This window comes from Silene latifolia, chromosome 6 (assembly GCF_048544455.1).
Source record: "Silene latifolia isolate original U9 population chromosome 6, ASM4854445v1, whole genome shotgun sequence".
Lineage (NCBI taxonomy): Eukaryota > Viridiplantae > Streptophyta > Magnoliopsida > Caryophyllales > Caryophyllaceae > Silene > Silene latifolia.
Window position 1 is genome coordinate 46,736,152 of NC_133531.1, and position 72,089 is coordinate 46,808,240.

Sequence of the window (72,089 nt, forward strand, 5' to 3'; positions counted from 1 at the left end):
GTCTAGGTCCCAAGGTTACTTTGCTCGCTAGCTCGTCCATGTACCCCATATATGCATCACCTACCTGTCAATCGCATTTTATACAAATACGAAAGCCACAGTCAGTGGGGAGTAACTCCGAGTTCTCCCAGCCACGAAATGTCATAATTAATATAACATGTAAACATAAGAATATGAATATGAATAACACATAGCCTTAGCATATAAATGCTAGACAATCGTGCTTATCATGTGAACAACAATATAACAACACATAGTCCTAGCATGTGAATACTAGACCGACTCATACTACACTATCATGTGAATCACATAACATCTAGGAATCAAAACTCTATCAACCATAGCCGGCTTGAATCTCACCTTCTATGATTCATAGAATCATCAAACAAGAAAGGGCAATATATCTAGAGACAGGCATAATTTACTAGTACAGTCAATAGTCACTTTGTAACTCGAGTCTATACCACGGGGTAGGAAAGCTAGTATTTTGGCTCAGAGGTTAATATGAATAAAACATGGCCAAAACACCTAGTATCTTGGCTCAGAGGTTACATTTAAAACATGGCCAAGATACGACTCAACCCTAATCCTAGACTCACAAGAGACCTAGAGAAATGCGGATAAAACCACCGCACCCAAGACTCATGATAAAACCACATGAGTACCCTAAGGAGTCCACCAAAGGGTTGGCTAGTACTTAAGCTGACCATCTCCTCACAAAATAGGCAGAAAGGTCATGCCCCAGCTTGGATATAAACCCACCAAGCCAGGAACACAAAGGCTATTAAGCTGCAAACATATACTCGTCAAAGACTATAATGACCTATCTATGATGAAGGCCGAAATACTCACCTAGGACCTAGTCCCAGCTAGTCCCAGCTTGAATATTTTAGCCCACACCACACAAGACAAGATACCCAATTAACCATAAAAGAGGCAAAGAGTCCAAACTTGCACACTCAAATGATCATACACACCCTAGCATATGAAAGGTTACGCAAGAGCATATTTAGCTGACAATCCAACAATATCTCCAATATCAATCATAATCCAAATTCCAGCTAACCGTTAATCTCATAATTCATGAGAACAAGCTAAAATGGCAACAAGACAAGAAGACTGAAGTATAAGGCAACCAATTCATCCAACAACCAACATGTGAAATGATAGTCACAAATATTAAGGCATCAACGTAAAACCTCCAATAACCAATCTCACCTAAAAGACAAACCCTCGATCCGAGTCCCGCGACGGGTCATCGGTCAAATCGAGGCTGACTGGTTTAAAACTAGTTTGACCAAACTCGTTCGGTCAATCTGGCTCAGCTCAGAGTCTTGGCCTACTTTGGCCCAAATCACAAAATTTATCACAATATCATTCTCATGCTATTTCCAATTTCTATCATGTGAAAAACGAAAGTAACACATTATCAATCACCTAAACACTTAACAAACAACAAACACAACAGCAACTACTAATGTGACATTAATTCGTCGAGTAACTCGGAATAGTTACCTTAAGCTAGCAAAGAGACAAGCCATAAACTTGAGAAAGCTTCTAAAACCCAAAATTACTCTTCATCTTCAACCACATATGAGGCACCTAAAATAATTATGTGAAAGGACGATATTAACGAATTATCTTTATATAAAATATGAGACGGAAATTAATTTAATTATATTTTAAATAAACCAAACTAGCGTCAAAACAATTTATAGACACGGCTCAAAAGTTATTATGACAACCTCAAACTCGGCCTAACCACCAACTACACATGGCCTCAAATTCGTGACTTAGCTAGGCCACTGCCTAGGCCACAACCAAGCTACAGTCAGGCCACTGCCAGGCCACAGCTAGGCTACGGTTCGACCTCAGGACTAGGGCCATAACTGGCCAGTCGTAGCCACGGTCCATGGTCGCAGGCAGCCCCTGACCAGGCCTCAGGTAGCCCCAGCTCAGGCCGCAACTGTCACCAACGTTCCACCTAAACAGCTACCCATCTCAGCCACTAAAACCCATGCTTAACTGTTCTAAAATCAGCCCACTCAAACACGTTAAAATAGTCCCAAAACAATCCCTACATGTCAGTATACACCGTCTCAACTATAAAAGACAACAATAAGCACCCAAAACAATCCATACATGTCAGCATACACCGTCTTAAATATACCACTTACTAGCTAGCATCCCAAATGATCCCTAGAGGTCAGTATACACCGTCTCAATCATCTCCACTTATCAGTATACACCGTCTCAACTATACAACTGACTAATTAACATCCATAAGGATCCCTATATATAATTATACACCGTCTTAATTATAAAACAGACTAACCAGCATTCGAAATAAACATATTTTACAAGTAATATTGAGTAACCTATCATTGTTACCTTTTTTCGATTGAACTAATCATTTATGACTAACAAATCTTCTACCAGCTCGTCTATTCCAGCACTTACAACCGTCTTATAATAAATAAAGCTGAAAGTATAAATTGCGTTTGTAAAAATACATGACGAAAATGAATTTTACTTACAACGGATTGACAGGAACGATGAAAGCAGCACTATGGAACGAAAATCATTGATAACGGATGACAAACGGAGTGACAGAATCAATTTAAAATTAAAAAAAATTGAAACAGAACGTAAAAGAAGAAAAAAGAAGGAAGAAGAAGAGATGATCCGTGAGAAATGAGGGAGCAGGTAGCTAGCTAGCTATTTATTATACGTACGTTTCTTCGTCGTTAAGAAACTTCGATAGTTATTAAAACCGTTTCGAGTTAAATTCAACCGGTTTAAGTAAAAGTTTCAGTAATAAAACGGAATCAATAATAAATAAATTTAATGAGTGAAAATAAAATAAACTCAGCTAGTTAACGTAAATAATACAATATCAGCTTGAATCGGAATTATTAGCGATTTTTACATAACTAACGGATATTAATAAAAATTGCTAATTTAGTGAAATAAGCTAAAAATAGCTAATTGGACGGTTTTGTTCCCAAAATCCATCTCGGGTTCACTTAAAACAACTTTCATAAGGACTCGTAAAGAAACGGAAATCATTAAATAAATAAACTCGAACTAACTTCAATAAACTCGAACTAACTTTAAATAAACTTATTAATGATTATTAAAATTAACGTATCGAATTATGATGAAATTAATTAATTAGCTAAGCATATATATATATAAATCGTTAAATGATGTAATTAAATTCAAAATAGCAATTAAAAGAATTTTATCCAACTTAATAAAATACGGGGTGTTACAATCACCCCATCTTTTAAAAAGTTTCGTCCTCGAAACTTGAAAGTATAAATGAAAGGTGATAAAAATAAAACTGGAATTGGAATCGGTAACCAAAACATTTTAAAGGTTATTTATCGTAAGAATCAAAATTCTTTCAAGAGCTTCAACTAAAATTTTCCGACGAACAACTCTCTCATCAGAGGAACGGAAGTGTTCTCGTTACGTATTCAAGAACATCACATTCCAAATCAAAGATAAGGTCAAAAAGCAAATCATTTGTATAAATCAAAAATCAAAATACCTTCAAAAACATTAATGAAGAGTTTTCAAAAATATAAGTCTCATTCATGGAACGGAATTGCTCTTGTCGTGCACACAAGAACGCTAACTTTCCAAGTCAGAGACAAATTTAAAACAAAAACTATTCGCCGACAAGCGTAGAACAAGTTATCAAACGTTTCCAATAATTAGTTCTATCATCCGATCAACGTCAAAATCAAAGAAAAAGGCAATCCACTCAAATTTTCTTTTGCGAAAGACAAAATAGAAATGAAGGTTTCACCTTTAAACTAAAAGGGGAGTTAAATTCCTGAAATATAATATTAAACTTTGACAAAGGCATCATAATTAGATCAAAGTGAATAGAAATTGGATAAAATTTACAAAAATCACAGGTTTAGCAACTCAAAACCATGATAAAGAAGTCTATACTCAAAGAACAATTAGAGAATTAAATCGAATTTTCATTTTTTTCCAAATCTTTACCAGTAGGGAAAATTTTGTAATAGTAACATAAAAACATAAATTTTTAACAACGAACCAAAAATGGTAGCTTGAAATATTTAGAAATTGTGCGAAATGAAAAGTAAGTTAGACATCATAGATACAAGTATGCTAAGATGGTTCAAGCTTAACCAACAAAAGAGGTATGATGAACTTCCTAGGGATAAGAATTGAAGTCAAATTTACAAGGATGTCAAGGATAGAGTTTCACAAGATACAAGTGTCAAACTTAAAGGAGGAGCAAGATGAAGCGAGGAAATGAGGTATGAACGGTAACGCTTATGCTCAAGGAGAAAGGAAAATTAGACAACAAGGAAACGCCAGATACTCAAATCTCAAACAACAATGTCATCACTCCATTAAGGAAACAAAGGGTAATAACCAGGTCAGGAAATGATAGGAAATTTAAAAAGGGATATATGAACATGTCAAGATGTGAGACTAAAAGAGTCGAATCATAAAGATAACTAGTTACCAACAAGTAAGAGATATTAGAATTAGGAAGGTATTCAAGACAAGGAAATAACGAGTAAACTTTTATACTTAAGAATCAAATCCAACCAATGTATGAACGAAAGGGAGGAAAACGATTATTGGTACGAAAGAGGATTTTTAAGGCTTAATCAATACGCTTCCTAAAACTTAAGGTTCTCTCTAACAAGGTCACGCCTATTAGGGTATTGTACCTTCATGACAAAACGACCAAATCCCAAACAAGGGTCAAGGTAAAATAAACGCTCGCTTAAGGGGAGATAGACCGGTTAGATACTTCTTCCACCTATCTTATCACATATTAGGATTTCCCTAAAGCAAATCTACCACTCAAGTATAAAAGCATCTCTGTATCTCAAGAACTCGACACAACCTCAATGTTTTAAAAACCAAAGAATAAATTGACAAAGACTTCTCAACAAAGTTCTCAAGAAACAACTAACACCAAATCACATTCCCAATCTATACGGGATTGGTAACATCTAAAAATGGGTTTTCTTCCAAATTCATATTCTAAACTTATCTCATGTTTACTCCTAAGGTGACGACGCTCAACCTACTAAGCTTTCAAATCCCAAACATAAACAACAAAGCCAAGTTCTATAACTTTAATTACATAGGCAACTCATTCCTAACACAAAGAATCCACCAATCGATTATATTCACTTTGTCAAAGAACTAGGTATAAGAATCACTAAGTATGTCTCATCACATTACCTAAGTCTTTCTAACATCACATCCTCTCAAAACCAGGGTTAAGGGTCAGACACAAACAATCTCCTCAAAAGTCGAATTTTCCAACCAAGGTCAACATTCCTCACAAGAAAAAGTACTATCTAATGGCGTTAAGGGAGGATAAGCAAAGAACAAAGGACAAGTTAGGAGTACAAGCGTAGCTTTTAAAGTAAAACAGAAGGGAGTTTAGAAGGAGGATAAGCACCAAGAGATTAAGAATAAGGCGAGATACAAAAAGAACAAGAAACATCTTCAAGGAAGTAGAAACATTCTTCAAAGGTTGAACAAATCTTCAATCCTCAACAATAGGCACTAAATCTTGATCTTCTTAAAATATAAGTGTCCTTTCAATGGAACGGAGATACTCTTGGCGATCACTCAAGAACATCAATATTCCAATTCAAAGACATAAAAATACATTTTTACACCAACAAATGATAAAACTAATTATCAGACGTCTCCAATAACAAGCTTTAACACTAATTGACGTTAAAACCAGTGAAAAACATTAAAATATTTTCAAAACCTTTAGTTCAAATTTTTTTTTTTTTTTTTTATAATAAGGGTAATAACTCCATTAGCTATAGATAAGCTCACGGTCATTGATCCAAGAACGCAACAATTATTAAATGACAATCAACAAACAGGTTAGTACCTAACAAAGAGCAAACACAAAGAGACTACAACATAAGGTCCTAAGTCTACCCATCTTACCCATCTCTCAAGTTTAATATTTTAAGGTCAAGTTATTTATATTGGGGTGCACAAACGTGCCTCGGGAGCAAATATGCTCTGATACCAACTTTGACACCCTCATTTATCGCGGAAAAGTAAACACGTAATTCTAGAATAAAACAGCATGGATATGTTTGTAATAGGTTCATTTGGGTAAAAACCTGTAATTTTTAAAACCTGAACCTGTTATAAAGATATCCAAATTGGAAGGTGTCAAAACATACAAGGTCTAAATAGAAGTTTCGCAACATAACCATTGCTAAAGTCGCGAATAGCAAAGTTATACAACCAAATGTAAAGAGGGAGACATATGTCCCTAAAATGTATGTGATATAAAAAGTGTTTAAGGGTCACAATAAAATAAAGCCAGTCTAGGTCCCAAGGTTACTTTGCTCGCTAGCTCGTCCATGTACCCCATATATGCATCACCTACTCAATCGCATTTTATACAAATACGAAAGCCACGGTCGGTGGGGAGTAACTCCGAGTTCTCCCGACCACGAAATGTCATAATTAATATAACATGTAAACATAAGAATATGAATATGAATAACACATAGCCTTAGCATATAAATGCTAGACAATCGTGCTTATCATGTGAACAACAATATAACCACACATAGTCCTAGCATGTGAATACTAGACCAACTCATACTACACTATCATGTGAATCACATAACATCCAGAATCCAAACTCTATCAACCATAGCCGGCTTGCATCTCACCTTCTATTATTCATAGAATCATCAAACAAGAAAGGGCAATATATCTAGAGACAGGCATAAGTTACTTGTACAATCAATAGTCACTTTGTAACTCGAGTCTATACCACGAGGTAGGGAAGCTAGTATTTTGGCTCAGAGGTTAATATGAATAAAACATGGCCAAAACACCTAGTATCCGGGCTCGGAGGTTACATTTAAAACATGGCCAAGATACGACTCAACCCTAATCCTAGATCAAAGCAGACCTAGAGAAATGCGGATAAACCACCGCACCCAAGACTCATGATAAAACCACATGAGTACCCTAAGGAGTCCACCAAAGGGTTGGCTAGTACTTAAGCTGACCATCTCCTCACAAAATAGGCGAGAAGGTCATGCCCCAACTTGGATATAAACCCACCAAGCCAGGAACACAAAGGCTATTAAGCTGCAAACATATACTCGTCAAAGACTATAATGACCTATCTATGATGAAGGCCGAAATACTCACCTAGGACCTAGTCCCAGCTTGAATATTTTAGCCCACACCACACAGGACAAGTAAGACACCCAATTAACCATAAAAGAGGCAAAGAGTCCAAACTTGCACACTCAAATGATCATACACACCCTAGCATATGAAAGGTTACGCAAGAGCATATTTAGCTGACAATCCAACAATATCTCCAATATCAATAATAATCCAAATTCCAGCTAACCGTTAATCTCATAATTCATGAGAACAAGCTAAAATGGCAACAAGACAAGAAGACTGAAGTATAAGGCAACCAATTCATCCAACAACCAACATGTGAAATGATAGTCACAAATATTAAGGCATCAACGTAAAACCTCCAATAACCAATCTCACCTCAAAGACAAACCCTCGACCCGAGTCCCGCGACGGGTCATCGGTCAAATCGAGGCTGACTGGTTTAAAACAAGTTTGACCAAACTCGTTCGGTCAATCTGGCCCAGCTCAGAGTCTTGGCCTACTTTGGCCCAAAACACAAAATTTATCACAATATCATTCTCATGCTATTTCCAATTTCTATCATGTGAAAAACGAAAGTAACACATTATCAATCACCTAAACACTTAACAAACAACAAACACAACAGCAACTACTAATGTGACATTAATTCGTCGAGTAACTCGGAATAGTTACCTTAAGCTAGCAAAGAGACAAGCCATAAACTTGAGAAAGCTTCTAAAACCCAAAATTACTCTTCATCTTCAACCACATATGAGGCACCTAAAATAATTATGTGAAAGGACGATATTAACGAATTATCTTTATATAAAATATGAGACGGAAATTAATTTAATTATATTTTAAATAAACCAAACTAGCGTCAAAACAATTTATAGACACGGCTCAAAAGTTATTATGACAACCTCAAACTCGGCCTAACCACCAACTACACATGGCCTCAAATTCGTGACTTAGCTAGGCCACTGCCTAGGCCACAGCCAAGCTACAGTCAGGCCACTGCCAGGCCACAGCTAGGCCACGGTTCAACCTCAGGACTAGGGCCATAACTGGCCAGTCGTAGCCACGGTCCATGGTAGCAGGCAGCCCCTGACCAGGCCTCAGGTAGCCCCAGCTCAGGCCGCAACTGTCACCAACGTTCCACCTAAACAGCTACCCATCTCAGCCACTAAAACCCATGCTTAACTGTTCTAAAATCAGCCCACTCAAACACGTTAAAATAGTCCCAAAACAATCCTTACATGTCAATATACACCGTCTCAACTATAAAAGACAACAATAAGCACCCAAAACAATCCATACATGTCAGCATACACCGTCTTAAATATACCACTTACTAGCTAGCATCCCAAATGATCCCTAGAGGTCAGTATACACCGTCTCAATCATCTCCACTTATCAGTATACACCGTCTCAACTATACAACTGACTAATTAACATCCATAAGGATCCCTATATATAATTATACACCGTCTTAATTATAAAACAGACTAACCAGCATTCGAAATAAACATATTTTACAAGTAATATTGAGTAACCTATCATTGTTACCTTTTTTCGATTGAACTAATCATTTATGACTAACAAATCTTCTACCAGCCCGTCTATCTCAGCACTTACAACCGTCTTATAATAAATAAAGCTGAAAGTATAAATTGCGTTTGTAAAAATACATGACGAAAATGAATTTTACTTACAACGGATTGACAGGAACGAAGAAAGCAGCACTATGGAACGAAAATCATTGATAACGGATGACAAACGGAGTGACAGAATCAATTTAAAATTAAAAAAATTGAAACAGAACGTAAAAGAAGAAAAAAGAAGGAAGAAGAAGAGATGATGCGTGAGAAATGAGGGAGCAGCTAGCTAGCTAGCTATTTATTATACGTACGTTTCTTCGTCGTTAAGAAACTTCGATAGTTATTAAAACCGTTTCGAGTTAAATTCAACCGGTTTAAGTAAAAGTTTCAGTAATAAAATGGAATCAATAATAAATAAATTTATTGAGTGAAAATAAAATAAACTCAGCTAGTTAACGTAAATAATACAATATCAGCTTGAATCGGAATTATTAGCGATTTTTACAAAACTAACGGATATTAATAAAAATTGCTAATTTAGTGAAATAAGCTCAAAATAGCTAATTGGACGGTTTTGTTCCCAAAATCCATCTCGGGTTCACTTAAAACAAATTTCATAAGGACTCGTAAAGAAACGGAAATTATTAAATAAATAAACTCGAACTAACTTCAATAAACTCGAACTAACTTTAAATAAACTTATTAATGATTATTAAAATTAACGTATCGAATTATGATGAAATTAATTAATTAGCTAAGCATATATATATAAATCGTTAAATGATGTAATTAAATTCAAAATAGCAATTAAAAGAATTTTATCCAACTTAATAAAATACGGGGTGTTACATTGTTCTTTTATGGACAAATATGTTTTAAAAGCCGACGGTGGTAATTTTAAAGATTGGGAAGAACAACTTCGATTAGCTGCCGCAGGTGATGCCAAATTACGCTACCTAGTCGATCCCTATCCCCCTTCACCTAGTTCTACGGCCAATGCCGATGTAAGGGAGAGTTTTAATGAATATCAAACAGAATCTGCTGCTGTAAAAAATATTCTAAAATGCTCATGAAGTATTCTCGAGGCTTTCTACAATGTTTTCTTAAGCCCCGAGGATAATTCAATATGACACCGCAGTTCGTTTCTTTGAGGCTAACCTGAAAGATGGGCAACCTGTGAGTTTACACGTACTTAAAATAATTGAGTACGTGGAAACTCTAGATGGATTGGGATATAAGATCCCTGATGAGCTTGTGGTAGACCGAGTGCTCCACTCTCTCTCAAATGTCAAAGGATTTACCGAATTTAGGGTAAATTATAATATGACAAACATGAAGAAAAGTCTTCATGAGCTCCATTCTCTGCTTGTGCAAGCAGAGAAGGACATGGGATTGAGTGGGAGTACGAGGAGGGATGTACTTGCGATTAATGTGAAGGGGAAGAATAAGTTTAAGAGGAATGCAGGTAAGAAGCCCGTACAGGTAGATGGCAAAGGTAAGGCTATTGCGAATAGCTCTACCAAGCCTAAACCTAATAAGGGTAATACTCTTAAATATACTTATAATTATTGTAATAACAAGGGACATTGGAGACGTAATTGCTCCAAATACTTGGATGACATCAAAGCTGGCATTGTGAAGCCAACATGTAATTTCTCAACCAAATCTTTTATGATAGACATAAATTACGATTCAAATACAACTTGGGTATTAGATACTAGTTGTGGTTCTCACTTGTGTAATCACTTGCAGGGCCTAAAAAGCGTAAGGAAGCTAAACAGGGGTGATGCTGATCTCCGAATGGGTAACAGATCTAAAGTAGTCGTCGTTTCAGTAGGAACCTATGTACTTAATTTAGCTTCGGGTTGCAGTTGTTTCTAAATAATTGTTATTTTGTACCGACGTTGTCTAGAAATATAATATCAGTATCTGTGTTAGATGCAGAAGGTTTTATTTTTGTAATTAAAGACAAATGTTGTAGTTTTTCCCTTAATGGGATTGTATATAGCCAAGCTATTTCAATTAATGGTATTTATATTCTAGACACTTGCAACAATGTTTATCATTTAGACAATAAAAGACTCAAAACAGGTGATCCCGATCTATCTTATTTACGGCATTGTCGATTAGGACATATCAACGAGAAACACATTTAGAGACTAGTGTCAACTGGTATAATTAAACCTTTTGATTTCGAATCATTTGGCATATGCGAATCTTGTCTTCTTGACAAGATAACTCGTGCACCTTTTCTAGGAAAAGGATCTCGAGCTAGTGAGTTGTTGGGTTTAATACACACCGATGTATGTGGTCTAATGCCTATCACTGCTAGAGGCAATTATGACTATTTCATTACTTTCACCGATGACATGAGTAGATATGGATATGTCTACTTAATGAGGTATAAAAGTGAAGCTTTTGACAAGTTCAAAAAGTTTCAGAATGAAGTACAAAATCAATTAAATAAGAAGATTAAAACATTACGATCACATCGTGGTGGGGAATATTTAAGTAATGACTTTAAAGATCACCTTAAAGGTTGTGGTATTGTATCTCAGTTAACTCCTCCTGGCACACCACAACTGAATGGTGTGGCTGAAAGAAGGAATCGAACTTTATTAGATATGGTCTGATCAATGATGAGTCAAACTGTGTTACCTAAGTCATTTTGGGGGTTTGCCATTTTATCTGCTATACGCTCACTTAATCAAAGTCCCACTAAAGCAACTGACAAAACTCCATATGAGATATGGAAAGAGAAGGTCCCAAATTTGCGATACATGAAAGTATGGGGTTGTGATGCTTATGTCAAGAGCAAGTCTGACGATAAGCTTGCCCTCGTTCTGACAAATGTCTTTTTGTAGGCTTGTAGATACCTCATTTCTGCACCTCCCGCAAACCACCCGGTGATGATTGGGCCGCATGTTTGGTACGCGGAACGATTTGTGACAGTTCGTAAGTTTATCGTCAAGTGATCGCTCAAACATTTATGTCTACCTCTTAATTGTCATCTACGTGCCGATACAGTCGTTTTGGCAGTAATTAGAGTACATTTGGAGTCCGGGCCTAAAACCGTCTTCATTTTCTAAAATGCCGAGTCAGAATGTTCTGGAATGTTCCGGATATTTCTATTCCATATTTTATAAATCTTTTAGTCTTTGGTAAATAATTTCCCGTAATATTCACACAAAATATTAAGGAAAACAAAATTATTCCGTTATTCCATAAACTAAACACGGAAATCTTTCTTCCGCAGGGGGAAACCACTTGGGAAAGGACGCAGCAAGTGTTGCGCCTCTTCCAAGAGACGCAGTCCCTGCGTATTTTTTCGTATCTTTTCATATCTTTTCGAGATTCACTTCCAATGTTTCTCCGAAAACCCTCTTTCCTTCGCGTGATTAGTATAAATAGAGACCTTCGGTCTCACATATTTCTCACGCGAGTGTCCGCCTTTCTCTTCTCCCTTTGCATTCTAGACCACGGTCTTACTTTTTGGCGTCTACGTGCTTGAACTTTCGACCACGTAAGCTCGGATCCTTCTGAGTACCAGCCTCGATTTGCATGACCGACATATTTGACCAACTCCACAATTAATCAACTTAATCAATCTTATTCGTTTTCCTTCTAGAGGGCACTTTCGTCTACATTCTAGTCGAGCATCACTAAACGTATACATAGTTCATCTCGTTTCGTCAAACATGTAATTCTGAGGGTGTAAATCCTTCTTTTAATTATTGTTCTTTATTTTTTGTAATCACAATTGTAAGGTTTATGTCGAAAGTATATCTAAAACCGATTTTTAAAACCATGTTTTAAAACCCTTTTTACGGATTATCAGAAGACAACCGTCGAGAAAGGACGCAGCAACTGCTGCGCCTCTTCGTGAGGCTGCCGCAATTCCTGCTTCCTTTCTTCTTCCTTCGTCTTTTGTCAATTCGTTTGTTTTTTATTTTCTTTCGTTTGTTCATTGTTCATTGACATGATTTAGGCATAATAATTCTAACATGTAATATATTGTTCATCATCACTAGTATTTAATTCGTTATTAAATCCCGACTTAAATCCCTTATAATTCATATTTGTGGGTTTTCGTCATTAAAATCAAACTCGGGTTTTAGAGATTCGATTCATTATTATTGAGTCTCTTGAATTCGTCATTGATATATTTGCATCTATTATTTATCGTCACCATCGTTCATTCGTCATTAATAATTTGTTTAACCTAATTAATTTGTATAGTTTGTTAATTATCTCTTTTAATCTTGTGAATAACTCGTATTAATTAGTTTCCATCCATGTTTATTGTTTTTATGACCTTAATCGCATGTAAATAATCTGTTAATCACTTTCATCCGAGTCAAATATTAATAATCGATCATTAAATTCACCAACGAATATTAACGACTTGCAATTCCGGCTTCACAGCCAGAACTGAACCAAGGAACGGACGCAGCAAGTGCTGCGCCTCTTCCAAGGGACGCAGCTCTACTGCGCCTGTTCCTGGTTGATTTTTGTCCCTGAACTCCCGTTTTACCTTGACCTAGTTTATTAGGTTACGTATTAACTAACTATTATCCGTATTATCACCCTAATTCCTGTTCTTTAATTTATTTATTCATTCTTTCTAAAACCATCCGTTTTAAAAGTATTTCCGACATAAATCAATAAACCCAATGTAATTATTGTAATTTTAATTATTATATTTATTATTGTATTTCTTTTATTGTATCACTTTTTTTTTTGGTGAAAATGTGAATATATATATAAATATAAAAAAACTTCCAATAGTGTTACAAAACAAGTAAGGGATCAAACCCCCACAAAGACAAAAGAAAGCCTAATTAACTCATCTGAGCATACAACCAATCAGTACTCACATTGGCTCCCCAAGCTTAGCTTTAATCCTCCTAGTAACATCTTCCTCAATTCTCTTGGCAACCATTTCTGGACGCAACAAACAACCATTGATTCTTGCATTGTTTTTTTGGTACCACACATAATAATTGTAGGCAGTAAGACAGGTGGCTCTAACTTTCCAAAGGACTGAATTCTGATGCACAGTAGCTAGAGTGATCGTATCAGGGACACTCCCTCCAAACCACTGATTCAGCTGAGCTTTAATTCTGCAGCTATACACACAGTCAGAAAACACATGTTCCACAGTCTCAGTTTGGGCCTCACAGAACATACATAAATCATCAGTGCAATAGGCTAATTTGAAAAGCTTTTCCTTGACATTCATCCCATTATGCATCATCAACCAGGTAACCATGGAATGCTTAGGGACATTCCAATTATTCCAAACAACAGGTGACCAAACTGCTGCAGCCTGTTCAGAGCAAAGCTAGTCATAGCCACTCCTTAGTGTATACCCCTTAGGATGATGTTCCCAGCTTCCATTCACAAACCCGTCTTTAAGTTTCTCTTTCACTTTGCATATGTTCTTCCAAACCCAAGTACTGTCAGCAGGGGGTGTACTCCTTTTATTGTATCACTTGTATGCCTTCACATGTAATCAATCTAAATCTCTACTTCGACCCAATTGTATGATTAAATTACGTGTTTACCGACTTAGTATTAATTCTCACATGTTAGGATTAAAACGTTGGAATTTGCATTGCATGCATATAATCGCCGATATATAGAGTATAGACAATTTCCCTAATCATTAGTAGAGGCCGCTATCGAGGCGGGCGGGATTAGGTGTTCAATCAAAAGAGCTTCCTAATACGTACCCTCACCCCTTACTCTAGATCTCTGTGAACATCCGTGTTCATTGGCATCCACGAGAGTCATTCTAGACATAGAATGCTAAGGGTAACGAGTTCTTAGTGTTCATGTCTCTACTTTGTGTCTTGACATGACACGAGGTATTCGAACGGTTTCCAATTTTCCACAATAAATTGGTGGAGACTCCACAAATGTAAACGCTTGTTCTCCCCCAAGCGCCCCCGTGGGCCCGCGTCCACAGTTTGGCGACTCTGCTGGGGATAATACACTTACGTGTAGCCAAAAGGGTCAAACTTGAACAAGGTTAGGGAATAGTTTGTACGAGACAAGTGTCGGTTTTCATAACTCGGTCTTCCTAGACCGTTTATTCGGCCTTCCTAGGCCCAACCCAACCCATTCGACCAATCGTCCCGTCTAAACGGTCCTAATTCTTATTTGGGCCTAAGGATGGATATCGATTGACGTCATCCATACCATGGTACTTACTCTTGTTTGTATCAAGTGTTGGAATATGTGTCCTCCGATAATAATGCGATCACAACTGTCGATCATGATGATCACATGTTTAAGTCTCATTTTAAGAATACATGTGGGAATTAATATTTTACAGTCAACTGGTCCACACATATCGGTAATGATTGGCTGACTAGAGTTTGACATTACTGTCGTGCGACGGTGGTGATCAGTTGATCCCCTTAGGTCATACATAAAGGGTAACACTCTTAATTGATTATTTAATTGATCGTATAACGATACGGGTTAATTAAATTACTTAAAATTGACGGACGATTTTGGAAGTAATATTTACGTGTCTCATTGTAATTTGATTAAATTAGATACGGTCTAAGTAATCAAATTGTTTTATTACTTAGATGAAATTTTTTTTTACGGAAACAATTAAAACGGAATGAATAAATTATTATAAATACAGAATGTTGTAGTTTATAATTCGGAAACACTTTTTGGTACGACTAATTATGAATTACTATGTTAATTTTTATAAGTGACATATTTTATTAATATGTTGATTTTTAATTGTTAAAAATACATTTTATACACATAATGTCTTGGAACATGTTACATGTGACAAATTGACAAAATAATGTGTAAAATGGACTTTCCATTTTACACAATATGTACCGAAAATGAGGAGGGAGTATTAAGCTTAATTATGTTAAATATGTTTAGTGGAAAGCATAATCATAAGACCTAAGTACATAGCCTTGCATGCCTAATTTCTTGGGAAGAATTGTAGCTCATGCATTGATCCCTTTTCTCACCTCCTACCCGGTTTCCCAACCATGCAAGCAAAGGGTTTTTACCCTTTTATAATCTCTATTATGAAATAGATAATAACTAGTGTGTTATTATTTTTATTCATTCATCAAAAATAACTTATAGAAGTTTAGAAAGAGAAATTAAAAACTCCAAAATTCATCCTCTCTTGGCCGAAAAATTCAAGAGGACAAAACAATATTTTGGGTCAATTTTAGTAAGATAAATATTGTTCTAGATTCAAATAATATTTATTTTTAAGAGGTTATCTTGGGTATTCATCTTTGGGAGGGATTCTATCCTTGAATCCTTATTCTTCCATTAGTAAGGAAAGCTCAAGAACAAGTGAGTAGGAGAACTCATTTGTGTCCATATATCCGAATACTCAATGTAAGAATGACGATTTCTTCTCTTTTCTAATTATGTTTGCATGCATAAGATCAATATTTAATTTTATGACTAAATTAATTTGTAACATAGATGAATATGTTGAAAAATGAGATTTATAATTTCAAACATCAAGGACTTTCACTACTTGAGAAATGGACTAGGAATCGGCCTTACTCCTGTTTGGTACGAGCCTCTCCACAGACCCTGGGTTTAATTGTTTGGTATGGTAACCCACCCTTTAAACCAAAACCCTTTTAAATGCACTCAGCATCCCGTTATAATGCTTGTATATTGTTTGTACCATACGTGATCACCCTTTTCTAAACAAAGTCATGACGATTTTTTGTAAATTCAAAATCCTTCTTTAAAATGTAAAATTTCGAAACTTGGGCCTAATATTAGCGCAAAACAAGTCGAAACACTGTCCAATTATCGAGTTAAAATTCGGGCCTCAAAACCCACTTCAAAACCTCACTTCGAGTCCAATCCTACAACTACACTAAAGTTGACTAGGACCAACATTTTTCAAACTTTGTCATTTCCTCAAAACTCACTTGACACAAGTGGCACACTCCCACTTCACGAGTCAAAACATTTCTGTTCGAGTAAGCGTGCTAGAATGGTCGATCGTGTTTTGATTCATCGTCGATCTCTTATTCAGTTTCCAAGATGCCTGAAACAAGCGACGTGAACTTCAACCAACTCCAGAATGGTAATGATCAAATCCTAGCCGCGTTAGCTCGTCTCCAAGTTACTCAAGACCAAGTGTATGATCGCCTTGACACCATTGAGGGCCGAATATATGCCATGGAAACGAGGATGCCTCCTCGAGAAAGTGAAATAGCCGATGACTTCGTGAACAACTTCAGTGACGAAAACCCTCCCATAGGTATGACTGCAGGTGAGAAACGACTCCAATACTTAGAGGAGCAATTGATGTATCTTAAAGGGGATGACATTTATAGGGAGAATAATCGCAAATATGAAGCTGTGAGTTCCAAGTTGCCAACCAACTTCAACATGACGGATATCCCGAAATTCAAGGGGCATGAAAACCCATTGAACCATATCCGTGCCTTCAAGGATTACATGTCTATCAAAGGCATTAAACCCGAGATGTTCTTAAGGATCTTTCCTTCATCTCTTGACACCATCCCAAAAAATTGGTTCTACTCGCTAGAACACAAGAAAATCGCTACTTGGGACGATGCCGCAATCGAGTTTGCTAAACAATATGCGGATAACGCTGAAATCCAAGTCAACATGCGCACTTTAGTGGTTCTTACCAAAAATGACAAAGAAGGTTTCACCGATTTCCTAAGTCGGTGGAGGAAGACTAGTACTCAACTTGTTGAACGCCCGGATGAAGCCACCCTCGTGGAGAAATTCGTGGACAATCTAAAGCCCATCTATGCAAATCATTTGAGGTATCAAAACATCAAGACTTTCAAAGACTTGACCGTATTAGGGATAAGGATCGAGGATGACATTCGTAAAGGGCTCTTGTCCAAAACAATAGGTCGTGGATATCAAGGCTCAACAAGTCGTTCTTACGGCTCTACTAGCAAGACTGGTGAAGTTAACCTCCTTGAGCCATCTAAGAAGAGTACCCCTCCAAGGAAATTCACACATCTAGGGGACACGTATTCCAACTCTCTTAAAAGATTGATGAAACAGGGTAAACTTCAACCCATAGGCCCTACACCCGAACCAGAAAAGAAATCCAAGTTCTGGGATGAGAATTCGTACTGCGAATACCATAGAGGTAAGGGACATGATACAGAGAAATGCTACAAATTGAAAAATGTACTTCATGATATGATTGAAGACGGTCGCCTACCAATACCACCTGGAAGTAAGCCTAACAACACTCAGAATCCTCTTGGAGTTCTAGTGATTACAAGTGAAGAATCTACCATAAATTGTTCACATCTCATTTCTCCAGTCGAAAATGAAGTTCATGCAATAGAAAATGAAGGGAATTACTCCACCATTTCTCCAACCATCACTGATTTCATCGCATGGGCAAAAAGTGTGGATAGGCAAGTCATGGAACTAGAGAGTGCATTGGCAACCCTACGCAGTCCCAACACCACACCTAAAGAACGTGCACCACTAGTTTTCTCTCAAAACACTACAATGCAAGAAGTAGTAGCTATGGTTGATGAACTAGTCGACCAAATTATCCAATTAGAAGCTGAAATCATGAGAATGAGGGAACTTGTTACTATCAATGGAATATGGGCCGATGATGATGAAGATAAGTATCTCACTGAACACTACTTAGTCAAAGTCAGTGAGGAAATAGTCCAGAATTGTGAAGATCAAGATGTAGATCACCTCACTCGTTCAGGGCGCCCATACCAAAATACTTCTCAAAATGGTCCCATAGCAAACGGTCCAACCAATGTGGTCACACCAAATGATAATGAAGAAGGCTCTACCGACCATCTACTAAAGCAACTACAGAAGACAAAGGCTGATCTTTCAGTCTGGCAACTAGTGTCATGCTCATTCCCACATCGCTAAGCTTTACTGCAAGCTTTGGCCAAACTAAATGTGGCACATAACTCCACACCCGACGACCTGGTCAACTTGGTCTTCCAAGAATCACCAAAGCTAAGTAATACTATTACTTTCTCGGATGAGGATTTGCCACCCTTCGGTGCTAGTCATAACTTGGCTCTTTATATCACCGTCATTTGCTTAAAGAAGAATGTGTCAATGACTTTGGTAGATGATGGCTCTGCAGTCAATGTCATACCCTTGAAAACGGCATACAAGTTGGGCATGAAAGAATCAGATTGGACCCTTACCAACCAAGGTGTTCGCGCATATGATGCTACACGACGAAATGTGGTAGGACTTGTTAACCTAACCATAGCCACAGGGCCGATTGAGCGAAAGGTCAACATCCAAATAGTAGACATTGAGGCATCCTTTAACATACTTCTGGGAAGACCCTAGATTCACGCTTCTAAAGCGGTAACGTCCACACTCCACCAGAAAATCAAAATCTCACTAAATGGTAAGGTGGTGACGATCACTTCGTCACCCATCAAGGCAATAATCGAAAAGAAGTCAAGTAATCAAGTCCATACAGATCCAGTACATGAACTTGGGGGCTTCCATATCATAAATGTTATAGAGAGTGAGTTGGCACCGTTATACTTCAATCCCTACTCTAACTTAGTGGTCAACCACATACTCAAAACCCAGGGATACTTCCCGGGAATGCCTTTGAATCCTATCCGATGGAACACTTTTGCACCCTACAAAGAGGGTAATTCACAAAAAATACCCCTTGGACTAGGATACAAACCCACCAAAGAGGAAGTCCTCGAGATGCTCACTCAATTTCAAAACCGTAAGAATGTGGGAATCCAAATGCAACACTACCTCCCTACCCTAAATGGATATTTGGTCAGGGAAGGAAGTCAAGAGCTCTTTCACGGATTTCCCGAACCTTGGCACTACCTCGAAAGGAAGCTAGCCGGAATCGAGATCTTTCACGATTGCTACTTCATTCCTCCAGAAACGGTTCCTACCGTCAAGACTCGTCAAGCACCTTGCCTAGACGAACAAGCCGTGAGTCTACTCTTTGGAGAAGATCGATTTGTTAGAGCCGCGCAGGATAAGATCATTACCATGATACTTCAAGACGATCACTTCAACCCTACCGCGTTAATCATAGAAACCAACACCAATCAGCAGAAAGGATGGAAAAAATCGATTAAGTGGACAAACAATCAAGGAAGACTCTTCAAGCTCACTACTGGAGAAGGAGAGATGTTCAAAGTAGAGCCAGAAGACGATGAATTCGAGTCAGAGTCAGAGTCGGAGTCAGAGTCGGAGTCTAGAGAAGTTCCTAGAGAGTCTCCTCCTGTCGTCATTCCCACTCCCCTCGTTTCTCCTAGCCTAATGTCTAATAGCAACAGTAGTTCGGGAAATGTCCCAACCGCTGTCCCTTTACCGCCACTGACCACAAATCAGATGGCTTCTTTGTTTCAACTTTTCTCAAATCTTAATATGAATAAATCAGGTTCTGCTTACTCTTCGTGTTATCTTGAATGCAATTCTGTTTACGATGCTAATGAGAATGATCCTGACCCTGACTCAATCGAAATACCTCCATACATAGCCAAAGAAATACTACAAGAGGGGGAAGGGGGACCAGTGATAGAAAATACTGAACCCATCAACATAGGAACTGAACTAGAACCCCAAGAACTTAGGATAGGGACAACCTTGAGCCCCACCGAAAGGGCCAATTTCATAGACCTCCTACACGAGTTCAAAGACGTTTTTGCTTGGTCCTACAAAGATATGCCAGGGATCGACAGGGACATTGCAGAGCATAGAATCCCAATCAAACCAGGTTTCAAACCCGTGAAACAGAAGCTTCGTCGAATGAGGACAGAATGGGCTCTCAAGATCAAAGAAGAAGTCGATAAACAATTCAAAGCTGGGTTCATCAAAGTTTCCGAGTACTCCGACTGGGTAGCTAACATAGTACGCGTACCCAAAAAGGATGGGAGAATCTTTGTTTGTGTTGACTTTAGAGACTTAAACAAAGCAAGCCCTAAGGATGACTTTCCTCTACCGCATATCGACATATTAGTAGACAATATGGCGGATCACGCGTTACTATCCCTCATGGATGGATACGCGGGATATAACCAGATCAAGATGGCCTTAGTGGACATGCATAAGACCGCCTTTGTCACTCAATGGGGAACCTATTGCTACACGGTCATGCCGTTTGGGTTAATCAACGTCGGAGCTACATACCAACGCACCGCAACTACACTCTAACATGACATGATGCATAAAGAAGTTGAGGTATACGTAGATGACATGATTGTCAAGTCCAAGGAAAGAGAGGGACATATTGCGAACCTTCGCAAATTCTTCTCAAGGCTACGGAAGTACAACATGAGGCTTAATCCTCAGAAATGCACATTCGGAGTGATGTCTAGCAAACTCCTGGGATACGTTGTTAGCCAACGAGGTATAGAAATAGACCCTTCAAAGATCAAAGCTTTAATCGAAATGCCGCAACCTCAAACAGAGAAAGAAGTTAGGGGATTCCTAGGCAAGGTACAATACATAAGCCGATTCATATCAAAGCTCACCATGATCTGCGAACCCATATTCAAGAAGTTAAAGAAAATAGATCACACCATGTGGGATGATGACTGTCAGAAGGCTTTCGACCGAATCAAGGAAATACTAGCCAAACCGCCAGTGCTCATGCCACCCCAACGAGATCAACCTCTTGGTTTATATCTCACGGTAATTGAAACGGCCATGGGCACCATGCTAGCTCAAACTGTAGGAAAAGAAGAAAGAGCCATCTACTACCTTAGTAAGAAGTTCTTGGAGTACGAGTGCACATACACGCCACTCGAGAAGACATGCCTCGCTCTTGTGTGGGAAACAAAGAAGCTATGCCATTACATGCTTTGCTACTCCGTCAAGATATTCTCCAAAATGGATCCTGTCAAATACCTCTTCGAGAAACCCGTTCTCAATGGATGTCTAGCGAGATGGACTTTGATGCTCTCTGAGTTCGATCTTAAGTATGTACCTTTGAAAGTCAGAAAAGGGCACGCCGTTGCCGAATTCTTCGCAGAAAATCCCATCAATGATACACAAACGATAGACACCTGGTCGTTTCCGGATGAGGATATACTACAAACGGATGTAGACTCGTGGGACCTCTATTTTGATGGAGCATCGAACCTCAGAGGATTTGGAATAGGAGTGTTGCTCATTTCTCCTGAAGGCGAGCATACACCAATCTCTGTCAAACTCGACTTCGAGGTGACAAATAACGCTGCAGAATACGAAGCCTGTGTCATTGATTTGGAAGCGGCAGTAAGTTTAGGCATCAAGAATCTTCGAGTACATGGGGATTCCTCTTTGATCATCAATCAAATCACGGGATCTTGGAAAATCCGAAGCGAAAGCCTGGCACCTTATCAAGCCAGAATAGACCAAGTCGCCCAATTCTTCGATCAAGTAACCTACTTACATCTACCTCGAGAAGAAAATCAATTTGCGGATGCTCCTGCAAAACTCGCATCTTTGATTAACATGCCGCATAGTAAGGTAGAAATGCCTTTATGCATCGAACGACGGTCAGAGCCAGCTTATGTGCACCAAATCACCGATGAAGAGGAAATTACGGAGGAACCTTGGTTCCAAGCAATCCTAAACTTCAAACTCCATGGCACCTATCCACCAGAAATGGACAAAAAGGGACAACACGCCATCCGTTTGCTAGCTTCCCAATACGTCCTCATGCAAGGAGAGTTATACAAAAGAACACTTATTGGTGTAATTCTATGTTGTCTTGATCATTCACAGGCACGGAAAGTGATGGAATAAGTCAATGATAGAGAATGTGGCCCTCACATGAGTGGACCCATGATGGCAAAGAAAATCACACGTTTAGGATATTATTGGACCACGATGGAATCTGATTGCATCAAATATGTGAGACATTGCCATAATTGTCAGATCTTCGGGAATGTGCAACATGTTCCTCGTTCATTGCTTTACACTATGACATCCCCATGGCCATTCTCTGCTTGGGGAATTGACATCATCGGCAAGATCACTCCAGCTGGAACAGGAGGTCACTGTTTCATCCTAGTAGCAATCGATTATTTCACCAAGTGGGTAGAAGCGGCTTCCTACACCAGTCTTACGGCCAAGAACGTGGCAAAGTTCATACAAACTAATATTATCTGTCGATATGGTTGCCCACATGAGATCATCAGTGACAATGGATCACATTTCCAAGCTGAGACTGAGCAATTGTAGGGTTAGATCCGTATAAAACCCTATCTTTATAGGATTATAACGCAAAATTTATATGTAGTTTATAGTCATAAAACGAAAATCATAAAGAAACGATTAAGCAATAGAAATAACCTTCGGTCCTAGTGCAAAAGGCAATGAGAGATCAAGTTAGATCTCCTCCTAATCGTTGCACCCAAGATGTCCGAGTTATGCCCTTGTGCTAGATCAAATCCTCTAATTGCCTTTGCAATATTGAGAGGATAGTTTTTGTGAGTTGTGTTGGATGTGAGATCCGAGGGTTACGAGAGGCACAATTCCCAAAACCCTAATTTTGATTAGCAAAATGATAATTAGGTTAGACAAGAGGAGAAGCCCTCCTTTTGTCTTTGGATGGCTCGCCAAACCGAGTGAGAGGGAGGAAATGGGCTTTTCATTTCCTCTTCACTTAAACTCGTGATCCGGTCCATAGCTCGCTAAGTGTATACGACGCGGTTTCATTATAAATCATTTATCGGTTATCGGAAATTAAGGCATCAACTAATAATACGGGTTAGTTGAATTATTAATACATGTCCGACAAAACAGTATTGTATAATTATATTCAATATACATTTAATTAAATATAAAACGCTTATATTTAATTTTACGAATTAATCGGTTAATTCGGTCGCCTTTAGCCCATGATATTTAATCCGTATTAAATATAATATCTCAACATCACATTTTGACTAATTATTAGTCAAATAACTCGAACTAATCAATCAAGTCAAATTTGGCATCTATATGATCAGATTTTCATACCGTCACATCTCTCAAACGTATCCTATAGGTGTGACTTTTAGGGACCAGTTGATCACCGCCATCCGTATGACAATAACGTCAAACTTATCTAGCAAGCCAACCGTTATTGATAAACGTGGATCAACTGATTATGATACAAAGTATACCCTTTGATCCTTTTAGAGATTTATAAGTCCTTGCACTAATTGTTAAGGACACCAACCCCAACAAGCTCCCACTTGTCCGTACAAGTGTATGTGCAATGACGTTATCCGCACTAACCGGAGGACACACTCAACAAACTCCCACTTGTCCGTACAATTGTATGTGCGATAACCGATTCTCATATTCATTTAAAATTTCTCCCACTCAATGTAAAACAATTTGCGGATCTGGATCCACAAAGGTCGTATTTTACAATCGATCAGGATCTAGAGTGGTTTCCCCGACTAGAGAGTAACTTAACCGATAAAACGAATCCGTATCCGAGCATGGCCATGCATTTCGATTCTGACTCCTCGAGTGGCCCCGAGAAATATCGAGTACCTGATAAAGGCTGAATATTTCCTTCAACTCGACTCCTTCCGATCTAAGCACAGCATGAAATGACCCAGAAAAAATCTACTTGGCCCCCTGTTACGGATGACCGTGAGAAAGAAACCAAAGTCACCCAAAATCCGCCTTAGTCTCAAGAGACAATCGATAGTCAAAAGAATCGACTCTTAGGATCACCATGGAAGTCCTATCCACGACCGGGCACCGAATGTTATAAAACATTTAGGACTCCACGTCGATGTCACAATTGTGTCCTACGAAATATCCGTATAAATCGCCTCTGTGATTGGTCAGTCAACCGGTTGACTTATGGCTCGTTGAACCCACCATCAACCAACGTCACAAAATAATTGCCAGAGTTATCACTCATGTGGGCAATTAAGGACCGAAAAAAATATAATGTTCGTTCAATTCACTTTGTGGTGTTCAAAATTTGTCGTACAAATCCACATGAAAAACAAAATATATATAAAATATCAAAACGATGATGTTGTATAGAGTACAAAAGGGAATGAATCTGATCCATAAAAGAGTACTACAACTTAGGAACACGTTTAATTCCCATGGAATTGACATGCCCTTCATGCTTATCTTGTCGTAATGGTTTAGTGAGAGGATCTGCTATATTAACATGTGTAGCAATCTTTTCTATCACTACTTCCTTTTGCTCCACGTAATCTCGGATTAGATGAGCTTTCCGTTGTACATGTCTAGACGCGATATAGTACTCGGACTCGATCGTAGAATCTCTTTGTAACACTTTGTTTGGAACTCTTCCAAAGACGCGCCATTAAGAGTAAAACGAATCCAGACCGAGATTTCGAGTCATCTCGATCCATAAGTCAATGCCCAATCTTTAGTCCTCCGTAGGTACTTAAGAATGTTCTTGACACCATCCAATGTGAATTACCTAGATGCTTTGTTGGAATCGACTTGTCATACTCAATGCATATGCCACGTCCAGACGTGTGCATATCATGGCATACATGATTGATCCTATTGCCGAAGCATAAGGAATCCGGGTCATGTGCTCTTTCTCTTCCGGTGTCTCTGGTGCCTGAGACTTGCTCAAATGCACCCCTGGAGACATAGGAAGGAACCCCTTCTTGGAGTTAGTCATGCTGAATCTCTCTAGGACTTTGTCTATGTAAGACTCCTGACTGAGAGATAGCATCCGTCGTGATCTATCTCGATAGATACGGATGCCTAGAATTCTTTGTGCCTCTCCCAGATCTTTCATCTGGAAATGGTTTTTCAACCATACTTTCACCGAAGTTAAGAGAGGTATGTCATTCCCAATCAGGAGTATGTCGTCAACATACAATATTAGGAAGACAATCTTGCTCCCACTCGACTTGATATATAGACATGGTTCCTCGACCGATCGAGTAAATCCATTTTCTTTTATCACTTGGTCGAAGCGATGATTCCAACTCCTTGATGCTTGCTTAAGTCCATAAATGGAACGCTTAAGCTTGCACACTTTCTTAGGATGTTTTGGATCGATGAAACCTTCGGGTTGTACCATGTACAACTCTTCCTCCAAAAAGCCGTTTAAGAAGGCGGTTTTCACGTCCATTTGCCAAATTTCATAGTCATGAAAAGCGGCGATCGCTAAGATAATCCGAATGGAACGCAAAGATGACTACGGGTGCGAAAATTTCATCGTAGTGCAAACCTGGCACTTGGGTGAAACCTTTAGCAACTAGTCGTGCTTTATAGATATCTTGTTGACCTTCCACAGAATGCTTTATCTTGTAAAGCCATTTGCATTGAAGGGGACGAACCTTAGCAGGTAAGTCAACAAGATCCCATACGTTGTTCTCATACATGGAGTCCATCTCGGATTGCATGGCCTCAAGCCATAGCTTTGAGTCAGAACTAGTCATGGCACCTTTATAGGTTGCGGGTTCACTACTCGTTAAGAGTAGAACGTCATCTATGTCATGTTCCTCGACCATACCAATGTATCATGCGGAGGAATAGAGACTCTTCCCGACCTCCTAGGTTCCTCAGGAATATTCACCGCGGCCGGGATTGAAGGAACAGGTTCCTCCAATGGTTGCTCGGTGTTTGGTTCTGGAATCTCCGACAGGTCGAAGGTTCTATCACTCTTTGCATTCTCAAGAAATTCCTTCTCTAAGAATGTCGCACTAGCCGCAACAAAAACACGTTGTTCGGTTGGCGAATAGAAGTAATGACCAAGTGTTCCTTTAGGATAACCTATAAAGTATGTCTTGACCGATCGCGGGCCGAGCTTATCTTCAGGTCTCCACTTGACATAAGCCTCGCAGCCCCAAACCCGTATAAAGAACAAGTTAGGGACCGTTCCCTTCCATAGTTCATATGGAGTCTTGTCAACCGCTTTAGACGGACTTCGGTTAAGTATTAGAGCAGCTGATAAAGAGCATAACCCCATAATGAATCGGGTAAAACCGTGTGACTCATCATGGATCGAACCATATCAAGTAGTGTTCGATTTCTCCGTTCGGACACACCATTCAAATGAGGTGTTGCGGTGGAGTTAACGTAGGGCGATCCCACGGTCTTTAAGGTGTTGATCAAACTCGTGAGAAAGATACTCGCCACCACGATCCGAACGTAGTGTTTTTATCTTTCTACCAAGTAGGTTCTCATACCCTATATTGGTATTCTTTGAATTTCTCAAAGGATTCACTTTTGTGCTTCATTAAGTAGACATAGCCATATCTACTTAAATCATCCGTGAAAGTGATGAAATACCTATAGCCTTCTCGTGCGGTGATTGACATAGGACCACATACATCCGTGTGTATGAGCCCTAATAGGTCAGCAGCGCGCATTCCAACACCTTTGAAGGAAATACGAGTCATCTTACCGATGAGACATGATTCACACGTGCCAAATGATTGAAAATCAAAGGCCGAGATAGCTCCATTTTTGATGAGCTGTTTTACGCGTTTCTCATTAATGTGTCCCATACGGCAGTGCCATAGATACGTTTGATCTTTGTCACCAACCTTTAACTTTTTATTCATTACGTGTAATATTTCGGTGGTCTGATCTAAAACATAAATTCCATTCATGGAGACTGCCTTGCCATAAATCATATTGTGTAAAGAGAAAATGCAAGTATTATTCTCAATTACAAATGAAAAACCAAGTTTGTCAAGTGCGAAACCGAAATAATGTTTTTCGAAAGACTGGGTACATAATAGCAATCATATAATGATAACTCAAATCCGCTAGGAAGCTGGATCACATATGTTCCCCTCGAGACGGCAGCCACTCTTGCTCCATTCCCGACACGCAGGTCAACCTCATCCTTTACGAGAGGCTTGAGATTTCGGAGGCCCTGCACATGATTACACAGATGAGAACCACAACCAGTATCAAGTACCCAAGTTCCGTAACTTGCGTGGTTAATCTCAATCATATGAATAAAAGTAGAAGGAGAAGACATACCAACAGGTTTAACGCGACCTGCTTTTATGTCCTCATGATAAACAGGACATGTACGCCTCCAATGCCCAGTCTTGTGGCAATGATGGCATTCCATGTTTTCGGTCTTGCTCTTTGTCGCGCCTGATGAGTTACTTGCCTCACCAGGCCCACTCTTACCTGATCCCGAATTCTTAAACTTCGGTTTACCTACTGCTAGGTTTGCCTGAGCTTTGCCCTTACCTTTCCCTTTGTTGGACACAACGAGAACATCCTGTTTCACGCTCCCACTGAGCTTCATGTCCTTCTCGGTCTGTACGAGAAGGGAGTGCAGTTCATGTGGGGTTTTCTTCAAATCATTCATATAGTAATTCGCTCTAAATTGCGAAAAACCATCGTGGAGTGAATGAAGCATGCGATCGATAACAATGTTCTCGCTAATGTTACAATCAAAAGTCTCCAGCTTCTCGACATTCTCAATCATGCTGAGAATGTGGGGCTAACAGGTTGGCCCTTCTGGAGTCTCGCATCAAAGAAGCGAGTGGTATGCTCATAGGTCACGATTCTCGGTGCTTTCGAGAATTCCTTGGTGAGCGTGGTGAAAATCTTGTTTGCACCATGGGCTATGAAGCGTTTCTGCAAATTGGATTCCATTGCAAAAATGAGTACGTTTTTAATCGCACCCGCTTCCATACGAAATCATTAAACTTGGTGATTTCAAAGCTCTTCTAGCCGTGGGATCTGGGTTTGCCGGGAGGGGCTCTAATAGATATTTGAGCTTCCCGTCGGCGGCAGCGGCATTCCGTAATGCCGCCTCCCGCCTCTCGGTTGGATCCATCATTCTTGATCGAGTAGACCGATTCATCCGATTCATGAAGATCCGAAGCCGGGACTCACGGTCCAATGTGGCACTTGGCATTGGGTTATCAAGAAACCACCATTTGTTATTTAGCGGTTTAAAAGTTCGTGATCTACACCGAAAAAGAAAGAAAAACAAAAACGAAATAAGCAACTCATCGAGGTGATTTAAGTCTATTTAAAATTAATTTTAACATGTAGACTCATTGCACTTGCATAATTGATCTCCCTCAAGAATGATACAAGTGATCCCAAGACTCAATTTCTGTAAATTGATAAGCCAACTGTTTAGCTAATTCTTCCGGAAGAACTCTTGGTCGATAGATTTCCGTAAATCCTATCTATAGTCCACCATAGTCACAGGATCGTACGAGTGACCATAGTGTTGAGATAAAATAGGTCAATCGGTTCCAACTTACCCGACGTAGAAGGGGTCATATTATGCCTACCGACGAAGAAGGGACTCATTGGAGTTTGACCTATAAAGACTATTCTCAATTTTTTGTTTATACGAGGAAGATCCCATCAACTAAATTATAATTCATATTAAGTGAACGAATAACTAGCGTTTGCGTGAATGAATTAATTTGGATGATGGCTTAAAGTCGTGTGACATACGAATGTCAAAGAAAACTAACTCGTGACCTCTATATGTGTCAGTTTTCATGCAATTATTAGGTGGTTTGGTTTTTAGGCGGAAAATGATGCATACTATCGTTACAATAAAATAAATGAATGAATGCAATACGTAAATAAAAAATTTCCTAGTGTGGCCTATCCTAGTAAAAAGAACAGAGTACAACTTTGGAATCCACCGTTGGACCCGAAAAGCTTGTCTTGATGTTCCATCTTTATCAAAGTAGCGGGAGTGAGCATCCGGTCTCCATCTTTAGTCTTCTCAAGAATTACAATTTAAAATTTACAAATATAAACCTATTTACATTCTAAATAAAAAACTGTAATTAAAAGAAATAAAATGGAGATACGAGATCTCAAAATACAACCAAGACCGTGTTCCATCATTACGGTAACACGTTCTACTAAGGCCACACTAAGTTACAACTGTTTGCAAAATAATTAAATACGTAATTAAAAGGCATTCAAAACATTCAAAATATAAACAAGAACGATAAATTAAAATGCATCAACTAAAAAATTAAATTTATTCGTGACATAATTCCGTAATTATGTTAAATTTTTATCCAAACCACCAAAGATAATTAAAATTACATGACAAAACCGCTTTAGTCAAGTTAATTTTAATCCGAGATAATCCGTTACAATAAATCGTTTTAAAGTAACTTTATATTACGTGGGTGAACCGTTTCACTAATCAAGCGAGAGCATAAAAAACACTTTATGCATAAAAGGCCGAAAAAAAAACAGAAAAATTTTTTTTTTTTTTTCTCATCTTCTTTGTCATACGTGAACGATTACCGATGGCCAAAAAAATTTTTTTTTAAAATGCTTTGTAAAAAAAAAAACGAGAGCATTAAAAGTCCAAAAAAAAAAATTTACACGGCTCATTCATGAGCAACTAAAGATCAAAACAAAACGGTTTGATAAAACACAATTGTAATTTTAATCTAATCCGTATAGAAAACAAAATACAATTGTTATATCTTCAACATATTGCAATCATTATCGTTAAAATTACAACATGCGAAGAACGAATAAAAACAAGAGATCAAACGATCTAACAAAAACTTGTGGCACGCAAATCAATGCAATAAAAAACAGAAAACAGGCCGTGTACTTGAAGGCCACTCGTTTTTCATAAAAAAAACAGGTTTGCCGAAACAAAATATGCCACACGAAATTTTATGCAATTATTTTGACCGATCTTTAACATATAGCGATGAATATCGATTACATAGACGATATGCAAAGATCAAAACAAAACGAAACAAACCAACCATCACCGTGTAAACAAGACACGGATCCCAAGGCACAAAGCAACAAAAAACCGCAGCAAAAAAAAAAAATTCTGCCGAGTAAAAAAAATTGAGCCGTGACAATTTTTTTAACCAAAATTCATCGTTTCAACAATCGTTTGATGAAAAACACATATAAAAAATTACGTGGCCTCGCTCTGATACCACTTGTAGGGTTAGATCCGTATAAAACCCTATCTTTATAGGATTATAACGCAAAATTTATATGTAGTTTATAGTCATAAAACGAAAATCATAAAGAAACGATTAAGCAATAGAAATAACCTTCGGTCCTAGTGCAAAAGGCAATGAGAGATCAAGTTAGATCTCCTCCTAATCGTTGCACCCAAGATGTCCGAGTTATGCCCTTGTGCTAGATCAAATCCTCTAATTGCCTTTGCAATATTGAGAGGATAGTTTTTGTGAGTTGTGTTGGATGTGAGATCCGAGTTCTGAGAGGCACAATTCCCAAAACCCTAATTTTGATTAGCAAAATGATAATTAGGTTAGACAAGAGGAGAAGCTCTCCTTTTGTCTTTGGATGGCTCGGCCAAACCGAGTGAGAGGGAGGAAATGGGCTTTTCATTTCCTCTTCACTTAAACTCGTGATCCGGTCCATAGCTCGCTAAGTGTATACGACGCGGTTTCATTATAAATCATTATCGGTTATCGGAAATTAAGGCATCAACTAATAATACGGGTTAGTTGAATTATTAATACATGTCCGACAAAACAGTATTGTATAATTATATTCAATATACATTTAATTAAATATAAAACGCTTATATTTAATTTCTACGAATTAACTCAATTCGCCTTTAGCCCATGATATTTAATCCGTATTAAATATAATATCTCAACATCACATTTTGACTAATTATTAGTCAAATAACTCAGACTAACTGGTTAGTCAAATTTGGCATCTATATGACTGTATTTTCATACCGTCACATCACTCAAACGTATCCTATAGGTGTGACTTTTAGGGACCAGTTGATCACCGCCATCTGTATGACAATAACGTCAAACTTATCTAGCAAGCCAACCGTTATTGATAAACGTGGATCAACTGATTATGATACAAAGTATACCCTTTGATCCTTTTAGAGATTTATAAGTCCTTGCACTAACTGTTAAGGACACCAACCCCAACAGCAATTGCTAGCCAAGTACAAAATTAAGCATCACCACTCCTCGCCATATAGACCACAAACCAATCGCACGGTAGAGGCAGCAAACAAAAATGGCGTCACGATTCTCAAGAAAATGATTGACAACTATAGAGATTGGCCAAGCAAGATACCCTCTGCTTTATGGGGATACCGTACATCCGTTAGGATGCCCACTGGGGCTACTCCTTTCTATTTGACCTACGGCATGGAAGTCGTACAACCAGTCGAGCTAGAAATACCATCCTTGCGTATTTTACTCGAAAGTCAAATACCCGAAGCCGATTGGAAGAGGGATAGATATGAAGAACTCATCCTCCTCGATGAACAAAGGTTACGTGCATTACATAATGTGCAAACATATCAGGCGCGTATCAAACGAGCCTTCAACAAAAGGGTTAAGCCAAGGAACATCAAAGAAGGAGACTTGGTCCTCAAATCAACTAGGGCTCTTTTACCTGTCGATCCACGAGGAAAATTCAAACCCAATTGGGCCGGACCATTCCTAGTCAAGTCCATACTTCCAGGGGGTGCGGTTAGGATCACAGACCTAGACGGGAACGAATTTGCCAACCCAACAAACCTTGACCAATTAAAACGTTACTATGCCTAGAATAGGAGCAAAAAACGCGCCTCGCGTGACCTCACGTGTCGCTCTTGCGGCACGAAATAAACGGCCCCTGGCCAAGCAGAATCAAGCCAATGTCATCTTGCTCTTGCACTTTGACAATTTGTCATTCTCATACCATCAAATAAACTAAATTGCATTTTCGGAGTCAGTAAAGCACATGCTTATTTTCTAAAGTTCATTACAAGCTCTTGCTTAGAACAATTATTCTTTTACATTTACTCGAACTACGCGCAAGGATTTGATAATTTTTTTTTTTTAATGAATACGTAGGCAATCCTTCACGGGATAAAACCATTTAATTATTTTGAATGTAAATAGAAGGACATCTGCGAATGCATTTGAAATTCGACAAGAATAATGAAAAGAAAATTCACAACGGTTTCATAACCATTTAACCTTTTTTATTTCATTAATAATAATAGTACGTTACATAATAAAAATAAATAGGCTAGAATTCTAAAAACCCCACCTTCTTATTACAATAATAATAATAATAATAATAATAATAATAATAATAATAATAATAATAATAATAATAATAATAATAATAATAATAATAATAATAAATAATAAAGACTTAGGCTACTCTTCCATTTTCCCTTTGCCTTTGTCATTTCTATCATACTTCTTGTCACGACCTCGAGCCGGACGCTCTTGCGTCACTTCAGACCTAATCACCAATGGTCTCTCTCGTGGTCTCGCTTTGCCATTCTTGTCAACCACCATCTCGACGGCAGGAGAAGTCTTCGATTTCTTCGAAGGATGAACAACTCGAAACCCGGCTTCTTCTTCTCCCTCAGTCAGATGCTTCTCTTTCTCCTTTTCCACCTCGCGAACCTTGTAGTCAACAGGCTCGCGCTTCCTTAATCATTCACGCTCCTCCGGAGTAGCAGCTTTCCTCCACCGCAGATAGGAATCTGACACCCATAGAGCACTGACTGAAGGATTCAAGAACCATGCATTTCTTTGAGCCCATTTGATGGCCCATTCTCTTCGACTCTCAGTAGTAAGCGCCACGGCAGTGTGCGGGACAATGTTAAGCTTCGGGGTCATCTGCTTCAATCCAACCTGCCTCATTAACCTCTCCGGGAAAATGCATACCACAAACTCCAATCCAGGAATGCGAACAGATCGGGTAGGGTCTAGGGAAGATACTCCAGTGACAGATTTGAGATGCCACCATTAGGGGTGGGCATAATCCGGTCCGGACCGGAAAAATGGACCGGTCGGGACCGTAATCTAGTGGACCGTAACCGGAATTAAAAATTCCGGTCCGGTCTCCGGTCCACCATTTTCCAAGATTCCGGTTTCCGGTCCGGTCCGGTCCGGGACCGATATTCTCCGGTCCGGACTGGTTTGGACCAGAATGCCCGGAATTATTGTTATTCGCATTTTTTTTTCTTAAAATTGTATTTTTATTCTGGTCCAATCCGGTCCAATGGACCGGAATTTTTGGACCGGAATTTGAAAAAGTGGGTAATTCCGGTCCAACCGGTCCGGTCCGGTCTTGGACCGAAATTTTTCCGGTCCGGTCCCGGTCCGGAATTTTTGTAATCCGGTCCGGTCCCGGTCCATGAATTTTGTCGATTCCGGTTCCGGTCCGGTCCGGTTTTGGACCGGTGCCCACCCCTAGCCACCATGGTACGATCCATATGATTAAGGGACCATCTGCACTTTTCAATTTGTTTTCCCAGTAATTGCAAACTCGAGTGAAGTCCACCATGTAAAGCCTGGTCCTCATTGCAATTGAGCGACCATGATAAGCAGGAACATCAGTTGGGGGCTCGATCAATCGAAGATGCTCCATAAGCCAGACCTACCAAAACCGGGTATTAGGAAAAAAAAAAAAAAAAAAAAGAGAGAACGAAAAAAAAAAGAAAAAAGAAAAGAAAAAAAGAAAGAAAAAGAGTTCTTTTTACCTGCAAAATAATGAGACTTCTCAGGTAGGGTAGGTCGCGATTAGCTTTCCTGTTATCCAAGCCCAATAAGATCTCTCCTAAACACAGACAAGCTGGGCTCCTGCACAGCTCCATTTGCTCAATCAAGCTCAAGAGACGAGGGTCACCTCTCATATCCTCATCAACATGCCCTTGAAGGACATACACATATAATAGGCAAAACCCGAATGCCCTTCGCCTTGCAACATAAGAGACAGTGGGATCAGCCATATTGATAAAGCGATCGATGAAATCCAACATTCGCACTCCTTTAGAAGTCACAAGACGGTCAACATCAACTCTGGCCAATCCAAGCAAGTCTCTAAACTTATTCTTATACCCTTGAGAAGTGGAGGAAATAGCAGGCAAATGTTTTGGATCCTAAACACCAATCGCAGCAATCTCCTCGGGAAATGGGCAAATGTCGCCTCCAGGAAAGGCAAATACGTGATAATTAGGGTCCCATAGTCAAGACAAGCATCTAGGAACGGTTTGACTACCTTGATCAGCTTCAAGCTAAAAAGTTTTCCAAAATTATAAGCACCCATGTCGTGTTTCTCCACGTTGGAGAACTCATTTGTCCATTCTTTTAGACGAATCTCAAGAGTATTCATGATGTATGCTTATTTTGAGAAATTTGTGTAATAAGACGAAGAAAGACAGAAGAATTATGTGAATAAAACCTCCCTCGACATCTTTATTTATACTAAAAGCTGTTTCCTAAAATCCGTCAGAACAGACGCACTGGGGAACAGGCGCAGCAGGTGCTGCGCCTCTTCGAAGGGATGCAACTCTTGCTGCGCCTTTTCCTCAGCACCCTTTTTGTGATTTTCCGCGTTCGATCTTTCCTAAATTCCTCAACGAATAATTTCCTATTCATACTCGTTATTATTTTATTAAAGGCGTCAGGTTGCCATATTTCGTATTTCCTAATTTCGCGGATGCGCATCTCGAGACGATATCGATATTTTCGTCATTTTAGCACACTTGTACATTTCTTTTAATTTTATTTTTTTGGGGAATCATTTCACCAATTTAATTTAATTTATTCATTTTTTATGTTTAATTTAATTATATCATTTTTTCGAACTTTATATTTCTTTTTACCTTTTTCTTTTTGGGGAATCATTTCACTCTCCATTTCAAACTTATATGTTTTTATTTTTTTCTTTTTTAGGGGGTAACCCTCCCTACCGTCCGGTCATTTCCGACCTAATTTTTTGCAATTCCCGACCAAATTTTTGCATTTTCATTTCTGGTCATTTTTTGCTTTTTCAAGTCATTGTTTTGCGCTGATTCAGGCCATGAGTACAAATATATGTTCTATGAGATTTCTGTGTGAATTTCGGCAGCATGACGGCGTAAATCGTCATCTACCAAACGTGTCCAAAGCTAACCTGCAGGTACAAACAAAGCAACCCAGCAGCAAAGGCACTCAGGCCATCATATATACAACCAAAAAAGGGATATGTACACCAAACTGGGGGCTCGAGCCCCAAAACAAGATCCAAATGTCCAAAAATGTATAAATGTACAGAAGTATAACCCAAAAAAATAAGAAGCAACGCGGAAGCTACTGCTGGTCGTCGTCTAGCTCAGCAACTCTCGCCTCGAGAGTAGCAACCTCGGCATCGCGAACCTCGAGCTCCCTCAGCAGGCGAGCCGTCTCCTCCCGGGACTGGGCAAGCTCTCGCTCCCTCTGCAAACGACAAAACTGGCTCATGTCAATCACTCCGAACATGAAAGAAGATTAGAAAATTCAAAAATAAAGTAAACGGAAGGGTCATACCTGACGTCCTCGGCCACCAGCAAGTGCCTCGACGGCAGTAGCCCGTAGCCGGTTGGCTACCCTCCACAAAGCCACGAACCGAGATGGCGCAACTTACATTTCAAAAGAAAGGTTCTTAGCAATTGGACAAACTTGAGCAAATGCGTTCTTACGCAAAACTATGCGAGTTAGAAGACTCACCCTCCGAATAAGATGCTGCCACTCGTCCATGCCAGCATCTCTCACCGCCACATCAAAGTCACGTAGCTCAGAGATCGTCGTCATCCCCGTCGTGTCGGTGTACTCAAGGGTCTCGGGGTACTCTGGGGGCTCGATGCCCGCCGCCTCGACCTTCTGCAAGGTCAAATGACTTCGGTTAACCGATGATCTTTCATCACATGCTCAAACAATAAAAAATGAAAAAGGATAAGGTAGTTACCACAACCGGCCAGTACGCCAACCACCCGTAGAGGAAAGCCGAGTAGTCCTCACCAGGAAGAAGGAGGGCGTCGCCGCCGACGCCAGCCAGGTCAGCCTCTCTCTCAGCCTCAGAAGGCTCCCTAAACATCGTCCGAGGAGGATCGATGGGAACCGTCAAGACGTCCCGAGAGCACTGACGAGCCAAGCGCTCACCCAAGTACCACACAGGACCCATCGACGTCCTCAGCAGCTTAAATGGCTCTCGAGCTCCTAGGTCGAAGGACCTCAGCCACGAAAGGAGGAGCGCCAGCGTACTCCTCCCAAGGCCTGGGCACCCACTAGAAGAAGCAAACGAAGGGTCATTCTTATGATCAGTTCTAAAAGTAAAGGAAGAGAAACAGAAAAATGTAAGGTGAAATACTCACGCCGTCCATCTGAAGAGCGTTCACCTCCCGCCGACAAACGTCGTGGAAGGAACGCCGACTCCTCGTGCGGCACATCACCCAATCCCTCACAACGGGATAAGCCTTCTCCACCGGCTCCGTCCTCTTGGGCGCGAGGCCCGGAAAGTAGGAGTACACCCACGCCTGTAAAGCAGATAATCAATAACGATCTCTCGTGATTTGACAAGAAAAGGAAATGATCTGTCATAAGATGAAGCGAAGGTTTATACCTCCAACAGCAGTCCAGGGCCGACAGGAGCAGGAGAAGTCCCCTTCTCCATCAACTCCGGACGAACCATGGCCCTCATGAAACGGATGAGGACCGCAAAACAAGCAGTGACCCAGTCCCAACGGCCTAGGGAGCTCAGATCAGAAAGAAAGGGAAGAAGCTCTGTCGAAAGCCTCTCTCCCTTGTCTCCGAGGTAAATCGAAGACAAGAACCACCAGAGCCACAAGCGGACTCTCTGCTCTACAGTGTAGGGAGGAGGATTCGTCTCCCTTCCCTCGATCACCACCGACGCCGGGGTCTTCCCCGCGAAGTAGTCTCGAACGTAAGAACTAGGCACCAAGCCAGGTACCGCAGCCGCCCTCGGCGCCAAGTTCCAGCCGATCAACCTCCTAGCCTCCACCAAGTCAACCCTCATGGCCGTCTCCGGCCACTCCACCACCTCAGTCCCGCACGGCAGACCAGAAATCATGCCGTAATCCTCCAACGTGACCCCCACCTCACCAAAAGGCATGTGAAACGTGGAGGTCGTGTCCCAAAACCGATCCAAGAAAGCTCGGACGAGATTGAGGTTAGCCCGAAGCTTCCTCCTCGCAATATCCCTCCAAGCCTGCACCAAGGCGCCGAATGCTCCTCGCTCGATCATGGCTCGCTTTTCAGCCGACAGCCTCTCGTAGCACCCCATCGCCGTCGTGTAGCCCGAGAACGACCTGATGTTCCCAGCCTCCTATGTTGATTTGAAACAAAAGCTATCTTTAGCTCAAATGAAGTAAAAAAGGAATGACAAACAGAAATGATAGAAGATGAATGAAGAGTGATGAATTCTATTTACCAAGCTCTTCACCGTCCTGTAGGACAGGTGACCCTCCGCAGCCCAAAGCAGGTGTCTACTGTCCCAAGTCTCAGCCCACGCAGGTGCTCCCCTCAGCTGACGACCACCCCGTCCAATGTTGGCCTGTCTCGGGACCTCCTCCTCCTCAGCAGCCTCCTCCTCTCGGACCTCGTCCTCAGCTGCCATCACCGCAGCGGTGAGAGCCTCCTCCAACGCCTCCTCAAGTACCTGAGAAGGATCGATAGCAGTGTCCACGTCCATGAGATCTCTCCCAGATGTAGAAGCCTCATCACCTGTAAAATTAAAGTAAATTTAGGCCGCGTCAGGTGACGACAAGCCTTGATTAGGGGATTTTCGAGTTTTCGGAGCTCCGAAATCGCTCTTTTCTCGCCATCTTTGGCAATTTTCCCACAAACCCGTCCGCTCATGTGGTAATTTGGGTCAAGTCAAGCCTAAGTTGAAGCCTAGTCATGGGTTCGAGTCGGAATTTCGACAGCATTTCGTTATAACGGCGATTATGCCCTAGGAAGTGTCCTGAAAAAGCCGTCACGAACCAAAATTCCGAGATGATAGGAAGTTTACCCATAATACAAGGATTCCAAATACCAAGTTTCGTCACAAATGAGAAATCCTAAGGCTATTTTCTAAGCAATTTACGGTTTAGCTGTGAAACCGTCTCAATTTCACTCAAATGCTCAAAACTTAACGAAAATTCGAAACAAATACATGGTTATGATCCTTATATTACCAATTAGCCATTTACAAAGTCAATTTCGCAAGGCAAAATCATTTGGAGGAAAAGCCCCAAATTTTCGACTAATTAGGGTCGAAAACCCTAATTTTGTCGCCCTCATTTAATCAAATACAGAAGATTAATGCAAGATTGATACACATACCTCGATTAGTCATGGCAAATGCAAGCTTTTGGATCAAATTTTGACGAAAATGGTTGGAATTTGAGAGAGAAATTGAGGAATTATGTTTCGAACAAATGAAATGAACCCTTTGTTTCATCGGGTTTTTACGCAGAATTGCCACATCCAGGAATAGACGCAGCAGGTGTTGCGCCTCTTCCAAGGGACGTAGCTCTTGTTGCGCCTCTTCCTCAGCTTTCCTTCATACGAATTTTCAAAAATTCGTTATGAATTCGTTATTTTGTGGGCCCATCTTTGGTGAGCCTCTTCCTTGATGCCATATCGCGTATTTGGTCCGTTTGACGTATATTCTTCGCCCGGATCCACATCTTCCAAGCCAACAACAAATTATCGCCTTATTTTTATCCAAGACCTAGCTTGTCACAATGAGCGTTCCTTCTTTGACAGGTGTTTTGACACACCTTTATTCTGTTCCCCCAGCGAGAGTACACGGATAGACATTCCCTCTCGAGACATGGAGACAAGTTCCTGATTATGTTCCCCCAGCGAGAGTACACGGATATACATTCCCTCTCGAGACATGGAGATCAGTTCCCGATTATGTTCCCCCAGCGAGTTTCACGACCGACAGTCATTCTCTCTCGAGACATGGAGATCAACATCGACCCCAAATCCTCTCGAAATTTGTTTGAAGCTGAACACAAGCACATTTCTCCCAGCAGTTCCAGACGGTGTCCTGCTGTCTTCTCCCAATATCGCGTTTTGTTTTCCTCTGGAGTTTCAAGAATTTCAGGTATGGTCTCTTCTTATGGCTGGCGAGCCTCCTCACGTAGTTTAATGGACTTTAAACGACCCTCCCCGATAGTCGACAGACTCTAAAATGTTCCCGACGATAGGTCCTTGGCTCAGACCTCTTGAGCCGCCTCACGTCGCCATAGTCGTCAGGTTGTAATCTTCGATTGACCTGATGGCTATACTTTGACTTTCGCCTTGTCCAAGCCTCAGTCAAAGTGGGGGCTCTGTAGATACCTCATTTCTGCACCTCCCGCAAACCACCCGGTGATGATTGGGCCGCATGTTTGGTACGCGGAATGATTTGTGACAGTTTATAAGTTTATCGTCAAGTGATCGCTCAAACATTTATGTCTACCTCTTAATTGTCATCTACATGCTGATACGGTCGTTTTGGCAGTAATTAGAGTACATTTGGAGTCCGGGCCTAATACCGTCTTCATTTTCTAAAATGCCGAGTCAGAATGTTCTGGAATGTTCCGAATATTTCTATTCCATATTTTAAAAATCTTTTAGTCTTTGGTAAACAATTTCCCGTAATATTCACACAAAATATTAAGGAAAACAAAATTATTCCGTTATTCCATAAACTAAACACGGAAATCTTTCTTCCGCAGGGGAAACCACTTGGGAAAGGACGCAGCAAGTGCTGCGCCTCTTCCAAGAGACGCAGTGCCTGCTGCGCCTCTTCCCAAGTCCTTTTCTGCGTATTTTTTCGTATCTTTTCATATCTTTTCATATCTTTTCGAGATTCACTTCCAAAGTTTCTCCGAAAACCCTATTTCCTCCGCGTGATTAGTATAAATAGAGACCTTCGGTCTCACATATTTCTCACGCGAGTGTCCGCCCTTCTCTTCTCCCTTTGCATTCTAGACCACGTTCTTACTTTTTGGCGTCTACGTGCTTGAACTTTCGACCACGTAAGCTCGGATCCTTCTGAGTATCAGCCTCGTTTTGCATGACCGACCAATTTGACGTAGAGGTCACTTTCGTCTACATTCGAGTCGAGCATCACTAAACGTATACTTAGTTCATCTCGTTTCGTCAAACATGTAAGTCTGAGGGTGTAAATCCTTCTTTTAATTATTGTTCTTTATTTTTTGTAATCACAATTGTAAGGTTTATGTCGAAAGTATTTCTAAAACCGATTTGTAAAACCATGTTTTAAAACCCTTTTTACGGATTATCAGAAGACAACCATCGAGAAAGGACGCAGCAACTGCTGCGCCTCTTCGAAGGGACGCAGCAACTGCTGCGCCTCTTCGAAGGGACGCAGCACCTGCTGCGCCTTTTCGTGAGGCTGCCGCAGTTCCTTCTTCCTTTCTTCTTCCTTCGTCTTTTTTCAATTCGTTTGTTTTTTATTTTCTTTCGTTTGTTCATTGTTCATTGACATGATTTAGGCATAATAATTCTAACATGTAATATATTGTTCATCATCATTAGTATTTAATTCGTTATTAAATCCCGACTTAAATCCCTTATAATTCATATTTGTGGGTTTTCGTCATTAAAATCAAACTCGGGTTTTAGAGATTCGATTCATTAATATTGAGTCTCTGGAATTCGTCATTGATATATTTGCATCTATTATTTATCATCACCATCGTTCATTCGTCATTAATAATTTGTTTAACCTAATTAATTTGTATAGTTTGTTAATTATCTCTTTTAATCTTGTGAATAACTCGTATTAATTAGTTTCCATCCATGTTTATTGTTTTTATGACCTTAATCGCATGTAAATAATCTGTTAATCACTTTCATCCGAGTCAAATATTATTAATCGATCATTATATTCACCAACGAATATTAACGACTTGCAATTCCGGCTTCACAGCCAGAACTGAACCAAGGAACGGACGCAACAAGTGTTGCGCCTCTTCTAAGGGACGCAGCTCTGCTGCGCCTGTTCCTGGTTGATTTTTGTCCCTGAACTCCCGTTTTGCCTTGACCTAGTTTATTAGGTTACGTATAAACTAACTATTATCCGTATTATCACCCTAATTCCTGTTCGTTAATTTATTTATTCATTCTTTCTAAAACTATCCGTTTTAAAAGTATTTTCGACATAAATCAATAAACCCAATGTAATTATTATAATTTAAATTATTATATTTATTATTGTATTTCTTTTATTGTATCACTTGTATGCCTTCACATGTAATCAATCTAAATCTCTACTTCGACCCAATTGTATGATTAAATTACGTGTTTACCGCCTTAGTATTAATTCTCACATGTTAGGATTAAAACGTTGGATGTTGCATTGCATGCATATAATCGACGATATATCGAGTATAAACAATTTCCCTAATCATTAGTAGAGGCCGCTATCGAGGCGGGCGGGATTAGGTGTTCGATCAAAAGAGCTTCCTAATACGTACCCTCACCCCTTACTCCAGATCTCTGTGAACATCCGTGTTCATTGGCATCCACGAGAGTCATTCTAGACATAGAATGCTAAGGGTAACGAGTTCTTAGTGTTGATGTCACTACTTTGTGTCTTGACATGACACGAGGTATTCGAACGGTTTCCAATTTTTCACAATAAATTGGTGGCGACTCCACAAATGCAAACGCTTGTCCTCCCCCAAGCGCCCCCGTGGGCCCGCGTCCACAAGGCTACCCTAATGAAACTTATGGATATTACTTCTACAATAGTAACGAGAACAAAGTGTTTGTGGCTCGTGAAGCGTCTTTCTATAAAAAGAGTTTATTTCTAGAAGACAGAGTGGGAGAAAATTTTAACTTGATGAAGTTCAAGAACCACAAACTGATGTGACGATACAGGAAGATGTTCCTTCCACGTCTGACTCGGTTATTGTTCCTTCTGATCCTAGGAGGTCAGGAATGGTGAGTTACCAGCCTGATAGATACCTTGGTGTTTTCGATGATGATGGTGACTATGAGGTATTACTTTTAGAAAGTGACGAACCAAAAACCTACAAAGCGGCTATTACTAGTTCTGACTCTAAGTTATGGCTCGACGCCATGCAATCCAAAATGGATTCCATGTACGATAATCAGGTATGGGACCTGATTGACTTACCAAAAGATGTTCGACCTCTTCAGTGTAAGTGGATCTTTAAGATTAAAATCGGCATGGATGGACATAAAGATGTCTACAAAGCTAGATTGGTGGCAAAAGGTTTCACCCAGGTTCATGGTTTACACTATGATGTAACTTTTGCACCAGTCGCTATGCTTAGATCTGTCCGGATAATGTTAGCGATTGCTGCATTTCATGATTTTGCGATAAGGCAAATGAATGTCAAGACCGCCTTCCTGAACGGCTTTCTGGAAGAGGAAGTATATATGACACAACCTGAAGGTTTTGTGGATCCTAAAAATCCTAACAAAATATGAAAACTTAAGAGATCCATTTATGGTCTTAAGCAAGCGTCAAGGAGTTGGAATCATCGTTTTAATCATGTTATTAAACAGAATGGTTTTTCTCGAAGTGTTGAGGAACCATGTTTATACATGAAGTTTAGTGGGAGTAAAGTTGTTTTCTTACTTTTATATGTGGACGACATATTACTCAATGGGAATGATGTAGATATGCTTACTTCTGTCAAAAAGTGGTTAGGAAATCACTTCCAAATGAAAGATTTGGGAGAAGCACAACGCATCTTGGGTATCCGGATCTATAGAGATAGATCAAAAAGGATATTGGCTTTGAGTCAAGAAGCCTATATCGATAAGATTCTTGACCGATACAATATGAAAAACTCCAAGAGAGGTTTTCTGTCTATAGGCAGTGGGATTACTTTAAGTAAGTCACAGTGTCCTACTGAGCCTAAGAATATTGAACGCATGAAATCGATTCCCTATGCTTCCGCTATTGGATCGATCATGTATGCTATGATGTGCTCTCGTCCTGACGTCTCGTATGCTTTGAGTATGAGGAGTCGTTTTCAGAAAAATCCAGGTGAGAGTCACTGGATAGCCGTCAAGAATATTCTTAAGTACTTGAGAAGGACTAAGGATTCATTCTTGGTGTTTGGAGGATAATCTGAATTACGTGTAAATGGTTATACGTATGCTAATTTCCAAACCGATAAAGATGATTTGAAATCCCAGGCTGGTTTTGTCTTTTTGATGAACGGAGAGGCGGTTTGCTGAAGAAGTTTTAAGGAGTCTATGACTGCTGATTATACAATGGAAGCTGAGTACATTACAGCCTCTGAAGCTGCGAAGGAAACTGTTTGGATTAGGCAATTCTTAGAGGGACTGAAAGTAGTTCCGACCGCCGAGGATCCTATCACTTTATATTGTGATAACAGTGGGGCAATTTTTCAAGCAAAAGAGCCCAAATCTAGTAACAAGTCTAGACACGTACTTAGAAAATTTCATATAATTAGAGATTTAATTAAAAGAAAGAAATTACAATCTGTATGGTTGGGACAGCTGAACACATCGCTGATCCTTTAACCAAGTCATTGTCTCAAGCTAAACATGATAGTCTTGTAGTTTCTATGGGATTGAGATGAATGCCAGAACTGTTGTAAATTATACGATGTGTAATAATTAAGATATTGTATTTAATATTTCATATATGATAATTACATTTATCGTTGTATTCAGATTTTACATCTGAATTTAAATACTTTATTTAGTCCAAATAGGTTGTAGTGACAACGTCGAACCCTATTAAAGTGAACTGGATTAACATTGTATTTTTGTCCCTAGTTACTTAATGAGGTTACGTCTCGGAGTGACTAGATTGTAAGGCGATAAATGACAAGTTCGACTGTCATATGGCCATATAGATGGTTGGTAGATTACATAGGCAGATTGTGAGATGATTTGTCGGATAGTGACCGTTTATAGAGTCCTTTTGTTGCAAGGTCGTGGCTAGGATTTCTATGTATTCCTTTGAGTCAATTTTTTAGACTGGTGACTATTTGTCTGAGTTGGTGCGGTTTTCCGGTGGCTTAGGCTTTTGCTCTAGGTTGCGCCGTAAAAGGAGGCCAATGAGCATTTACTGGGTCATTGTGATCTGCATCGAACAAAGAAAATAGGTCAAAGGGATTGTCCACCCATGTCATATTTTATCTCAAGGCCACTCCAGGAGAGGTGACTAGAGACGCGTGGCCACGCTTGGATGAGATCTATAGTATATTATCCGGTCAGACAGTCATTCTCCGGACGAGGAAACCACTTTATGATATGATCACGTGCAAGAACGACCTGAAAGACATATTGCATTAAGTGGGAGATATTATTGGACAAGAGAATTGGTAACGCATACTTGTGTCGGACAAGTGGGAGATTGTTGGAGTGAGTGTCCTCCACAATAGTGCGTTTACATATTAAATCTCGTACAAGGAATATAAGGGATTTATTTCATATATTTGTCAGTTGATTAACGTTTATCGGTAACGCTGGGCTGACTAGAGTTTAACGTTACTGTCGTGTGACGGCGGTGATCAACTGATCCCTTTAGGTCATACCTATAGGATGACGCCCAAATTGGAAATATTAATTACTTGTATACGATACGATTTAATTAATTCCTTGTATTAATTGACTTTTAATAAGTCGTGTGAATATATTATTTGATGACGGGTTACGAACTCGGGCCAAGAGGATTTATTATTTTATTATGTGATAATTAATTAATAAATATAAATTAGAATTAATTAATTAATTAATTGTTAATTAATTAATTTTATACGATATGTGTGTATTTTTGAGGCGGAAGTAATTAGCTAATTAAACTTACAAGAGTTTGTAAAATTAGCTAATAGAATCTTATGGGGCACATTTTATATTGATAAAATGGTCTAATAATACTTAAAAGTTGGATGAACATTATTTGTTAATTTATATTATTTAAGTGTTAAATAATAAAATTAATATTTAATTATATAAGATAATTAAATACTGGACTTATAAGCATTTGTGGGACAAATGTCGAAAATCGAAATGGACCCAAAATTTCTTACATGTGTCAACTAAATGTTATGTTGATAGTCAACAAGTGGTTAGGTATAACCCACTAACAATTGTGTTCATTTCTTTACATTTCCTTGCCTATAAGTACCACCCTATACACACATTTACAAGGATGATTTTTAGACCAAAAAATCCTCAAAATTACACCCTTGGTCGTGCCTATTGAAGAGAAAAAAAAAAAGAAAAAAAAACCTTATTTTCTTCATATTTTCTCATCAAAAACTTGATCAAATTGTTGATCATCATCAAAAATAATTCACAAAACTATGATACGTATAAACTAATATTATTAGTGTAATAATATTACATAGTATACAAGGTTATCCTACTAATTATCTAGTTAGTAATTATTAGGATTTTTGGGTTTAATCTTGGGTGCATCCAAAGGAGATCACCTAGGTTGGTGATTTGGGTATTGGAGGATCATCCACATAATATAAGCTCAAGAACAACATCAAGGAAGGAGTCCTTGAGTTGTGCCCAAATATTTCCAATAGCAATGTAAGGAAATTCTTCTTATATGGTTTTATACCATCTTTTATGTTTTATACTTTTGCATGCATGTAGATTTAGACCATCACATAAAATTAGCTAGTAATTTTATTATCATAAGATGAGTATTATATGGTCTAAAATACTAACAGGGAAGGTAGTGGGTCTTGCGAAGATGATGAGGAAGAAGAGCAAAGTTCAAGTGAAGAAGAAGATGACGGTGAAACCTCCGGTTCAATAGAGGTAGATGATGATGATGAGGATGTCGCGATGAGCGACAATTGATGGTAGACAAAGCATGAAAGAGGGCACTACAATGTGGGGTTGATCACTTATGCTAGTATCAACCTATTCCATTGTGAGTCTTATACCCCTCTTTTTGCTTTTTTTTTTCAATGACTTGTATAATATTTTAACTTGAACCACTTTGAGTTGGAGTCCTAGCACCATCAAGGGACTTCCACCTCGGCCCCATTGAGGTGATTACCTTTTGCTCCCACCATGTAAAATCTAAAATGACAACTTACTTTTCATGCATTACATTTGTATTCTTGTGAATAAACTTTCCCTCTTTTCCATTAGAAATAATGTTTGGTTTGGTTCGGGGAAGTTGATTCATAAGCAACCCGAGTTAATTCAAATTAACTCTCCGAACAATAGAAAGCATGCATCACTTAGACTAGCTTAGTTTGCATCACTTGTATATATTTATAACATGTAAATATTCCATATAGCTTGCATTTAGTGTAGAATCATACATACTATTCATTTCATTGCATTTGCACAATTCCCTAATATTTTGTCCATTGGGGACAATGTCCATTCTAAGTGTGGGGATGGGGAATTCTAACATTTTCCTAACTCAAAAATTTCAAAAAAAAAAAAAAAAATGATTTAAATTTCAAAAAATCCAAAGACATGTTCTTCCCTTTGTAGTGTAGAAATGTATATATTGTATATATTTGTTTGTTTTTGTTCACTCCTATTACATTGGACCGACTACACCACATTCGAGGCATGAGGAATATGAAGACCGCATGGTATGATCTTTCCTAATCTCCCTTTTCCTCTCTATGTTAATGACAACGTGGCTTCTTTTTGTTTGATGTGGTACAAACCAATGTGATTCTAGGAGTTGCATTTAGATTATATGGCATACTAGTGATAGTAGCATTTGCATTAGGTTGTATATATAATAGTTGCATCATGGCATGTAGTTGCATTTTAGGAAATTTTTTGTGAAAATGTCTAGTTGGGAAGCTTGGCAAGTGTGTATAGACCCTTGTAGATAATTTTTCTCCTTGAGACTTTGTTTACTAGAATACCCTCAAGACACCCTAGGATGTGTCATACTAGTATCTTTTGACCCATGGACTAAGGCCTAGTCAAGAGTACCTTGTGGTGTGATGACTCCTTGGCTACCGTTTATTCGAAGGTGATCCTTGATGCCATGCAATCGTTCTTTCATTACTATCATCATGTTTTGCCAATACAAAAGGGAATGGGCACAAAAAACTCCAATTTGAGTTCGAATACCAAAGTGAAAATTTAAAAGTTTGCAAAAATTGCATCAATGAAAAGAGGAGCAAAAATAGACTCCTATGCATCAATAAAAGTACCGTTTCTACAAAATGGGGTTACTTTGAAAATGTTCAAAAAGAATGTAAAAGAAATTGTCAAATACCAAAATTGCCAAGCATCAAAAGTGGCAAAGAAAATGTTCTCAAAAGTCAAATACCACAAGAAATTTGGGAGGAAACAAAACAAAAGCAAACTACCATTGAGAAACTCAAAGCATTTTGATCCCTTTTATCCATTGATGATCTCTTTCTTGTTGCATGGTGGAGAGGGGACGACCCTTCTTCTTGTCTAGGCAAGAGGGGGAATTCTGCGATCCTACAGTGTTTCTAACACCATAGGGAGCCTACTTTTGACAAAAGCATTTAGCGATTGAGGATAAAAGTACCCTAGTTTGACACAACTTGGAGGTGATTTGTTGGTATCCTTTTAGACTTAGTAACTTGGAGAAATAATATCTACAATGGAATGTGTACCCTTAGATTGCTTCCCCTTTAGATGATTTCCGCCACTTAGATGGGGAAAGTGGCTATTCTTTTTGTAGATGCATCCTTTATTTGATCATGTGTGCTTAATTTCTAGGATGCACGCCATTTTGGCAAGCCCCACCTTGCCTTGCAAGAAGGCATCTTACCTGATCGGTGTCTTGTTGTGAGTTGAAGGGGCGGAGTGAGACCCGTTAATTGTCTCACATCGGCTAGTTATTAATAAGGGTCATAGTTTTAGTCACCTCTTTACTCGGGACGAGGAAAGGTTCGGTTTGGGGAATTTGATGTGACACATATTTGTGGACATTTAGTCCCCGAACTAGCCTCGTTCCGATGCTTTCTAGTGCTATTTAGGGTCATTTCTTATCTTTAGTTCCCTACTTTGCATATTCTTTGAGGTTTTGTGTCCATGGTAGGAGAGGATGGCTAGCCTTGCATTTATGGAGCAAAGTAAAGCTAAATGGAGTGCATCTAATGACCAAGAATAAAAAAGGAGACCATTACTAAAGACCTAAGTGAAAAATGAAGTAAGATGGGCAATGATGAAGACCCCCACGACCTGCCAACGATCCCCACGGATCCTTAGGCAGTCAAAGAAGAAGAAGAAGAGCTTATCGAAGATCCGGCGTCTCAAGCCTTGATCCGGGCGACTCAACCCTCAATCCGGGCGTCCCGAGTCCAGGTCGAGCATCTCACCATATGACAATCCGGACGAGTCTCTCTAGGACTTGCAAAGCACTAATCATCTTCATAAGGACTTAATCGTCATGTAAGCCCTTAGTTAACCTAATACTTGTACTTAGTATAAATACCCCATTGTGTTAGGGGATTAATCACCAAGTTAGAATTTAATATTAATCAAGTTTATATATTATAAATCAAGTTGTAATCTCTTAATCTAATATTAATCAAATCTTAATTCCTCTTTAAACCTTCAAGTGTTCTTAGTTTTAATTGGGTAATTTGAAGATTATTTGGGTTTATTGAAGACTAGACAACTCTTTATCATTCATCAAGTGTTCTTCTATTATTCTTTGCTTATTATTTGGATCATCCTCAAATTGGTATAATCCTTTTTACCCTTGCTTAATTATTACTTTACTCATTTACCATGTTTAACCTTGCTAATATGATTGACACCTTCATTAGCATGTTTACCATAGTCATGAGTGATTAGTCTTCTAGCTAGGGTTAATGGGGGATTAGGGGAACTATAACATGGGGGTAGATTCATACTTAATCTAATATGTTTCCATAAGATTGCTTGCTTCTTGTAGTGTTAACCTATGCACATGTTATGCTTGATAAAATGCTAGACTATGAAACCTTGCATTTTGCACATCTCTTATCTATTCAACAAGACTTGTAAGATATAAACTAACTCGAGTCTTGTTAGACCATGCATAGAAGTGAATAGGAAGAAAGTAAGTTGACTTGTAAGTGTTGTACAGTCTAGACCGACTCGGCTCCGGGACCCAAATCTTCCGATGAATCGTAGATATAAACTAACTCGGTTCCTCTACAACAATAATTGCTTGCAACTATGAAAACATGTTTGTATGATCACCACCATGAATCCCCTATGAACCCATGACACCCTATGAACCCATGACACCCTAAGACATAGCTTTCTACAACCGATAACTTAATTCAATACCCGTCCTTTGGGATCCGACCATTACTTACCACTATACTGAGAGTAGTTTGTTCTGTTATAAATATTGTTTTGGTTGGTTGACTTAGACGACAAAGTTTTAACCACACCACCTGCAACCACCGACACCACACCCCAACCCACACGAGACACACACATACACACACGACGCCAAACACTACCGACATTGAACCGCCAACCACCACCGGCTCCCCCGCCTGCCGACACCAGCCACCACCATGGTCCCTCCCTGACCATGGTGGTCCCAGCAAACACCCACACTATGATTATAAACAATATATAATGACAACAGCAACTAACACGATGCTCTTGTGGAAAGAATGATCAATAGAATTAGGAGTATTGGGGCAAAAAACTGTCATATGTAGGGAGATTAGTCCTAATCAACTCTGTTTTTGACACTCTTTACTCCTACTGGGCAGAGATGTTTATTATCCCCAAGGGGGTAATCAGAAGAATTGAAGGCATTTGTAGAAACTACTTATGGGATGGAAGCTCAGATTATCACAGAGTACCTGTGGTTGCTTGGGACAAAGTTACTTTACCAAAAGATGAAGGGGGCCTGGGTATTAAGAAAGCAGAAACCTGCAACATAGATGCTGTGGCAAAACTCTTAGACTGGGTTTATAACAAAGTTGATAAGCTGTGGATCAAGTGGATCAGTCAGGTATACCTCAAACAACAAGACTGGCACACTTATACTCCTGCAGCTTGTGTTGCCTGGTCCTGGAAAAGCATTTGCAAAGTCAAAGAAATGATGAAGGCTGGATATCATAAAGATCAATGGGTTGCTAAATCGAAGGGATACTCCATCAGGATGGTATGAATGGCTTATAACCAAGCAGCTTAAACAAGATTGGGTTCAACTGGCCTGGAATAAATGGAATTATCCTAAGCATGCTATGATATCTTGGCTTGTACTGAACCATGGTCTAAATGTTAAAGCCAAACTGTTTCAGTTTGGTTGTTGTCCTGACAACAGATGTTTCATCTGTGACAAGGACTCTGAGTCTCAGGAGCATCTGTTCTTTAATTGCTTATATAGTAAACAGGTGATGATGTTAGTGGAGCAATGGTGTGGTTTCAAAGTAGCAGTAAGGTCCTATGCAAGTAATGGTAGAAGTGTAGGGACTAGATTGAAGAGACAAGTCCATTACCTCATCTAGACTGCCTGTTTCTATCATATATGATGTCAAAGGAACAATTCGAGGGTGAATCTAATCCTACTCAGGCCTGAGAAGCTGGCAGCTATTATCAAGGAGGAAGTGACGAGGAGGATAAGATCAAAAATAGGAAAAATTGTTAGTCGTAATGAGAAGTCCTGGCTCCAGAAATGGGGCATTATGGGTTATTAGTCTTTGCTTGTTGTAATCGTTTGGGTGCTTTGGTTGTTAGGGGGTTAGTTTGTGTTTCTTTGATGCAATCTAGCTCTCTTGTATTTATTTTTTTGTATATATATATATATATATATATATATATAGAATTAGGATCACATGAGTCCACCCTATCTTTTTGAGTCCGTGAGTCCATGATATAATATCACACGTTATATTAAATAATATCACAACTTATAGTATCACACGTTATACTAAACAATATCACAGCTGGAAAAAAAAACTTTTTGAAAAAAAAAATCGTGATATTGTTTTGTAATACAATATCACACGTTATGCTAAACAATATCACACGATATACTAAACAATATCATAGCTTTCACGAAAAAAAAAATTTATTAAAAAAAAATTTGTCTTGAAAAAAAAAAATTTGAAAAAAAAAATTTCGTGATATTGTTTTGTGATACAATATCACAAGTTATGCTAAACAATATCACACGTTCTACTAAACAATATCATAGTTTACATGAAAAAAAAATTGTTAAAAAAAAAATTCGGAAAAAAAAAAATCGAAAAAAAAAAAAATTGAAAAAAAAAAATTGAAAAAAAAAAATTCGAAAAAAAAAAATTTTCGATTTTTTTTTTTTTCAAATAAAAAAAATTTTGAAAAAAATAATTCGTGATATTGTTTTGTATAGTGCGTGATATTGTTTTATGGACTCATGGACTCAAATATTTAGGTGGACTCACCGGGATCCCACTTATATATATATATTATATATATATATATATATATATATATATATATATATATATATATATATATATATATATATATATATATATATATATATATATATATATATATATATATATATATATATACCACATTTCAAAAAAAAACAGCAACCAACACGACCCTTGACCAAAACAGCCCGTACACCTCTCTTTACCACCCATTTTTGACCACTTAACACCACCCAAGACCACCACCATTATCCCCTCACTACCCACAACAATAACCACACAAAGCCTTCCCAAGTAGGCCACGAAAACAAGGGTAAAAATCCGTCTTAAGACGGTCACACAAAAACAACAAATACCCATATTATGACTCGGTCAAAGTCGGTTATTGGTGGTCAACGGTGGGTATAGGGTGGTCACGGTGGGTCACACGGTGGGTCCAAGTCGCGGGTGAGCCAACGATATCAATTAATTAAGGTATAAGCTTGTTTAAGACGATATTACCTTACGATCTCGAGGCGGAGGGACAAAAGACGGTCTTCCCTTTTCTCCCTTTTCTTTCCTCTCTTCCTCTCTTCTTTCTCTGTAAATATTGTGTGGTGGAAAATATGAAATGATATTCTTAGGAGAGAAGATAAGGTAGTATGGGTGGTTGGTGGGCTAAGTATGTGTAGATAGGATGGTAGGTAGGGATGGTAATGGGTAGGGTCTGGGTCGGGTCCACCTAGATCCGGATCCGGACCCGAGATTTTCCCTGTGTACCCATACCCGACCCAAACCCGCAAGGGTCTAAAATTTGAGGACCCATACCCGGACCCTATGGGTAAGGATCGGGTCCGGGTCTACCCGCGGGTAGTCTGAGTTTCAGCCACTTTAAGAACATGATTAACAACTATGGGTCTATAATATTTAAAAAAAAATCCATACTATTTTAACATTATGAGTTTATTAATCTCTATTGTACACTACCAAATCCAATATAAATACCAAAGAGATTAAGAAAGACAAAGAAGACCTAAATTAATTTTACCTCCAAATACATGTGAAAGAATCAAACTCAGAACCCTAAAATCAATACCGTACTTGATAGCCGTCTCCATCTGACCGTCGCTTGCCGCCGTCAATGGTAGTTGTCGGTCGCCGCCTATTAGAGAGGTGGTTACCAGTCACGTATCAGTGCAGTGGTGGTAGTTTTCTTGTGTCAGTGGTGGAGTGGTGGTATTGTCAGAAGAGTTTGGTTGGGTTTTATCACTTTATGGGATGAGGGAAGAGAAAAAGACTTTAGTTGCTTTGGTTTCTACGGTTTGCTAGTATGAATTCAGAAAAGTTGCGATTTTAATTTTTTTTTTTAAATAAAGGTTCTAAGGGTCGGGTATGGGTCTCATAACTTAGACCCGGACCCGAAATATTTTAGTAAAACCCATACCCGACCCATCCCCATTGGGTCTGAAAAAATGAGACCCATACCCGACCCATTAGGGTCCGAACCTCAGAGTCTGGGTCAGGTCCCCGACCCACTGCCATCCCTAATGGTAGGTGAAAGTATATTATTATCCTTATTATTTAATTATCCATCTTTTAACATAACTCGTATAAATGCAATATAATATTATTTTATAAAATATATTTACCCATTTACCGTTGACTAGCCTTTGACCAAGGTAATAAAATACGGGGTATTACAGTGTTCCCCCCTTAAAATGAACTTCGTCCCCGAAGTTCGCCCCATTTTCTCCTTTCCTCAAGTCTCCTCACGTCTCATCACTGATTCTCAAGCACTCTCTCTCGCCTCACATGCTTATCAACCGTATACGTTCTTTCTAATTTTCAATCTCATTTCAAAGTTCTTTGTTCCACTCTCATAGTTTTCTCACATTCCGTACTTTTCTTCCATAATTTTTCGAATTATTACATCCACTTCCCCTAAAAGAGAACTTCGTCCCGAAGTTTAACTATCAAACCTCATAGTGTGCTCTCATACGTTCATTACTAAATTCCACAAACGACTATGTTCCAGGTTCAACACTCTTTCTTACCTATTTCAAATCCATTATCAAATCTCATATCGTCTTATGTCATTTCTATAAGCCCACTCTAGAAGCCTCCCAAACGTCAAAGCGCAAGGTCCAATCCACGATTCGAAACCCTAATCCCATAAAAAACTCCCAACTCATGTTGGTTATAAGCATACGTATCTATCACGTCAAATCTCATACACTCATATGTATGCACATCAATCACGAATATGCGGACTCCAAGAAACAATCAAATAATGCAAACTTTCTCGTTATGTGACTCAACCATGTTCATGTTGGAGTTAGTGTCCTCCACAATAGTGTGTTTACATAATAAATCTCATTAAAGAAATATCATTAGATATTTAATTATTTGATCCTCGTCAGTTGATTAACGTAAATCGATAACGGTTGGCTAACTAGAGTTTGACGTTATTGTCGTGAGACGGCGGTGATCAACTGACCAATTTCGGTCACACCTATAGGAACGAACCCCAATTGATAACTAATTAATTGTATGAGATACAATTTATTTAGTCCCTTAATTTATAGACTAAAAGGTTAGTCGATTATTTTAGAGATATTTCGAGTTGTGAACTCGAGGAGCGGCAGTTATTATTTAATTACGCGATAATTAAAATAATAAATTTTATGAGACGGGTTTTAGTCAATTAATTGTTAATTCACAAAAATTATACTAATTGATTAATGTGATTAATATTAGTACGTAAAATATTATGTGTAGCGGTACACGTATATTTACGGAGTGATTTGGACGAAATTAATTGGAAGCATTTAAACATAAAACAATGTTTAAATAAAATTTACACGTATTTGTGCGACAAATATAAGAACCAAAATGGACTCGTAAATGCGACATTGGACCGTGTAAATGGAATATAGTGGATGATTACAAACATAATCATTACACTTTATTTATTTATTCTTCCACAAGTTATCTTATGTCTTTTGCATGTGATATGTAATTGAACATAAAATAAGTCACTTTCTACACTCCACCAATTCCACACTCCACCCGCCACTTCCTCCTATATACTCCAATTTGTTGTTCATTTTCGTATACTACTTCACTACTTCATTTTGCATGTGAACAAAATTGATTATCTCTCTAAAATTATTATACATCATTTACTAAGAAGTTAGTAATCAAAATATTATTATTAAGAGTGTTAGTAATATTACAATATTATCAAGGGTTAATTTTACAAGTATCTAGTTAATACTTGTAAGATTATTTTGGGTGTTGTTCTTGGGTGCAACTTGAAGGAGACTTTCTTGTTGAAGGTTTTCAAGGAGGATCATCCATTTCTTTTTAGCTCAAGAACAAACTAGATACGTTATCTAGTTTGTGCCAAAATTACCATAAAAATCTATGTAAGGAAATTGTTTTTCCTTAACATTCATTTTTATGCGTTTATATTTGCATGCAAGTTACATAGATTACTAAATGAACATATTATAAGATAATTTGTTACTAATTAGAGAGTCTAACATGGATCTATGATCTTTCAAGTGGTATCAGGGCTTAGGCTTATAATTTGCATGTTGATTTTAAACATATTAATAAATTATGAGATAATTTATAAAAACTCAAAAATTGTGTTAGAAGAGGTTTTAGCATGAAATTTTTGGGGCATGCATACCTACTGATCTTAAAAGATTTGTGGTAAATTTTGGTGATTTATGAAGTTATTTTGCTATTTGTAATGTTTTTTGGTAGAAAACCGAATCAAAATGCCGTATTTTAGTTAAAAATTTACTAAAAATAGTTAAAAGATGATTCGGGTCATGAAATTTTTATGGTGTTTCATGCATATTTTCTACAGATTGTATGCAAAATTTTGAAGATTGGTTTGAAGGTTTGCGTGTTTATTGATTTTATGAGATAAAAGTCGATAAAAGTGAAATATATTAATCATATACTCGAAAAATTTTGTTCCTGCCCATGATAAATTTATGTACATTTAAATTTATTATTTAAAAGTTAAAAGTGAAATTTAAAATATGATTTCACCTTGTTTTGATGTTTATTGGTTTTAGTGGTTAAAAACCGATAAATATCAATCTTTTTCTTCATAAACTTTATCCGGAATTTTTGGGCAATTTTTCTGACTTTCTGGTGTTCTTGGGAGTGTTCAAGAATACTCAAAAATTTTGTTTCAATTTTTGGGTAATTTTTCAATTATTTTGGATTTATTACTTAAAAGTTATGATTTTACCGATTAAATTAGCAAAATATCACCAAATCAAGCTAATTATTCATCAGTAAATTAGTGAGGACTAATTTTGAGGTCCAAAACAGTTTGGACAATTAGTTTGGACTTAAATGAGATTTAAGAGTTGATTATTTATTTTTACAAGTTAAAAATCGATTAAATCCACAAAACCGAGATGGATACCTACGATTGTTAAGATAGGGCGATTTTGGCATCATTTTACATCATTTTAAGCATATTTATTTAAGTTGAATGAATGATTGTCATTTATTTAAAGTATTTATTTTATTGTACCTAGTATGGCCTAGTCTATTTTAATCGTTATCACCCGAAATGAATGGGAATAGCGATTTGTTTGTAATTAAATACGATCTCGTATCGTCGGTGTGTAATTAATTAATAGTTTTATTTATTTTTTTAATTAATGTATAATTAGGAATAGCTATGTAATTTAAATTGTAATAGTTATTCTTACCGGCGTTTCCAAAAGACGGATTACATCGAGACGGAGTCTATTGTTGGAAGGTGTTCCAAATCCCACAAGAGGAGCCACTTTTGGAATGAAGAGGCAAGGGACCAAGGAGTTGGTTTCCGAAATGTAATAGACTAGTTTTTATTAACTAGGTGGCCATACTAGGATTTTTCATATGCTTACTTGTTTGCTTGTTTTTATTTTCGCGCATGCCAAAATCGCCATTCACATGCATTATTTTTGCGTTTGTCAATTCACGTCATTTACATTCACCGGCTTAGTTCACTTATAGGGAATTTATGACTAAATTGACAAGATCTCTCACATAACTAAAATTGAGATTAGCCTTACCAATTAGTAACACCTATGAATCCCTTGTTCATTAGAGTCACGCTCGCCTAAGCGGGGTGTTTTCTTTTTACCTTGGGTAAGTAGGGTGGTAAACGGTTATCACGTGCCAAAATTGGTTGGACTCAATGGGGTATAAGACGGTCTTGTATTCCGGGGCTAGCTAGTAGATGAAGTTAAGGAAATTCGTCAACCAAGAGTTCTAGAGGTAGAATTAGTCAACCGTTGACTTACCGAATTTACACGATAATGGGATGTTTCGCCCAAGCGATGCTCATTTTTGTTTAATTTTTGGGTCTTGGAATCATTTATATAATTTAGTGGGAGATCATTATATAAATGATAAAACTTGTTAAACATGTTTTCACAAGTATTTTTTTTTAAAACAATGGATGTTAATTTTTCCTTATTTGTTGTAGCATTTTAATTCGCAATGGCAACTTCTTCAATTCCATCGACTACTTCACTAGGCAAAGATTCATGGCTAAGGTCCGTAATGGACAAATGTATCTTAAAAGATGACGGTAGTAACTTTCTTGAATGGGAATCCAACATCAAAAGTGCCGCATTGTCCGACAATGTGCTCACTTAATTGACCGATGCTCGTTCCATCGAGCCCGGTCCAAGGGCTTCATCGGCGGTGCGGACTGCCTATGATGACCATGTGAGGATGTCGAATGATATCAAGAATGTGTTGATATGGTCGATATCCCCAAAGTTCAAGCTTTCATGCATTTCTTTAAATGCGTACGAGATATTCACTCGTATGATTACCATGTTTTCACAAACACCTAAAGTCTGTCAATACGATGCGGCGGCATGCTTCTTTGAAGCTAAGCTTTAGAGGGGCCAAAAGGTTGGTCCCCATGTACTCAAAATGGTCGAATATGTTGACATCCTAGAGTGTCTAGGGTGTAAGATTCCTAAGACTCTTGTGGTGGATCGAATCCTCCACTCACTTCCCACCAAGTTTGCCCACTTTATGGTAAACTACAACATGAATGACATGGATAAGAGTTATCATGAAATTCATGCACTCCTCACCCAAGCGGAGAGGGATATGGAAGGTAGTGGGAGTGAAAAAGGGGATGTTCTAACCATGAAGTTAAAGAACATGTCCCTTGGAGTTAAGAAAGGAAAAGGGAAGGAAAAGTCCCAATTCAAGAAATCGTCAAAGAAACATGACAAGGGAAAGGGGAAGGCCGTTGAGAATGGAAATCCCAGGGCAAATGGTGTCAAACTCTCCGAGGCCGATTGTTTCCATTGTAATGGGAAGGGGCATTATAGGAGGAGTTGTTCCAAATACTCGGAGGATCTCAAGGAAGGGCGTGTAACGCCTATTGGTATTATTTCCACTCTCTATGTGATAGACGTTAATTATGCTTGCACTTCCACTTGGGTACTTGATACCAGATGTGGCTCTCACCTTTGTAATCATTTGCAAGGTTTAAGGGACGTGCGAGAACTAGCAAAAGGTGATATGGATCTCCGCATGGGCAATGGAGCTAGAGTAGCGGCCGTTTCCATGGGGACCTATGTGCTCATTTTAGCTAGTGGTCTAGAGTTGTATTTAAATAAGTGTTATTTTGTACCAACTTTAACCAAGAACATCATTTCCATTTCCGCGTTAGACGCGGAAGGCTTTTGTTTTATGATTAAGGACAATAGTTGTACTTTTTCATTATATGATGTGGTTTATGGCAATGCCATTTCAATTGGAGGCATTTATGTTTTAAATGATGTTAATGACGTTTATCATGTGGAAACTAAAAAGCTCAGAACGGGTGATCCAAACGAATCCTACCTTTGGCATTGTCGTTTAGGCCCCATAAACGAAAGACGCATTAAGAGACTTGCTTCATCAAAAGTGCTCAAACCATTTGGTTTCGAATCTTATGGTATATGCGAGTCTTGCCTTTTAGGCAAGATGACTCCTGCACCTTTTGCGGGAAAAGGGACACGAGCTAGTGAGGTTTTGGCTCTCATACATACGGATGTGTGATGACCATTAACCATCACCGCTAGAGGAGGTTTTCACTACTTCATTACTTTTACTGATGACTTAAGTAGATATGGGTATGTCTACTTAATGAAGAACAAGAGTGAAGCTTTTGATAAGTTCAAAGAGTTTCAAAATGAAGTAGAGAACCAATTGGATAAAAAGATTAAGACCCTACGATCCGATCGTGGTGGTGAATATCTAAATTCTGATTTTGATTCACACCTAAAAGATTGTGGTATAATATCACAATGGACTCCTCCTGGCACACCACAACTAAATGGTGTGGCCGAAAGGAGGAACCAACTTTATTAGACATGGGTCGGTCTATGATGAGTCTAACTGAGCTTCCTAATTCGTTTTGAGGTTTTGCCCTCTTGTCTGCAATATTTTCACTAAATCGAAGCCCAACTAAAGCAGCCGATAAGACTCCATATAAGATATGGACAGGGAAAGTCCCTCATTTGTCATTCATGCGTATTTGGGGTTGCGAAGCGTACGTCAAGATCAAGTCTGACAATAATCTTGCACCCAGGTCTGACAAATGTCTTTTTGTAGGATATCCAAGGGAAACACGTGGCTATTACTTCTACAATAAACATGAGAACAAAGTGTTTGTGGCTCGTGATGCTATCTTCCTAGAAAAAGAGTTTATTTCTAGGAGATAGAGTGGGAGAAAATTTGAACTTGATGAAGTTCGAGAGCCACAAACCGAGAATGAGGTAGAGGAGAACGTGGAGGATAACATTCCCTCTTTCTGTTTTACGGTAATTGTTCCTAGAAAGTCAAGTAGGATTTCTAATCCACCTGACCGTTACCTTGGTAACATCGAAGAGGATGGTGTTTTGTTACTTTTGGAAAGTGATGAACCCACTACCTACAAATCGGCCATGTCTAGTCCCGACTCCTCGCTTTGGCTAGAAGCCACGTGGTCCGAAATGGATTCCATGTACGAGAACCAAGTATGGGACTTGGTGGATTTACCTGAGGGAGTGCGACCCCTTCAGTGTAAATGGATATATAAAATTAAGCTCGGCGTGGATAAACATGTAGATGTTTACAAAGCTAGATTGGTGGCAAAAGGTTTCACCCAAGTTCATGGTTTACACTATGACGAAACCTTCGCTCCAGTCGCTATGCTTCGGTCCATTAGGATAATCTTAGCGGTTGCCGCATTTCATAAATATGAGATTTGGCAATTGGATGTCAAAACCGCCTTCTTGAATGGGATTCTAGAAGAAGAGGTGTACATGATACAACCTGAAGGTTTTGTGGATACATCTAACCCTAAGAAGGTGTGTAAGCTTAATAAGTCCATCTATGGTCTTAAGCAAGCATCTAGGAGTTGGAATCATCACTTTGATCATGTTATTAAACAATACGGTTTCACTACAAGTGTGGAAGAACAGTGTTTATACATGAAGTTTAGTGGGAGTAAGGTTGCATTCCTTGTCTTATATGTGGATGACATATTTCTCATCGGGAATGATATTCCATCGCCCACTTCCGTTAAGGAGTGGCTAGGAAAACACTTCCAGATGAAGGACTTGGGAGAGGCACAACGAATCTTAGGTATCCGGATCTATAGGGATAGGTCCAAAAGGATACTAGTATTAAGTCAAGAAGCTTATATTGACAAAGTTCTTGACCGGTTCAATATGAAAGACTCCAAGAGAGGAGTTCTACCTATAGGCCAAGGGATTACTTTGAGCAAGTCATAGTCTCCCTCTACCCCTAAGGAGATTGAACACATGAAGACCGTCCCTTATGCTTCCGCTGTTGGGTCTATCATGTATGCTCTGATTTGCACTCGTCCCGACGTTGCGTATGCCTTGAGCATGATAAGTCGTTATCAAGCCAAGCCTGGTGAGAGTCACTGGATAGCCGTAAAGAACATCCTTAAGTTGAAACGGGAGAGGAGGCCGAGCTAGACCGCGGATTGGGACCTTCGTCCAATTTGAGGTCTAACTCAAATTCCGTCTAAGAAGACATGGTAATCTTTGTCACGTCTCAATTCTATAATGAATTTTGAGACTTTTTGCCTAGAGACTTTTATTTAAATAAGGATCCGAGCTACGATGAAATCACAAGACAAAACCGAGTAACGGGTTTATCGGTTTTCAACAAACGAGCTTAGTTTGCTTCCAATCGGTCCCATCTTTTTAGTAATCATATGAAGACCATCCTAGGACAATTTTCAGCTGCTCAAACCGTCCAAATCAGTCCTAGGAGGCTGTTTTCTATATTTTGAAGAATTAGCTCAAATGTCGCTTTCAAGGAAGATCCAAAGTGTCACTATCATTCTTACAATTGTGTAAGAGCTTTGGGGGCTGCTCTCAAGGGCTTATACCAGCCCAAATTGGAATAAGGAAGCCTCCAATTGTGTGTTCCTAGGATAGCTCTTATGTCCCTTTCATTGTAAGACCTTGAGAAGACCATTTGGATTGTTCTTGCTTGGTTGATGCTCACGGTTTCCTAGGGTAGATTTTCAGCAACGTTTTCTTGTTTTCTCACTTGTTTAATGTTAGCCATTTGATGTAATTTGGATGGTTAAGATTAGAAGGACTTGGGCTATAAATAAACCAAGTTCCCAAGTGTAATATTCAGATTTGCTTAAGTTATAAACCAAGTGAGAAACATGAGTTTTCTTCATTAAATCTCTTCTTTGCTTTGTGCTTGAAGAGCTCCTTCGCTGTGTGCTTGGAGTTTGGTAGTTTACTTGCTTGTGTGCTTTAAAATATCGAGTCTATACCTATTGCTTTGTGTTCGGGTCTAGACATATCAAAATCGTCCCTCAAGGACACACCTAATCCCACGGTTTGTTCAATGCAAACTTAGGCTCTTTTCCTTAGTTTTTCCACTTAAATTTTCAAGTTAGAAGTTTCACTCCAACTTGGTTATCAGAGCTTTGGTTAGTCTTGTGAGTTCATTTTCCTAACTACATTCAAAAACACAAAAACAGCCCAATGAGTGAAGAGAGAATACTCGGTCTTGAAAACAATGTAGACCGATTAACAACAAATGTGAATTTGATCTTAGAATCCATAACAACCTTGATGACCAATGTTCCAACACCACCAAGGTATGGAGGACGACCACCACCACACCGTGGAAGAGGGCGTGGCCGTGGGTTTGGAGCAAGGGGCCGAGAGCGTGAGGACATGGAGGACGACTTGCACTCGGATTCGGGGGATTCTTGGGTTGAAGCTTATCATGAGGAGCATCCTAAAGACTTAAAGGTAGAAATTCCAAACTTTAATGGTAGTTTAAATCCCGAAGATTTAATAGATTGGCTTAGAACTATCGAAAGAGTCTTTGAGTTTAAGTCATATTCGGATGCTAAGTGTTTTAAAGTTGCCATCTTAAAACTTAAAGGATATGCTTCACTTTGGTATGAGAACTTAAAAAATCAGAGAAAGAGAGATGGTAAGGAACCCATTAAGTCTTGGTTAAAGTTGAAGAAGAAGCTTAATGAGAAATTTGTACCTAAAGAATACACTCAAGACTTGTTCATTAAACTCACTCAACATAAACAAGATCAACAACCACTTGAGTCTTACATTAGAGATTTTGAGCAACTCACTTTGCAATGTGAAATGAATGAGAAACCGGAACAAAAAATTGCTAGATTTGTTGAAGGTCTAGATGACAAAGTTGCTCAAAGAGTCCGATTACAACATGTGTGGTCCTTCGATGAGGCCCTTAACTTGGCCTTGAGAGTTGAGAAAGCGGGAAAGGGAAGGGCTAACCCACAAAAATACCCGACCAAAACATGCCATTACTCGAAACCCCACACACCAACCGAGTCAAAACCCAAAGACCTCTCAAATTCACAACCAAAAACAGCCTATTTTGACAAAGGAAAAGCACCCGAAAATTCTCAAAGAAAAACCGTAGGCCTCAAGAAATGCTTCCAATGTCAAGGGTATGGTCATTTCATGAAAGATTGTCCAACCAAGAGGGCTCTTAGCACCCTAGAAGTAGTCCATTGGGGAGAGGATGAGATTCTTTTTTGTGAAAATGATGAGAATGATGAGGAACAAAAGGAGGCAGCCGAGGTAGTCTTGCCGGATTCGGGACTTAGTTTGGTTATTTGGAGGGTGATGCACACACAACCACAACCATTAGAACTAGACCAAAGACAACAAATCTTTAGGACTAGGTGTACCATCAAGGGAAGAGTGTGTAGTTTGATAATTGATAGGGGGAGTTGTACTAATGTAGCATCGAGTACTTTGATTGAAAAACTCTCATTACCCACAATAAATCATCCTTGTCCATACAAACTAAGGTGGCTCAACAAAGGAGCCGAGGTTAGAGTTGATAAACAATGTTTGGTCTCTTTTTCTATTGGAAAGAATTATGTTGATGAGGTCCTTTGTGATGTCTTACCAATGGATGCTTGTCATTTGTTACTTGGGAGACCTTGGGAATTTGATAGGGATTCGATTCACCATGGGAAAGAGAACACCTATTCCTTCAAATTTGCTTAAAAAAGAGTTATATTGTCACCATTACCACCCACCATCAAACCTACAACACCACATTCAATGGTTGAACCTTCTAAGGAAATCCTATTAATCAATGGGGCTGAAATGTTGCAAGAATTAGAAGGGGAGGGGGACGTGTATGCTTTAGTGTTTACGGGGTTGGCTAAGGGAATAGGAGGTGGCGGAGAGGGTCACGGCCAGCAGGCCACGGCCAAGGAGGGAGTGTCGAGGGATGTTCAAGAGTTACTTGATTCTTATGGGGATGTCTTTCCTAATGAACTTCCGAGTGGGTTACCACCTCTTAGGGGCATTGAGCACCAAATTGACCTCATTCCGGGAGCCTCTTTACCAAACAAAGCAGCCTATAGAAGTGATCCAATAGCCACCAAAGAGTTACAAAAATAGATTGAGGAGCTAGTGAGTAAAGGATTTGTGAGGGAGTCACTTAGTCCTTGTGCGGTTCCGGCATTACTTGTTCCAAAAAAGGATGGGTCATGGAAAATGTGCACCGATAGCCGAGCCATCAACAACATCACCGTTAAGTATAGGTTCCCCATACCTAGACTTGACGATATCTTGGATGAGCTTAGTGGAGCTCAAGTGTTCTCAAAGATCGATTTAAGGCAAGGTTACCATCAAGTTAGAATCAAAGAAGGGGATGAGTGGAAAACAGCCTTCAAAACCAAACATGGCTTATATGAGTGGCTTGTCATGCCATTCGGTCTCTCTAATGCTCCGAGTACTTTCATGAGGTTGATGACCGAGGTCCTTAGACCTTATTTGGGCCGATTTGTGGTGGTATACTTTGATGATATTCTGATTTTTAGTCCATCCAAAGAAGAGCATCTGAAGCATCTACAAGTATTGTTTGAAACATTTCGGGAGCACAAGCTTTATGGAAAATTGGAGAAATGTTCATTCATGCAAAGGGAAGTCCAATTCTTGGGTTTCATCATTAGTGATCAAGGGATTCTAGTGGATCAAGAGAAAGTCAAGGCTATTCAATCTTGGCCAAGACCGAGCACCATCACCGAAGTAAGGAGTTTCCATGGCTTAGCTTCCTTTTATAGGAGGTTTATCAAAGATTTTAGCACCATCATGGCTCCTATTACCGAGTGTATGAAGAAGGGGGAGTTCTCTTGGAATGATAGGGCCGAATTAGCCTTCAACAAAGTCAAGGCCTTAATGTGTGAGTCTCCTATTCTTGCATTACCCAATTTCCACAAGTTATTTGAAGTCGAGTGTGATGCTAGCGGAGTTGGAGTTGGGGCCGTGCTACTTCAAGACCACAAACCAGTAGCATACTTTAGTGAGAAGCTCAATGGTGCCAAGCTCAATTACTCAACTTATGATAAAGAATTCTATGCCATTATTCGAGCTTTGAACCATTGGAGTCACTACTTGAAGCCAAAGCCGTTTGTTTTGCATTCCGATCATGAAGCTCTCAAGTATATCAATGGCCAACACAAGCTCAATCATAGGCATGCTAAATGGGTGGAGTTCTTACAATCATTCAATTTTTCAAGCAAGTATATTGAGGGCAAAAACAATGTGGTGGCCGATGCTCTTTCAAGGAGGTTCACCATGTTGAGTTTTATGGAACAAAGGGTATTAGGGTTCGAACACATGAAGGATTTGTACATTGAAGATCCGGATTTCAAAGATGAGTGGCAAACACTTCAAGAGGGCCGAGAATGTGAGGAGGGCAAAAGGAGTAAGTATTCGAGTCAAGGAGGGTTCTTGTTCTTTGGGAATCGATTATGCATACCCAAGGGACCCTATAGAAACTTGTTGGTTAAATAAGTTCACTCAAATGGCCTTGCCGGTCATTTTGGCATCCAAAAGACATATGATATTCTCCAAGAGCAATTCTTTTGGCCAAAGATGCTTGGGGATGTCCAAAGTGTGATCAAGAGGTGTGCTCCTTGTCATCAAGCCAAGTCTTCCTTCCAAAAGGGTCCCTATACACCCCTACCCATCCCAAACCAACCATGGGAGGATGTTAGCATGGATTTTATTGTGGCCTTGCCAAGGACACAACGAGGCAAGGATTCCATCATGGTCGTGGTTGATCGATTTAGCAAAATGGCTCATTTCATTGCTTGCAAAAAGACCGAGGATGCTTCAAGTGTTGCTAATTTATATCTAAAGGAAGTGGTCAAGCTCCATGGTGTACCCAAGTCAATAGTTTCTGATCGGGATACTAAGTTTATGAGTCACTTTTGGAGGTCCTTATGGAAATTGCTCAAAACAAGGCTTCTTTTTAGCACCTCCCATCATCCTCAAACCGATGGTCAAACCGAGGTTACTAACAAGACCTTGGGCAGAATCTTAAGGGCCACGGTGTGCAAGTCTTTGAAAGATTGGGATCTCAAATTATCACAAGCCGAATTTGCATTTAATCGAGCTCCTTCATCAAGCATCGGGAAATCTCCATTCGAGGTGGTTTATGGCATTAATCCACTTATGCCTACTGATTTAGCACCTATTAAGAGGAATTCCATCGACTATGATGCCAAGAAAAGGGTCGAACAAATGCTCAAAATCCATGCCCAAGTGAAGAAGCAAATTGAGAAAACAAATGAGGGGTATGTGAACCGTGTCAAGAAACCGAGTCATCCAAAGAACTTTGAACCCGGAGATCTTGTTTGGGTTCATTTAAGAAAGGAGAGGTTCCCACAAAAGAGGAAAAACAAACTCATGCCTAGAGCCGATGGTCCTTTCGATGTTATGGAAAGAATTGGTCCGAGTGCTTACAAAATCAATCTTCCGGGTGAGTATGGTGTCCATGGAACCTTCAACATTGGTGACTTGAGTCCGTTTTATGAAGACCTCGAGGATGAAGATGTCGAGGATTTGAGGGCAAATCCTTTTCAAGAAGGGGAGGTTGAAACGGGAGAGGAGGCCGAGCTAGACCGCGGATTGGGACCTTCGTCCAATTTGAGGTCTAACTCAAATTTCGTCTAAGAAGACATGGTAATCTTTGTCACGTCTCAATTCTATAATGAATTTTGAGACTTTTTGCCTAGGGACTTTTATTTAAATAAGGATCCGAGCTACGATGAAATCACAAGACAAAACCGAGTAACGGGTTTATCGGTTTTCAACAAACGAGCTTAGTTTGCTTCCAATCGGTCCCATCTTTTTAGTAATCACATGAAGACCATCCTAGGACGATTTTAAGCTGCTCAAACCGTCCAAATCAGTCCTAGGAGGCTGTTTTCTATATTTTGAAGAATTAGCTCAAATGTCGCTTTCAAGGAAGATCCAAAGTGTCACTATCATTCTTACAATTGTGTAAGAGCTTTGGGGGCTGCTCTCAAGGGCTTATACCAGCCCAAATTGGACTAAGGAAGCCTCCAATTGTGTGTTCCTAGGATAGCTCTTATGTCCCTTTCATTGTAAGACCTTGAGAAGACCATTTGGATTGTTCTTGCTTGGTTGATGCTCACGGTTGCCTAGGGTAGATTTTCAGCAACTTTTTCTTGTTTTCTCACTTGTTTAATGTTAGCCATTAGATGTAATTTGGATGGTTAAGATTAGAAGGACTTGGGCTATAAATAAACCAAGTTCCCAAGTGTAATATTCAGATTTGCTTAAGTTATAAACCAAGTGAGAAACATGAGTTTTCTTCATTAAATCTCTTCTTTGCTTTGTGCTTGAAGAGCTCCTTCGCTGTGTGCTTGGAGTTTGGTAGTTTACTTGCTTGTGTGCTTTAAACTATCGAGTCTATACCTATTGCTTTGTGTTCGGGTCTAGACATATCAAAATCGTCCCTCAAGGACACGCCTAATCCCACGGTTTGTTCAATGCAAACTTAGGCTCTTTTCCTTAGTTTTTCCACTTAAATTTTCAAGTTAGAAGTTTCACTCCATAAGTACTTGAGAAGGACTAAGGATTCGTTCTTAGTGTTTGGAGGAGAAACTGAGTTGCGTGTAAGAGGTTACACGGACGCAAGTTTCCAAACCGATCGGGATGATATGAAATCCCAATCCGGCTATGTGTTTATGCTAAATGGAGGAGCAGTTTGCTGGTAGACCTTCAAGTAAAGAGTTACTGCGGATTCTACAACAGAGGCTGAGTACCTTGCAGCGTCTGAGGCTGCAAAGCAAGCTGTTTGGATTAGGCAATTCATGGAGGGACTAGGAGTAGTCCATTCCACCGAAGATCCTATCACTCTATATTGTGATAACAGTGGAGCTATTTTTCAAGCCAAAGAGCCGAAGTCTAGTAAAAAATCTACACACATTGAAAGGAAATACCATGTAATTAGAGATTATGTGGAAAGGAAAGAAATTGACATTTGTAAGGTTGGGACAGATGATAATATTGCTGATCCTTTAACCAAGCCTTTATCACAGGCTAAGCATAATGGTCATGTCGTCGCAATGGGATTGAGACGAGTACCATATTTTCTTTAGATTATGGATATCTAATAATTGGATAGTGTATCGCTTATTATATATATATATATATATATATGTGTGTGTGTGTGTGTGTGTGTGTGTGTGTGTGTGTGTGTGTGTGTGTGTGATAATCGCATTCATTGTTTTTGTTTTCATTTTTGAATCTTTTATTTAGTGTGACTAAACTTTTAATACCTTGTTTATCTGAATAAGTTGTGGAGACAATGTTGAACACTATTCAAGTGAATAAGATGAACATTGTATTTTGTCCCTAGTCATTTAATGAGGTGACGTCTCAGAGTGACTAGATTGTAAGTCGATTGATGGTTGTTCAACACAATGAGGTCATACGTGATGACTAGTCGATTACATAGGCAGAGTGTATAACACTTTGCCGGACAGTGACCATTTAGAGAGTCCCCAAGTTCTATTATAGACTCCTGGTCATGGCAGGGATCTCAAGATGTTCCTATGAGTCGATTCTTTTGACTGGAGACTATTATCCAAGTCAATGCAGTTTCTGAGTGACTTTGGTTTTTGTCCTAGGTCGTGCCGTGAAAGGAGGCCAAAAGGACATCTTCTGAGTCATGATGAGCTGTATTGGGCAAAGATATATAGGGTATACAAGAATTGTCCACCCACGTTAGGTAATTATATCTCAAGACCACTCGAGGAGTTAATGACTACAAATGCGTGGCCACGCGCGGAAGTAATCTGTGAGAGATTTTTCCGGTCAGGTAGTCACACTCCCGATCGAGAAAACCACTCGCGATATGTTCATGTACAAGTGCGACCTGAAAGACACCTTGCATTGAGTGGGAGATTAAAACGGACAAGAGAATTGGTAGCGCACACCTTGTGTCGGACAAGTGGGAGATTGTTGGAGTTAGTGTCCTCCACAATAGTGCGTTTACATAATAAATCTCATTAAAGGAATATCATTAGATATTTAATTATTTGATCCTCGTCAGTTGATTAACGTAAATTGATAACGGTTGGCTAACTAGAGTTTGACGTTATTGTCGTGAGACGGCGGTGATCAACTGACCCCTTTCGGTCACACCTATAGGAACGAACCCCAATAGATAACTAATTAATTGTATGAGATACAATTTATTTAGTCCCTTGATTTATAGACTAAAAGGTTAGTCGATTATTTTAGAGAGATTTCAAGTTGCGAACTCGAGGAGCGGCAGTTATTATTTAATTACGCGATAATTAAAATAATAAATTTTATGAGACGGGTTTTAGTCAATTAATTGTTAATTCACTAAAATTGTACTAATTGGTTAATGTGATTAATATTAGTACGTAAAATAATATGTGTAGCGGTTCACGTATATTTACGGAGTGATTTGGACGAAATTAATTGGAAGCATTTAAATATGAAACGATGTTTAAATAAAATTTACACGTATTTGTGCGACAAATATAAGAACCAAAATGGACCCGTAAATGGGACATTGGACCGTGTAAATGGAATATAGTGGATGATTACAAACATAATCATTACACTTTATTTATTTATTCTTCCACAAGTTATCTTATGTCTTTTGCATGTGATATGTAATTGAACATAAAATAAGTCAAGTTCTACACTCCACCAATTCCACACTCCACCCGCCACTTCCTCCTATATACTCCAATTTGTTGTTCATTTTTGTACACTACTTCACTACTTCATTTTGCATGTGAATAAAATTGCTTCTCTCTCAAAAATTATTATATATCATTTACTAAGAAGTTAGTAATCAAAATATTATTACTAAGAGTGTTAGTAATATTACAAATATTATCAAGGGTTAATTTTACAAGTATCTAGTTAATACTTGTAAGATTATTTTGGGTGTTGTTATTGGGTGCAACTTGAAGGAGACTTTCTTTTTGAAGGTTTTTCAAGGAGGATCATCCATTTCTTTTTAGCTCAAGAACAAACTAGATAGGTGATCTAGTTTATGCCCATATTTTCATAAAAATTTATTTAAGGAAATTGTTTTTCCTTAACTTTCATTTTTATGCTTTTATATTTGCATGCATGTTACATAAATCACTAAATGAACATATTACGAGATAATTTGATACTAATTATAGAGTCTAATATGGATCTATGATCTTTCAGTTCAACATTTCCATTCTCCAGACATCATGCCACACATATACCGCGTCAAATCCACCACATGATCACACATGTGTTTCCACATCCGTTCCCATTCATCATCAACACTTCCACTTATACGGAAGACCGCAATACAAAATCATGCAAATGACCACTACGCGACACATAATTGCATTTTTCATCTTACTTGTACACAAAAAAATAAACTCACATCGATTAACATACATCAAACAAGGTTATCACATCATTTCTGTCACAAATCCACTTATGTCGAATCAACGATTTTAATTTAATTGCAACATGTCACATAGCATGATCAACATAAACAATTCACGAAATATCGCCAAGGTAGGGGCAACATGCACATCCAAATACAAGTCAACTATTATAAACCGCGAAAATAAGGGTACACGCTCAATATTTGGCCGAATATATTAAAATATGGGTCAAGGCAGGCCACTCAGTCGAGTGTAGGAGGCCACTCGGTCGAGTAGGCGACCGCTTGGTCGAGTGCATGATGCACTCGATCGAGTGTCACCTGGGCAGAAGGTTTTCGTTCGGAACTTGGTTCCAAACGTTCATATTTTATCACACAAATGTTAAAAGGTTTCGATAGTGACTAACATACCACTAAACAACTATTTTAAAACAAACTCACGACCTTATGCCCATTATTACAACCCAACTAAAATAAAACATGATACAACATGCTATTCTAAAATTCATTTCAAAAGCATTGCATTCCCCCTATACCCGATGACAGTATCACGTTACCGTCACTAACAAACGCACAGTAGTGCGAAAAACCATAGTCACATTAACACTCATCACATCTATGCAATCTGTTGGACGTGTTACTACTATCACCTACGACCATAACAACATCTCAACTCAACGTAATACCACAACAAGATCACGATGTATACCATGGACGCTTTACCTGACGATTGGGAGGCAACTTTACAAACAACATCTATACTACCACTCAAAGGATCGGAGTCCCACACAACCACTTTAACACTTCATGCATAAACACTTAAATTAAACGGTTACACTCTATAACACGATTGATCAAATACCTTGACGATATGATTGAATCCTCATGCATTACACGCCACACTCTTACTCTCATGACCATGAAAACCACACTTGGTAATACTAAATCTACTAAGCTACATCTCAGTTATCTATCAACCAAAGTTTCCAAGTCATGCTCAATAACAATATCCTTCAACATGCATCCCAAACCTCATTCACTATCCATAAGTTTAAATGTTCGACCTAGATAACACATCACTCATTATACATAATTTACCTCATACGATTATCTTACTCAATTCAAGACACCTTACACAAGCTACAGTCACTTTCTTCAACTCCTAATTTCCAAACATGAATCATACACCTACCTTACATGGTTCAAATCCACATCAGGCGAACAACTTAAATCAATCCCAATAAACACGTGTTTCACATTTCTAACTCTCAAGTACAACACTACTCGTCACACATTATTAGCACTTGCCCTTTTATCCTCATAAGCTCGCCGACTCACTTTTGTTTCACATCCTCTAAATCATAACCATGTGTGTCTACACGTCTTTTACTCATCAAAACCATACAACTCACACGATAAACAAACATGGAGACCCATATATAAGCAAAATAATATATCATTAACAAAGATCACAACACTATGGAACAAGAAAACTATATCTCAAACACAAAATTTGAAATTAAATCATATACGCTATGGTATATATATAAAGCGTTGGGCAAAATTATAAGGTAAGATTATCGATTTACGACAGTACATAGTATTATTAACAAAATTTTAAGCTTGCGGCACAATAAAACCAAGTATTTAGCACAAAAATCAAAGTCTGAGCATCAACACTATAATTTTCCACACATATCACCATTAACAAGGTTGGGGCACTATGACAATTAAGTCATGTTTCAAATACAAAATCAAAACTTAGTGATGTACACATGAAATATCAAAATGAATTTGGTCTACGTTTAAAACGGAAAATTTTGATTTAAACCATGTTATTACAGTGATACTCATAAGGGTTATTGCCTTAAAACACCGTAAAGCCAAGTTTA

At 38.9% G+C, this 72,089-nt stretch overlaps 1 protein-coding gene across 1 annotated transcript; it reads right to left on the reverse strand.

The window, feature by feature from the left end:
* Positions 1–13,653: 13,653 nt before the first annotated feature.
* LOC141588041 (uncharacterized) lies at positions 13,654–38,219 on the reverse strand. Its single transcript, XM_074409499.1, has 2 exons — positions 38,187–38,219; positions 13,654–14,109 (listed from the first exon to the last, which is right to left on the reverse strand). The coding sequence occupies exons 1-2, from the start codon at positions 38,217–38,219 to the stop codon at positions 13,654–13,656; spliced, it is 489 nt and encodes a 162-aa protein (XP_074265600.1).
* Between the last annotated feature and the right edge of the window lie 33,870 nt (positions 38,220–72,089).

Bases quoted from the DNA above. Each gene is read 5' to 3' on its own strand.
- LOC141588041 (XM_074409499.1), bottom strand. From the start codon at position 38,219: ATGGACGTGGACACTGCTATCGATCCTTCTCAG. The intron at 14,110-38,186 runs GTACTTGAGGAG...TGCTCTGAACAG, and splicing joins CTGCTATCGATCCTTCTCAG to GCTGCAGCAGTTTGGTCACC.